This window comes from Poeciliopsis prolifica, unplaced genomic scaffold (assembly GCF_027474105.1).
Source record: "Poeciliopsis prolifica strain line A6 unplaced genomic scaffold, Auburn_PproV2 SCAFFOLD018, whole genome shotgun sequence".
Classification (NCBI taxonomy): Eukaryota; Metazoa; Chordata; class Actinopteri; order Cyprinodontiformes; family Poeciliidae; genus Poeciliopsis; species Poeciliopsis prolifica.
The window spans coordinates 2,620,378-2,692,466 of NW_026562393.1; the positions used below are offsets into that span (position 1 = coordinate 2,620,378).

General features: G+C 39.1%; 2 protein-coding genes across 2 annotated transcripts; one reads left to right on the forward strand and one right to left on the reverse strand.

Moving 5' to 3' along the window:
* The first annotated feature begins 2,944 nt into the window (after window positions 1-2,944).
* On the forward strand, window positions 2,945-14,429 carry dhx8 (DEAH (Asp-Glu-Ala-His) box polypeptide 8). The gene is given in 24 exon segments (XM_055042872.1): window positions 2,945-2,965; window positions 2,967-3,102; window positions 3,268-3,353; window positions 3,453-3,525; window positions 3,653-3,744; window positions 4,430-4,536; window positions 4,637-5,035; window positions 5,158-5,302; window positions 5,504-5,710; window positions 6,062-6,149; window positions 6,546-6,643; window positions 6,847-6,994; window positions 7,339-7,520; window positions 8,634-8,828; window positions 8,917-9,102; window positions 9,187-9,397; window positions 9,480-9,661; window positions 10,057-10,197; window positions 10,299-10,454; window positions 10,546-10,683; window positions 10,774-10,902; window positions 11,172-11,368; window positions 11,451-11,630; window positions 13,416-14,429. Coding segments are annotated over 24 exon segments (3,717 nt in total). The 3' UTR covers window positions 13,636-14,429.
* Window positions 14,430-17,008: 2,579 nt separating this feature from the next.
* Window positions 17,009-54,558, reverse strand: etv4 (ETS variant transcription factor 4). Its single transcript, XM_055042884.1, has 13 exons — window positions 54,416-54,558; window positions 53,955-54,064; window positions 53,365-53,455; window positions 53,169-53,216; window positions 44,098-44,151; window positions 29,042-29,171; window positions 27,782-27,964; window positions 27,261-27,664; window positions 22,752-22,820; window positions 22,069-22,116; window positions 20,337-20,509; window positions 18,408-18,509; window positions 17,009-17,527 (listed from the first exon to the last, which is right to left on the reverse strand). Exons 2-13 carry the CDS (start codon window positions 54,009-54,011, stop codon window positions 17,300-17,302), a joined length of 1,587 nt encoding a protein of 528 aa, XP_054898859.1. The 5' UTR covers window positions 54,012-54,064; window positions 54,416-54,558; the 3' UTR covers window positions 17,009-17,299.
* Window positions 54,559-72,089: the final 17,531 nt, after the last annotated feature.

Here is a 72,089-nt window from a genome sequence, read left to right on the forward strand (position 1 = left end):
TTCAGACTAAAAGATACCTAAAATTTCAACAATCTCCATTTAATTAGACAGGCTAACTAATGACTGAGAGTACAATTACAGGGAAACTTTCGAAATCATAAGAATTGTAATTACTAAAAAAGTAACCAGCTTGGGATGTAATTGTTTTCAATAACAACTTGTATACAACATACAATAGAGCTGAAGATCTACATTGATGAATTGCCAGAAAGAGCCCAGAAAAGGCTTGCACTTGCTATTTTCTGACAGTAATGCTTTGTGAAAGATGCTGTTGCCTTGGAGATGAAGCTTAACTAAGCCATTTACACCTGTTACACACTGAGCTTGTCAATTCCTGTTAAACATCTCAGGTTTATTTTGAAATGCCTAATTTTCTCTTTGAGAGTTTTCATAATAATCAAGTATCATGCTGTATTTATGTCAATACAGTAGAGAGAAAATCTATTTCTGTCAAAGCTATGTCCTTGCAAAGTAAATCCAACCAAAACTACTGGGATCTATTTTAACCATAGTCTGTGATAACCCATTTTTAATGTTGTTGTGTTAGAACTAGAGTAAATTCCAAAAGGCAGGTTTCGTCAAAGTTTTTGAAGAAGATTGGAGAATCCTGGAGCAACAGATTAAAGTCTGTTAATGGGAGCAGGACTTTACCGTAATCCCAAAGTGAAAATATGTTCAAAAATAATGCTTGTGGCACATAGTATAAATATATAGTTGAAATCTGACAAATGCAAAGTGAAGAAACAGTAATTTGTCCTGAACTTATGCCTTGTGTTCTCCTTAAAATCTCAAATTGTTTAAGGACATCAAGCTGTACTGTCCTCCTGATTATGAAATATTCTTGCCATGTTGAATAAATTAATAAGTAAACTGGTTCCAAGAGAAGATCACAGGGGGTGCATTGCATCAAGTTTACACAGAGTACCCTGTGTTTCGGTTAACATATATGTTTCAAATCCAAATGATTGGTTGAGTAATATTGTATAACTGTTTATCTCTGAAAAAAGGGACAAAGAGTGTCTGCTTTCTGCTTCATGATATCCCACAATATTATGACCCTGACAACCCATATAAAGCGATACAGAAACTCTTGATTTACTGAACTACATTTCAGTGTCAGTAAAACCCTCCGAGGAACTGAAGAGAGATAAACGTGTTACCGAGTGCAAAACTATGAATCATGACTGCCTTCAGTGACACTTTGTGTGTTGGCCAAGGTAAGGAAACAGAGAAAAAAGTCAGTGAAGTAAGTGTTTGTGATTTCAAGGATTGATCCATTTTTGAAGATTAAACAGCAATAAAAAGCCTTTTGCAGTTTAAGTAAATCCTGGTGTTGTTTCTCATAAATCATTCTCATAGTTTGATTTAACTTCTTTGAAAGAATTGCTTTATGTAAATGGGGAACCTAGATCGTACTTAAATGTGACTGCTGAAAGAATCCCGCGTGGGTATTAAGTCTCAAATCCATTATAGGAGATTTGCCTTCATACAAACACCTTTTAGGGACACATTTATTGAGCTTGAACTTAAGGATGTTGGCCAGTTAAGTCATGGATAAAATGTGCTCTGAATAAGCCGGATTTTAGACTGAATACCTTTCATCCAAATATATTCATGTCTTTGGAAGTATGCAAACACTCTACGTCATGACGTTAAAATATGTGTTGAGGTTTCCAAGATTTTCTTTTCTTTACCAGTTCAAATGAAGAAAGTTATTTCTCTACTTCCATCAGTTTTTGCTGTATCCTTCTCAAAATCTGCTGCCAAAGTTTGGTATGTACAACTTTGTCCCATGGGGTGTATAGAGAATGGATGGAGGACATTATTTCCCAACCCCCTTTTTAAAAAATGTTATAAAGATGTATAACACTGTTAGAAAACACCGAGCTAGATTTTTTTTTTTTAACTAAGCCTTACAAAAGGCCTATATTGAAAATAAACAAACCCTCTTTCGGCATCCTCTCTGATTGTTCACGCTTCAACAACCATTATTGCAGAAGCTATGTGTGATAGCATTAGCATTGGCTGAAATGGGGCACTAACTGTGCCAGCGTCCACTTTGTATCTACTGGCCAACAGTGCTGTGTGATTACTTCCATTGACAGCTCAGACTCGTGAACTTCAACGATCTGTGTTTCAATCACTCAAGATCATGAGAAAGAATGAAGGCTTTCCAGAAAAGGTCTTAAAGATACATTTGACTTTAGCTTGCTGGTGCTTGTTCTCATCAAGTCAGAGAAAAACTCCTGTCTGCCCTTCCCTTGACAAACCAATAACAGGGGGAGAAAAAAAAATCAGGATCCATTTGATTCTTGATGTTTTTTTTTAAATTTCTTTCCATTGTTGAGTTAATAAAAACATAAGGAGCAGTTTTTGCAACTCTGTGTGCTTCAGGCTTAACTAGACAAATGGACGTGAGACAGATCATCATGAATATTATCTATACCTGCTTTAGATGCTGTGACTTATTTCCAAAGAGCAGTCAGACATGACGAATTCAAACATTTTGATGGTCTTATTAACTAATTTACTCGAGTTTGTTTTGTTTTTCCATACCTACTGAGACATAGCTGTCCAGCTAAACTGACAGCATTAATAAGAAAAGCAGCCTCCAAACCTATTGTGCCTCTTGAGGAGCTGCAAAGATCCTCCAGAAGTGGAAGAAGAATTGGAAGAACTTGTTTACAAGACAGATTTTTTCTATTTTTTTATTTTTATTTTACCACACTACAAGGTCACCCCACACTCCAGCTTTAACTGGGTCACAGGAGAAAAGCCCATTAAAAAGGGCATGGTTACACTTAGGGACGTAAAGCTCTTCGTGGAGGATTCTGTGCCATTTATGTTAATTTGCGTTTTTGCCGCCATCGTGTGGTCATCAGTGGGTAGCGCAGGAAATGTGTTTCCGCTTAAAACGGAAAAGGAAATTGCTTTTGCGTCCAATATGTCTGCCGTCGTCAACGTTTGCTGAACAAAAACAAGACCCGTGGAAAATGGCAGACGGTGGAGTTGACGAGTTATCGCAGCTGGAATATTTGTCTTTGGTGTCGAAGGTCTGCACGGAGCTCGACAACCATCTGGGAATTAATGACAAAGATTTAGGTGGGTGTTTTTAGCTTTCGTCCCAGTGCGCAACCTAGACTAGCTAGCTTCTCTGTTAGCTTTTACAACCCGTTCTTTTGCCTTATTTTCCCGACCCCCTTGATACTTTTTTATGTGGACATCACGTCCAGTCTGACGTTATTGTCTTTTGCTTCACTGTCCCAGCCGAGTTTGTCATCAGTCTTGCTGAAAAGCAGCCGAGCTTCGATGGATTCAAAGCACTTTTACTCGAAAATGGAGCAGAATTCACTGTAAGTCAGCAGACCGCGGAATGATGAGCCAAAGTAAGACGTTGTTGCCTGAACGATTCATTAATTTCATTAACCCTGCTTTCTTGCGGTTAACTGCAGGATTCTCTCATCAGCAACTTACTCAGACTCATCCAGACGATGCGACCTCCTTCGAAGGCATCGACAAGTAAAGGTAAGTCTTAACTTAACAGGCCCATTGTACTTGATATGTTGTGGGCATTTTCAATAAACCTATCACTTCTTTGAATTAAAAGGCCTCTTATCCTAATTAAATGTGTGTTCATTTCTTCACCCCACAGCATCTGATGTTTCAGTCAAGCCAAAAAATGAGAAAGACAGATTGAAGGAGCTGTTTCCTGCTCTGTGTAAACCCAACGATCCATCACCAAAGGTACTCACAGCTCATATTTGTGTTTCTTGCATCCTTGTTCTTATTTCTTCATACATTTTCATAGAAACGGTATTATCTCTGAATGAATGTACTGCTTTTATTTCCTTATTTTTTTTTTGACAATTCAACTAGTCTGAGTCATAATTGTATGTTATTCAAAAAATCCAATTTCTAAAATGAAGTATTAGTATCTTTTTAGAGTTATTTTGTTCATGAAAGTGACTTGCAGCTAATGGAAAAAACATATTTTTTTATTTCTCTCAATGTTACAATACTACACAAGTCAATTGAAATAAAATATTTACACATTCAAGCAGAAAACTTCTGACCTTACTAGCAATAAGTTATTGCTAAAGAAGCTGACTGTTCACTAAGTTCTTTAGCCAAGCACATTGCTTTAAAGTTGAATGGATGGAAGGAGCTCAGAAAAAGAAGCAGAAGTAGTTGAAAATAATTAGCTGTAAAATATAATAATTGTCAAAATAATATGAGTTCCTATGTAATGATTCTACTGTGTTTTTGAAGTAAAAATTTGAAGTAAAAATAAATTTTTAGTTTTTCTATATTTATACATGATTTTTGGAAAACAGAGGAATTTGTTTTTATTTCAACCAACGTATTCACCAAAGATAAATTATATTTTATAGTCTGAAACTCTAAATCTGGTTTTGTTTCAACTTTGTAGCGGATGCTGGATGAAGACGATGTAAAAGTTGCTGCTGATGCGATGAAGGAACTAGAGATGTTTATGCCCAGTGTCAGTGGGGCAGACTCCAAAGTCACCAAGAACAAGTAAGACATATTTAGTTGTAACTACATGAAACAAGAACAATACTTTTTCAAAGTTCTGGTTTTGTTAAAATGGATCTACATTTCCCCTTTTCTTCCACAGATCAGAAAAAAGCAGGCATCGCAGCCGAAGTAGAGAACGAGAGAGGCACAGAGACAGGGACAGGGACAGAGATAGAGACCGGGACCGGGACCGGGGAGGAGACAGGAAGAGGCGGCACCATTCCCGATCACGTTCCAGATCCAGGTCTCGCTCCCGGGACCGTGACCGGCACAGAGACAGAGATCGGGACAGAGATCGTGGTAAAAGAAAGGACAAGTCTTCCCGCTGGTCTGATCGTTCACCCAGCCCCAGGAAAGACCTGGATAAAGACGCTGATCGCTGGAAAGACAAACACGTGGACCGGCCTCCACCCGAGGAGCCTTCTGTTGGCGACATTTATAATGGCAAAGTGACCAGCATCATGCAGTTTGGATGCTTTGTTCAGCTGGAGGGACTGAGGTCAGCATGAAAGAAGCCATCACCAAAGATTACTTACTAAAAATGACAAATAAGTAAAAGTTTCAATTTGCTTAATTTTACCCTGTCTGAATTCATTCTTCATTTGTTTTCTTGGAGTTTAGAAAACGATGGGAGGGTTTGGTCCATATTTCTGAGCTGCGCAGAGAGGGTCGCGTTGCGAATGTGGCGGACGTCGTCAGCAAGGGCCAACGAGTGAAAGTAAAGGTGCTGTCGTTCACTGGCTCCAAGACGAGCCTCAGTATGAAGGTAAGAACAAAAGCTGTTACTGTTTAATAAAATACATCCACAATTCTGAAAAAAATGTGGTGTTGAGCTTTAAAAATGTCAGTGAGTAATTGGACATTAAGATTGTAAATTAGAGATGTTGATACATTATTGACATCTTCTCTACAGTAAGTGATAAACTTTATTACCAGCTTGCCTCGTCATTGTTATTTATTCACCCAGGATGTGGACCAGGACACAGGAGAAGATTTAAACCCCAACAGGAGAAGGAATATGGGCCCAGAAGGAGGCGAGGACGTCTCCATGAGGAACCCCGACAGGCCTAGCAACCTGAACCTGGGCCACGCCCCTGAGCTGGAGCAGGACGACACGCTGGAGCGCAAGAGGCTCACCAAAATCTCTGACCCGGAGAAGTGGGAGATCAAACAGGTGAGGACTCTGTGGCTCACTTGGGGAGAGGTTTTTTTTAGATAAAAAAAAAGAAAGAAAGAAATAGGTGCCTTGTTTAACACAGAAGGGGTGGCGGCAGCATATATGAAAGCGCGTGCTGGGGTTAACAGATGAACACGAGTGTTTTACAAAGCAGCACCAATACTAGAGAAAAACCCACATACTTTTCACAATTTACTGATGCTATTTTTTAGTTTTGTCCTAACTATTCCTGAATTGTTGTATTTTTGTAGGTTTATATGTCTAACTGTAAAATATAAAGCTTGAATTGAACTTGTTTGATGTTGAGAGCATTTTTTCACATTATTCCTGTGTCTTGCCTGTACTTAGATGATTGCTGCAAATGTGTTGTCCAAAGAAGAGTTCCCAGATTTCGATGATGAGACGGGAATCCTCCCTAAGGTGGACGATGAAGAGGGTAACACATTTTTGTTTATTCCTTCATCCTCACACAATAAGTATACTTGACAAAAGAATATCAGATGTAAAAGAAAAACTAAGCTAATTTTATAATTTTATGATTTATTATTATTATTATTATTATTATTTATCTCATCTAACAAAAATATGTTCATTCTCTTCCTACTCTAGAGAAAAAATAAAAATTCTGGGTCTCATAATCACATTTAAAGATAGAAGAGAACTGAATTCATCTTTTGGCACATCACATGTGGTGTAGCATCACCAGTTATTACTTCTAGATTACTACTACATCACCTAAGTTTCTGAATTAATTTGCTAGAATTGTTACATATTCAAACACAGCAAAATAAGGTTTTGAAGTATCTAATGTGACTTTTCTGACACTTGACAGATGAGGATCTGGAAATTGAGCTTGTTGAAGAGGAACCACCGTTTTTGAGGGGACACACCAAACAAAGCATGGACATGAGCCCCGTCAAGATTGTTAAGGTGCTCATCATTCAGCATGGGTCGTGTTTTACTTCATTTTTTAGTTAATAAATGAAACGCTCACTTACTTTTAGTTTAATTTTGGGGCTGGTAGTGGTATTTTTTGTGTGCAGTTTGTGATGTGGCCCTTTCATCAACACACTTATGTCTGGATTTATGAGGTAACTTTTTTCTGTGATTTGACGATCCTTCTCTGTTCCCAGAATCCGGACGGCTCGCTATCGCAGGCAGCCATGATGCAAAGCGCTCTGGCTAAGGAGAGGCGGGAGCTGAAGCAGGCGGCTCGAGAGGCAGAGATGGACTCCATCCCCATGGGGCTGAACAAACACTGGGTCGACCCTCTGCCAGACGGTTAGGAATCCGATAGATATCCACACTAAGCCATTTTTGGAATGCACAGATTGTTACTGAAGTCATCTTTAAATTAGAACTTAAAGAACAAGATTAATATAAGGTTTTTGGAAGTAATTATTCTTTGGTTTTGTTAGTTTTTGGAGAGATTTTATTCTTGTTGTGCAGGAAATGCCCGTCTAACTATCTGCAGCCCCTATTTGGTTCCCATAAGTTATAGTTTGTTTCTGTTTATTGTCCTTTTTGTGACCCTTTAAAGCCAGCTGGGATCGGTCTGGTGTGTCATGGTTTTAGTTGCCGTGTATAAAGTTGTCTGTAACAAACACACTAATCCTCTCCCGCAGTTGACGGTAGGCAGATCGCTGCTAACATGAGGGGAATCGGAATGATGCCCAATGACATTCCAGAATGGAAGAAACATGCCTTTGGAGGGAACAAGGCCTCGTACGGAAAGAAGACCCAGCTCTCCATCTTGGAGCAGAGGGAGAGTCTGCCCATCTATAAACTAAAGGAACAGCTCATTCAGGTGCTCTACTGTTCACCAACTTACAGAGATGAAATAACCATCTCTGGTTATGTTGTTGGCTTCTGATCTCAGTGTTTTTCTCTACAACTCTGGTTTTACTGTAACAGTTTAAGATGATTACTACTGTTCCAAATGTTTTCACAAAATGCTTCATATCCATCATCTGTTTTTCTTTTTTTCACCACTAAAATATCTCAAAAGAAACTGACATTAAGCACCAGAGTGGTCTTTGTTCTGTCCTGTAACGCAAGGCTTCCATAACAGGCTCCCTCATTATATTTAAACCTTAAGTAATGGGCCATATCTAATAAAATAAATCTGTTCATTCTGGATATCACTGTCATTCAGAGTCAAATCAGAAAAAATATGACCTCCAGCAACATGGGATCATGCTGTCTGGAGTGGTGGACGAATTGGCGGCCCAGGCTGAATAGCCGATCCAAGAATTAATTGAGTTTTGGATCCGATCATGATATTGGATCCAGTCTGCTCCATGTTTATTCTTCCCGTGGGCAGTTGTTAATTATCTGTCGGAGCAGAGAGGATTTCAGTAAACTTTCAGACATTTCCAGAACCAAAAAGTTCCACAGCAGAAAAATTTTGAAACTGAATTTCTTTGAATCTACTTTTATCCTTGCATGAATACATCTTAAACTATTGTAGAAAATAAAATGTCAAAGGATTTTTTATTTGACACAAAAATAGCAGAGTATCTAATAAAAGAATATGTAAGATTTTGTAACATATAGACACAATGAGTTTTACAAATATTTTGTAGAAAATAATTTCCTTTTTAAAGTCACTTGCGACCCTGTTCTTTCTCTGAATTTGTTTTTCAGGACCTAATTGACACGAAATCATATTTACTTCTTCACTTTCTTGATTCAGCTACGACATCTAGTGCTGTTCTCTGTCTGACCGAGTAGCACTTAAATGTTACACTTGCTGGTATTTTATATGAAAAAGATGATGAATAGCCAGGATTTGCCAGACTAATCAAGCTCTTAGCTGGATGATTTGGGCCCATTTCCACTTGCTGGGTCTGTTTGTTCTTTGGAGAACATAAACCAGCTGGGATTCCCGTAACATCTCCTCCATGTCGCTCTGCCGCAGGCTGTTCACGACAACCAGATCCTGATCGTCATTGGAGAGACGGGCTCCGGGAAGACCACTCAGATCACTCAGTACCTGGCTGAGGCAGGTTACACCACGCGGGGGAAGATCGGCTGTACGCAGCCGCGTCGTGTCGCCGCCATGTCGGTGGCCAAGCGAGTCTCTGAGGAGTATGGTTGCTGTCTGGGACAGGAGGTAACTTGCTGCTCCCACAGTTCATGTTTCTCATTATGTTGTTGACATCTGTGGTTTAATATCTAGAGTTTCTATTTGCTTCCTGCAGGTGGGGTACACCATCCGATTCGAGGACTGCACAAGCCCTGAGACGGTGATCAAGTACATGACAGATGGTATGCTGCTGAGGGAGTGTTTGATCGACTCCGAGTTGGGCCAGTACGCCATAATCATGCTGGACGAAGCTCACGAGAGAACCATCCACACTGATGTTCTGTTCGGTCTCCTCAAGAAGGTAAGCAACCCAGAGAGAACGGTTCTTTAGGGGTTTTTTCTAGGTGGAAATGGAGAGCTTTTCTGATTATTTGTTTCTCTTTAGACGGTACAGAAGCGCACAGACATGAAGCTGATCGTAACCTCAGCCACGCTGGACGCCGTGAAGTTCTCCCAGTATTTCTACGAAGCCCCCATCTTCACCATCCCGGGCAGAACGTATCCAGTGGAGGTTCTTTACACCAAAGAGCCTGAGACGGACTACCTGGACGCCAGCCTCATCACTGTCATGCAGATTCATCTGACCGAGCCTCCAGGCATGAGAGAGAGGGAAAAAACTTAGTGGTGCCGTTTTCATATCGCACTGTAAACATTGTTGTCTATCCTCTTTCTGCACAGGTGACATCCTGGTCTTTTTAACCGGGCAGGAAGAGATCGACACCGCCTGTGAGATTCTCTACGAAAGGATGAAGTCTCTTGGACCCGATGTTCCTGAACTCATCATTCTTCCTGTGTATTCTGCTCTGCCCAGTGAGATGCAGACCAGAATCTTTGACCCTGCTCCCCCAGGAAGCAGAAAGGTACCTATACAATAAAAAACAAAATATGTTTGTCTGGTAATATTTGTCACAAACTTCAATATATTTTATTTGGATTTTTTGTGACAAACAAAAAAACTTAATATTTGTCTTCTCAACTTGTTGCACATTTTTCTTCTCTAATGAGCTGCCTTGAACCATTTAAATAGGAATGGTTCATAGTTTAGAGTTAAGTGGTTTAACAGAAAAAAAATGTGAACAGAATGTTTTCTGTCTGGTCCTAAAATGGAAATGAATGAAATGGGAACCAAGAAAAAGTGTAAATTAAGGACCAACTTAAGATGTTAAATCATTGCACAGTGTTTGCACACTCTTTCCTCATAGAATGAGGAAAGAGTGTGCAAACAATGTTGCAAATAAATCCTCCACTTCTTCAGGTTGTCATTGCCACCAACATCGCAGAGACCTCTCTGACCATCGACGGGATCTACTACGTGGTGGACCCGGGCTTCGTCAAGCAAAAGGTCTACAACTCAAAGACTGGCATCGATCAGCTGGTGGTGACTCCCATCTCACAGGTGAGCCGGGTTTTGATTTTCTGAATGTGTGTGTTAGGTTTTCTGATTGCTGCCATTCAGGACGTTGAAGCAAAACCTCATTTGATCCGTTTTCCTTTCAGGCCCAGGCCAAGCAGAGGGCAGGGCGCGCCGGCAGGACAGGTCCTGGGAAATGTTACCGGCTTTACACGGAGAGAGCTTACAGAGATGAGATGCTGACCACCAACGTCCCTGAGATACAGAGAACTAACTTGGCCAGCACTGTGCTGTCACTAAAGGTTAAACAAAGTCTTTATTTTACATCAATCACCACTTGTTTATTTTTAGCTGAGTTTTGATCTTTCTACCACATTTCTTTTTCTCCTTTAGGCCATGGGCATCAACGACCTCCTCTCCTTTGACTTCATGGATGCTCCTCCCATGGAGACTCTGATCACAGCCATGGAGCAGCTTTACACTCTGGGAGCTCTGGATGATGAGGGCTTGCTCACACGCCTGGGTAGAAGGGTGAGGATGCAAACGCATACCTGTTCCTCCGAACATTTAAAGTGCTGTTTGTTTAAATTAAACATTGGCACCTTATTGTCTTTCTTCCAGATGGCGGAGTTTCCTCTGGAGCCCATGTTGTGTAAGATGCTGATCATGTCCGTCCACCTGGGCTGCAGTGAAGAGATGCTGACCATTGTTTCAATGTTGTCTGTTCAGAACGTGTTCTACAGACCCAAGGTACAGTTACCCACACACTTAAAACATTTGGGATGTTCAAGTAGAAATCAGTCCGTGATAAATGAGTTCAGCCAGTTTTTTTCCACATTGAGATCCTGGAAAAAAAATGGCTGAAAAACAAATTTGCTCAGGAAGAAATAATTGTACTACTTTGCAAACCCGTGAGCGAATCCTTCTGTTGACCCTTCTCTTGCACAAATTACATCATTTAGTTTTCTGTGTGAAATATTTGAACCCAGTTAACCCAATAAAGATTTTCCTGACCGCAGGACAAGCAGGCCTTGGCCGACCAGAAAAAGGCAAAGTTCCACCAGCCTGAGGGCGACCACCTCACTCTGCTGGCCGTTTACAACTCCTGGAAGAACAACAAGTTCTCCAACCCCTGGTGCTACGAGAACTTTATCCAGGCTCGCTCCCTGCGCCGAGCCCAGGATATCCGCAAACAGATGCTGGGGATTATGGACAGGTTCAATTTACCTTCACTGTCAAATGGTAGAATGCTAGGTTGTGTGACTGGGAGTTTATTGAACGTCTTTCTCTTCCTCCAGACATAAACTGGATGTGGTGTCTTGCGGTAAAGCCACGGTGCGGGTCCAGAAGGCCATCTGCAGCGGTTTCTTCAGGAATGCTGCTAAGAAGGATCCCCAGGAGGGCTACAGGACCCTCATAGACCAGCAAGTTGTTTACATCCATCCCTCAAGTGCCCTGTTCAACAGACAGCCTGAATGGTACGACCGCATCTTCAATCTCCATGGAAACAAAGTGTCCATTTCTGCTAATTTCAGTTTGCATAATTTAGACCTTTTTGTTATTAGCAACTCTACGGGTCTTTCTAAGTTTATTTTTATTTTTTCCATCTACATTATAAACATTAAGGGGATGAAAAAATGCTACACAGGGATGGGAACCAAGGCCAACTCTAGCCACTTTGGCACCCTAGGAAAGATTTTATTTGCCCCCCACCACCCAAAAAAATATTTCACCAATTGACATTAATATGAACTCTTAGTTTAGAAAAAAAAAACACTAAAACATATAAAAAAAATATTGAAAATACTGTGATCAGTTAGATGTATGCAGGAACCTTCCTCACCTGTGAAGGAGCGAGAGCTAAGTAAAGTATCATCATTATAAATGCAGTATTTCATATTCTTTCTTATTCAGCCAACTTGAGCAGAATCTTTAATATTAGGCAATTATATTATTGCCTTTAAGTTTAAAAAGTATAGTTAGTGTTTTTTCTTTTCCCCATTTATGGAGCCTCCTGTACCTAGTGTTTACCTGTGCTGCCTGTGCCACGGCCAGGCTGGCCCTGGCTGGAAGACACTGTCACCTGGTTTATTGGAAAAAATCTAGAAACTAACAGTTGTAATAAAAAAAAAAACATGAACAAGTTAAATGGCTTAACACAAGTAACTTCACAACTATTTCCTCCTGATGTCGCTTCTGATGAGTACTGCAGTCCCTGTCGTGACGAGCTTGTTTGAGGCTTAAAGCAGCGTTTCATTGTTACGACCTGCTGCTGCAGCGTGATTCATAACTACACACCAGCTCCTGGCAGGCTGTTTAGTGAAAGCTTCCAATTTATAGTTTTGATTTCAACAGAGTTCATGTCAGGTAACTACAATGGCTATGCTAGCGTCTTCTAGAACCTTTTTTGAAGTGAATATTTTTGATGATTTTGATATTGAATCAATCTTTTCCTACAGCTTTTCTATGTGGCTCCACTGCAGAGGTTCTTGTTAATTTCTCAACAGAACAGAATCACACAACGTGTTTTGCTCATTATTGCAGCTGTGAGCAAGATGGAGTGGATTTAGTGTTTGTCTTTCTCCAGGTGCTTCTCAGGAGGCGTGAGCCCCTCTGTTTCTTCAGGAATCTGATGGCAGTGGTTAATAACTTCCTCTTCCTGCCACCAGGTGGCATCACCACAGTTCCTATAACTTTAAACTTTATTCTGTACTTCCAGTAAGTTATTTAGGAACATTCAGGACCTTTTTCTTTCCTTGTTTGGCAGTCCTTTATGTGTCTATAAATGTCTTGGACAATCCGCTCAACTTTTAGTCATTTCTGAAATATCCATGTGTTTTAGAGTCCTCTCAAGCATACTTGATGTAACAATGAAGACCTTCATTGGTTGTATCAGGTGTGTGTGAGACCAAAGAAAATGAGCAAAAGGTTGCCGTGGTGAAGGATTCTGCTTAGGGAGGGGGGGAAATCACGTTGAGTCAGCAGCACTCACTGAAAGTAGTGCTTCTTAATATTATGTTTATTCAACTGTCTAAACAGATCTTGTCTAGTTTTGTCTTTGCAAAATCGTTAATAAGTCTAATTTTCATTAAGTTCAGAATAATTCTAGGTGCCTATTGGAAAGGGGCTACATTTCTAAGAAAATGTTTTGTTTTGTTAACATGTTTAAACATCCAGAGAACAGCAATCTAAGGTCTCTAAAATAGAGACAACAAAATGCATTTAAAGGTGTCGGTGTCAAACAACCTGCCTCTTTCTCACAGGGTTGTGTACCATGAGCTGGTGCTGACCACCAAGGAGTACATGAGGGAGGTGACCACCATCGATCCACGCTGGCTCGTAGAATTCGCGCCCGCCTTCTTCAAAGTCTCTGATCCCACTCGCCTCAGCAAACAGAAGAAGCAGCAACGCCTCGAGCCGCTGTACAATCGATACGAGGAGCCGAACGCCTGGAGAATCTCGCGCGCCTTCAGACGCCGCTGAGGCGTGTGACGTCGCAAATCCGCAGTATGGATTTCATTTCAGAACTGTGGTGCAGTGCCAGGATTGGACAATCCTGGCACCCTAAACCCATCAGATCACTGATGGATTTAGGGTTCCCCATCACAAGTCAACTTTCAGTTGTGGTTTGAATTTTATTTGATTTTTTTTACCTGTAAAAACTGTACATTTTCTTCCTTTGACTCAAAAATTTTCAGTGATTTAAATTTAGTTAGAAATGTTCGTGTCATATCAGCAAATGCCAGGTTTTTTACTTGTTAAAGAAACTAAACAGCAATTAGAAAACTTTTTTTGTTTTGCAAATAATTCAAGTCTTAAAGAAGGACATATTTCAAAATGACGACCTATTTATTTTTACTTTGTAAACAAAAGTCGTGATGCAAATCGAGTTTTGCATTTTATCTTCAATGTGATTAGATCTTATTTTTCAAAACAAGAAGATGGTCAAATGTGTGATATGCTGAATGATAAGTGCTGAAAATATCTTCATCAGTTTATGGTTGACTGTAAAACAAATGACTTCCTTCCCAATCCCACTATAGGGAGAAAATTTAAAAAGTCTATCTGATTTTGTTAGCAAGTAAAAAAAGGGAAATTTCAGTAAGAAATATGTATAAGAAAATATAAAAGTTTGTTTTTTCTAGTTTGTCAAAATATCTTAAATGATTATCAGACTTGTTTCACTGTGACATATTTCATCTTCTTAACTGGTACTTTTGAAGCTAATTAGATCAATAGAAACATGTTCTACATTTCTATTAAAATCAACAAAACCATTTTAATGTCTTGCATTGCTTATTCCTAATTTCTCTTATGTAATTACAAACTTTAATGTCAGAGACCATCACAAAGTAGTGCGCAGCTGTGAAGTGGAAGAAAAAAATCTGAACACGGCTTTTAGTTCTTATTTGGATTTAGGTCTGCACTTTGACTAGGCCATAATATCCTTTGGTCTAAACCGTCATCATTTTATTGGATGCTAAAGCCAGTCTCAATATTTCTGCAGCCTTTTAGAATTTTTTCCCAATGTTTCATTTTTGACCTCATCTGTTATCCAATCAACATTTGATTAACTTCCCTTTCCTTGCTGGAAATAAAAGCATCACCACGTTGTGATGATGCCACCACCATGTTTAACTGTGGAGATTGCGTTCAAGGTGGAACACAGCATTTTGCATTTAGACGAAGGTAAGTACATGCCAGCATACATTTTTATTTTCTCTTTACTAACTAGATAACTTGTGAAGGCTATTGGTTGTACTCAGTTTCATTTAACGGGGTTGGATACAATTTCCATTTTGCAATCACGTTACTTTGTGTTGTGTCACACACAATCCTGATACTATGGTTTTTTCCTCTTGAGAACACAAAGTGAAAATATTTTTCAATCCTATTCCTGTTACTAGTTGACTATATATTTTAGTGATTTAGTGTCAGGAATCCCAAACTAGGTGATAATAACTGAAATCTCCTAATTTGAGGAGAAACAACAAAAAAGATCTACATTTAAAAGCTAAAGTGGTTAAGATGAGTGTAAGGTTGGCCTTCATGAGGTAAACCTGCTCTAATTAAGTTTTTTTTTTTTATCATGCTTTATGGAAAAGTAAATGTTAAAATTCTTTCCTTTCAACAGTATTCAGGCAGAGAGGTGAGGATAAACAACTAGCCAAAGTTTTAAGAGCCCAATTTAGTTCTCGGCGCTTTCTCGTCAGCCACAACCGTCTGTGAAATGCTCTTCCAGCATCAGCGTTACAAGCTCAGATCTTTTTGTCTCATCTGCCACTTCCAGCTGTAAAGTAATTAAAAAAGCTAAACTAATCTATTGTATCCGATATTTAATAGTCAAGATAAGTTTTATTTTACTGGATTTCCTGCAGTGGGCCTGTTCCAATGTTACCATGTCACAGCTGGAGATGATTATCAGACAGTTAACACAGATATGACTCAGTCTTTATATACCCCAGGGGAAGTTCCCTCCACTCCATGGTTGCCATCTGACTCATAGTTTGACTTTTGCAAAATCCTGTTGGTAAGTGAATTATTCTTGATGGAACGGAATGAAAAACACTGCAGACCGCCGCTGGAACCTAAGGTTGGTCCGTTTTGTTGTTGCTGTCATGTACAGAGGAAGACAGAGATGATTGTCAAAGGGAATCGTGTTGAGGGGTGGGGAAAAAGTTTGTTTCAATAGACGAAACTAGACATTTTTAAAGGTGGTGAAGGTAACACTATTCGTTTTTGTCAGCCTTCTCATTTTGCTCTTGAATTAGGTGCCTCTCCACTCTTCCTTTGGACTCTGGAACCTTCATAATTCTTTAGAGGCTGTTATTCCTGCTGCTTGCATTCCTTTTTATAAAAACAAGCATAGATGTGGCATTTCTGAACTTCCAGCTTCTTCAGCTTCTTTGTTGCTTTCCCTCCTTTTTTAGTGAATACAAATGTCTGATTTTGAACTGAATTAAAATATAGTTTTCTCAGAAATTCTTCGTTTTTGAAAAAGAGCTGTAAGCTTCAGGGAGATGAAACCTAAAAGAAATCACTGTACCTACAGTAACCAGCAGGTGGTGGGTCACCTCTGCCTATAGGTAATGAGCACATCACCTATAGGCTTAAAAGACAAATTGATGTATCTAAAACATTCTTCCACAGGCTGTGGATCTCTGGAGCTCCTCCAGAGTTGCAATGGACCTCTTTGCTACTTTTCTAATTCTCTCCTTGCGCAACCTGCCAGTTTAGGTGGAGATTCATGTCTTGGCAGGCTTTCCATAATTCATTTTCAGATAATGAATAGAACAGTGGTCTGTGAGATGTTTCAAGCTTGGAATAATATTTGATGACCTATAGCCCTGGATTATTCTTTTTCCACACTTCTGTTGTGTTCTTTGGTCTTCTTGTTTTTCATCTGTTCTCTAATGTTCTCTAAAAAACCTCTAACCCTACAAAGACCAACTGGATTTATGCCATGATTTAATTACAAGTGAACTCTTTGTATGGATTAAGTGACTTTAAATGCATTTTGTTTTATTAGGAGATGTAGGCGTAAAACGTGTAATACAAATGCACAAAACATTTAATATGTTTATATATATATAAAACCTACAAAAAAAAAAAAAAATCTTACAGTATCCACCACTTTGTATTGCTTTATCACATTCAACTCCAAATTTTCATTTCCAGAAAACTTCAGAAGGAAGTTTAGGTTCCAAAAGACCTTTGGCAGTAGACTCTTAAAATTTCTGGAAATTATTTTTGCTTTCTAACTCCCTCATGTTTTAATCAAAATGTCAGGTTGTCCTTTGTTTACCCATTTATAATCCAAATCATCATTAGAATAAAAAAACAGTCTGGACTCAAATTGAGGGGTACTATTATGAGTATTTATTATAAGGCAATCTCTTGAACCACGTTAATGTTTAAGTATTGAATAGGCCTCAGATGTGGGAGGAATGCAGCTTTTAAAAACAAAAGAAAACGAAACAAAAAAAATCCCTAATGAGATTAATTTAAACAAAAACACCATAGCCTTATATACAAGTGGATGGGTGGGCATGTGCAAGAGGTGCATGGTGGGGCTTCAGGGTGTGTATGATGATGAGTTGGTACAAGAGAAGGATTTTCTGAAGAAGGAAATGCGGGTGGGCTGGCTTTAGTACATGTAGCCTTTGGAGTAGGGCTGGTGGGCCATGTTTTGGGGGGCTTGTTCCGGGGTGTAGGGGACTCCCTCGTCCAGGTGCGACAGTGGCACCGTGTCCTCCTCGTTGACGTAGCGGTCAAACTCGGCCTTTAGGCTCGGCCGCTGATTGTCGGGAAAGGCCAGGGAGATGAGCGCCTCGGGCTCGCACACAAATTTGTAAACATAACGCTCCCCCGCTACCTGGAGAGAGAGTGAGAACTCAAATGAGATTGCATGATGGGGGGGTGGATGAATGCACCGTTAATGTGAGCAGCATAGAATGAAACAGAACGGCTTTATAAATGTCTCCTCATCTCTTGCACTGAGTGCCATTTTGTCACATTACAACAAACTTAACGTTTTTTTTTTTCTTTTTTTAGTAAGACGATAATGCAATAGACCCACACAAAGTGGTGGATAATAGTAGTGTAGAAGGAATATTACAGATGGTTTTCACTTTTTTTTTTTTTTTTACAAATTAAAATAAAATCCAACAAGGTGCATTTATAAAAGAGATCCCCACGAATTTGAAGCACCGCCTTTCATTGCATCAAAGCTGTATGTATTTTACGGTAAGTCTCTTGAGCCTCCTTTGGTTTCATCTCAGCAGCATCATACTCTTTCATTTTTTTTAGATTTGAGAAACAAACATTGCTTTATGACGTGTTCACAAACCAATAAAGCTTGAGATGCTGCTTTATAACCTAGCCATGTGATAAATTTCTACACAACTTCCTCCTTGACATCTGAGGTACTTCACAGAACAGGTAGATTTATACAGAAATGTAATTACACACATGTGAACATATGAATGACTTGCTTTCTTGTGGGGCCTGGTTGCACTGAATCTAATTTAGGCGTATTCGAGAATTGACTGTTGAATTTGTATGAATGCCACACTTTTTAGTTTTTGTTTCTGACAGAATGCGTCACTATCCCCACTTCACAATTATACATCGTTATGCCCTACTCTGTCACATAAAATCCACTTACATTTGTCATTATAATGTGACAAGATGTGGAAAATTGAAAAGGTTATGAAAGCTTCTTGCATTCCCGGTTAGCAGGTGTGTTTTTGTACCTTTTGCATGATTCCCTTTTCATAGTAATAGCGCAGAGAACGACTAAGCTTGTCATAGTTCATGGCTGGACGGTTCTTCTGCATGCCCCACAGTCTGGCAACCTGGGGAAAAGAAAAATCAGTCATCCACTTTCCAGTTTTCCTTCCTTTGATGTTCATAAATCACAGTTGTAATTCAACACTGTGACCACTAAGGGCCCCCAGTGGCAAACCAAACTCCCGTCTGGTCTTAAGTTCAACTGCGTCAACGTGCCAAGACTGGGGCGAGTCCCCACATGTGGATTCACTTCCTTTTTATGTAACCCATTACCACTTGAATGTAACCAGAGTCCCGCAGTGTTTTGCAGTGAAAAGGGGAGCAATGGCTGTCAATGAACAGCTGTAAAACATAGCTACAGTCTTAAATTAAACTCTCAGCTGGTAGTAGGACACACAGGAGAGAGGGAGACAAACACTTCAGAGGAATCATGAGGGGAGGGATAGATGGCGGCGCTAAGAGTCCCGACTGAACAAGACAAGTTTCATCACCCAGCTGAGCCCGTTTGATCTCTGAGTATGCTCTCCGGCCTAATTGCTCCTGTGAAACTCTTAGCCCATTCATTTTTAATGTACAGTAAAGAGATAATGGAAAACGCAATATGGACCTGTCTGTCTTAAAAAAAGAAAAAAGAAAGGGGGAAAAAACACCCTACCTAAATGGACCAATGAAACTGCAGACTTAAACATTGCGTCAAAGTCTCTCAGGTGAGAGAGATTGGGGGTGGTTGGTCCTTTGTTGATCAATTCAGTGTTTCATGTGGTGAATAATAAATGGGCAGAGGAGGGGGTTGAGCGGATCAGAGTTGGTGAGGGGAGGTGGACTGATGCCACTCTGAACAGTTGGAATCTGGATAAAAAAGTGAGAAGATTTAATCCCTAAATAACTCATCTGTTCTGCTCATATCTCTGTTGTACATTAGTCATGAATGCCATTAACTCAGTGTGCTGTACTGTAATGGGCCTGAAACTGAATGCTTAAATTATTCATCTCTTTCTACAAACATAACCGAATCCATATTAATTCAAATCTGAAGATTTAAGCAGTGATTGAGCGCAATGTTTTAAAAACTCCTAGTATTTTAAATGTATCAAGTCCAATGAAAATCTTGGACAAACCTTGGACAAACCTTTAGAAAGTGTGGGGAACTATTGAGCAAGACCATCCAGGGTCACAAGAAAGACACGACTTGTAACTTCTCCAGAGAGCTATATTTAGGTCTTGCAATGAACTGTCATCAATTGCTACTTGATCTTTGCTGACTGTCACAATACATTTGGAGAGTCTGTACCTTCACTGTGTTTCTGCTGATAATGAACCTAAATGTATTTTTGCTCTTAAAACAGCTTCACCATGTAAATAGTGTCTCTATGTGCCGACTCTGTTTGCCTACATTAAAATGAGGGATTATGGCTTGAGGGAATGTCCATTGAAATGTAAGCAAATTACAGCACTAATGAACAGCTTTTCTTTCTCAAAGACCACAACCGTTCGTGTTGGATTGCACTGGAAAAATACCATCTGCTAAAAGCAAAAAATCGCCTTGTACATGATATTGATCAAAACAAAGTGATTAATTACATGTGATTTTCATTTTCCCTCTTTGCCCTGCTCTTACTTTATCCTTTCTGTTTCCTCTGGTCATTCATAGCGAGCAAGGTCTTCATATTCAAATGAAATGAGATGGAGAAAAGTTTAATATCTTTGTTTTTGTTTACTTAAAAGAAATTGGCAACTGATGAAGTTTGGGCCTCTTCTAGGAGACTTGAGGAATGTCCCTTGTGACTTTGAGGAGTCACTTTGAAGTCTGGTGGTAAGCACAGCGTTTGAAACTACTGTTTATGGCTTGTCCAACTTTGCTTTCTTGAAGTAAATTCAAAATCCAAATCTACCTCTTCTGGTTCAATGAGCTTGAACTCCATGCCGCGGCCTGTCCAGGCGATGAAATGGGAATTTCCCGGATCGTCCAGAAGGGCAACCAGGAATTGCCAGAGCTGCAAAGAGCCGCGTCGCTGGTAAGGCGTCCCCTCACGGAAGACACCGCCTGCTTCCTGCTTTACCTCACCTGGATGTGAGGAACATAGAAAAAAGCTTCAGTCTTAGGAGAAGAAGCCAGAAAGGACTCATTGTAGTCACACATCTTTTAAACTTTTATGATGCTTTAGGTGTCTTGGCTTCTCTACGTCATTCCCAGGCAATATACACACACACACACACACACACACACACACACACACACACACACACCCACACACACCCACACACACATTGAGTGAAAAGCCTGATATATATATCAGGCTTTTCACTCAATCACTATATATATATATATATATATATATATATATATATATATATATATATATATATATATATATATATATATATATTATATATATATATATATATATATATATATATATATATATATATATATATATATATATATCTAAAGTGCACGTCGCTGTAAATAAATCAGTGAGCGGCAAAATGTATATGAGTAAATAAGCTAAAATAGAGTGAATAATTCTGATATGAAAGTCCATAAAATAATAATAAAAAACAATTCTAGAAACATTGACTGTTTTTGCCTTCTCCTGAACAATCCAAAAGCTTTCACTCTCAAGTAGCTTAACACTTGAGCTACTTAAAAGTGTTGGATTTTCTTAATTATTTAGAAACAACACTTCGAAAGAAAACTCATTACTATGTTATCCTGTATACAGTGTCAATATTCAAAAATGTTATTTCTTTTTCATTAATTATCTTTTATACCACAATTTTTTACTTTTATTGATAATGGGGGGAAATAGGCTGATGGAAGCAATCACCTATTAAGACCAAAACAAAGCAAAGGGTGTGCACCTCTGCAGAAAGTGACCCTCGTGAAGATCAAACTTGTCTGAAATATGATGGCCAATGTTAATTTTGTTTTTCACTGAATGCAAACTTCAAATTAAAAATACGATCCTTTATGGATCATGAGAAGTCTGAAATTCTTCTGATGCAACATCAGTTACCTGATGTTAACTGATATTTTATATATGTTCCCAATGGAGGCAGTATGGCTTACATACAGAGCAACAAATTGCTGTATTAAGACAGAATTTGACAAATGATCAGAAAAGCCTGGAGAACATAAAACTAATTGTTGCATGGTTAAGAACTGGGGGGAAAAAATCTCTTTTTAATGTACCCATGTTCCAGTTTTGCTTCTCAGTTGTTTACTTGTTACTGGATATCTTGTACACAACTATAGCAACATGAGAACTGTGGCTAAGTCACCGTCGTTGTCTCTCACAGAACTCGTACGCTTCACCGGTTCAACCATCGCTGACACCTCAGGCTTTTCACTCAATCACTTCTAGCGTCAACAAACAGCCACACCATGGGAAACTGCTCGTCTGTGTGACAGAGGAGTTCCACATGATGAAACCAAATCCACTTAGTAAAGCTTTGGAGAGCACAAACCTGTTTACATTTCAGTCAGAGATCTCAGGTTTCTTTACCACGCAGACATAGAGATTGGAGTGACCTCATCTGAGGTACCTGCTGCCCTAAACTAACAGCTCGTCTGTTGGGACTGAGGTGTGTAAATGTGCGGGAATGAATGGTGTGTGTGCTCACCTTCGAACTTCTCTGGAACAACACGGGAGTCGTTCTCGAACAGATAGCCTGAGAGACAAGAGGGGAGCTGTGTCAAAGTTTTCAGCATCCTTGATCTGAGAAGAACTCAACTGTGCAATCAGGATGTGAGCTAAACCTTAAATACTATCTAAAAAAATAAAAAATAAAAATACAAAGACGCTGTATTAACACTGGAATAACAGTGAGGGAAAATGTAAACATTCTTCCCTACTTTCTAAAGAAGAATGCACATTTTGTAGTTGAAGTAGCTTTTTGAGGCATTTAAGAGACACGCCAAATTTGACCAAAAATGGTCCAACAAACAGTGGGAGCAAGGGGAGGGTCTGTTTTCCTTTTTGCTGGGGAACTATTCTGATTTTTCCAGGAGTTGTGTTTATTCAAGGATTCATGAGGCAGGGGTGAGCTTTGAGCCTCTGCCAATGGAAACATGAACACACCACTGGTTGGCCAATGGAAACATGGACACTGTTCACTGGTTACCCAATGACCACAGAGCTGTAATGAGTGAAGGTTCATAGTAGAAAAAATGTAGAGGGGACAATTGGCTGTGTGAAGCTGTAACGCTTTTAGATTTTAAAATGGGAAAAGAGTTTAATGACAAAATGTAAGGAATTTTTTTTGCAATAAAAGTCGATCAAGACAATGAGAAAAATTATTGTTACCTTCATTGCTGTGTTGGGGGTTCGGGTAACCCTCGGTGTGGTGGTACATGGAGGGACAACCAGGCACATCTGGGACAGAAACAGAAAGAGCCACAGGTCAGTAACACAAGATGGATCTTATTTCATCCCCTCCTCCCTTGTTATTCTTAAACATAAACTTAATTTTGATCATTTACGCCCCGGGGTTAAACACTGCGATGTGTAGTTTGAGAAATTTTGTGGATACCCCCCAAAATAGAGCTGCATTTCTCAGTTAAGACTGATGTATTGCAAGAACAGAACATCCATTTGGTCTGACTTTAATGAATGTCCACTCCACGGATAATATCTAAAAGTGTGGAAAGAAATCACAATCAGACCCTTTTATGTTGATACCACTAAGTAAATAAATAAATGCCGATGTTCTGTGACAGTCTTAGCTGTTAGAAAACAGATAGAACAAGTTTGAGGGAGAGTCAGGATATAAAATAACATTCCCACAATGATTTAATAGCACCAATAGCATTCTTTCATTTGGGAGCATGGTTGAACTCCGAAACAAACAACATATGGCGGTCCACCTAAGCTGACATGCTGGACAAAGTGAGAATTAATCATAGAAGCAGCCAAGAGCCTCATGGTTTCTCTGGACGAACTGCAAAAATCATTAGCAATAGGAAAGATATTAGTTGCGTAGTACAGAAGTCTAGACTTTTTGGAAGAGTGGCTGGTGGAGAGCCGTTGATTGAAAAAAACAAAAATCATTGGAGGTTCTGTTTGGGGTTTGCCAAAAGTGATTTAGAGGACACAGCAAACATGTTAAAAGCCTGATCTGGTTGGATGAGACCAGAATGTTCCTCTTTGGTCCAAATGCTATTTGAGGAAGAAAATTAACACTGCAGATCACCCTAACATTGCATCCCCAATATTGAACAAGATAGTGGAAGTGACATGCCTCAGAGAACATTATATTGTGCAAGGACAGGGAGTTAGTTGTTTGGACCAAAAGACATTAATGTTAGAATAGCCAAATGAGAATCTGTGTCAAGATTTGAAATTAATGTTCATTGATGTTCTTCAAAAGCTTTCATTAATGTTTCTGAAGCTCAGGTGGGGTTTATTTCTTTATGGAAGAAAACATTATTGGTAGCAGCTATGATAATCAAATTCCAAATTGGAATTGGGCAAAATTCACTCGATGTCAAGGTGTTGTGGTAAAAGGATTCCGTCTCAAAGACAGAGCTGAGTCAGAATTACAGTATAAGCATAAAACCAAATTGGACAAAATCATAGGTCTGCAAACTTTTTTACCGACGTCTTTACAGGTGGGCACAAGTTAGGAGAAATTATTAAACAATAGTAAACTGCAGCACCCATTTGAGAAAGGGTGTGTGGTGAGTAATAAGCATATATTGAATGAACACCACTAGCATTGTAAGAACAAATGAAACATATGTCATTTCACTCCTGTTGCTGCCGTGGGTATATTTAAACAAGGATCAGGACAAGAAAAGTAGCACTTTTTACCCGTTCTTGAACCTTGTCAGAGGACATCATCGATTGACTCAAAAAGCTGCATTCGCTACACAAAGCCATTGTGCTACATTTCCTTTACCTGAGCTGCTCACCTTTGTGTGTGTGATTTTCCTTTTCTATACCTGTCTGTGCACACACAAAGACGATGAGTCAGTGGCTATTCTGTGTGTTTACTGGTATTCTTTTATTTCAGCTATCCGTCAAGTGCATCACCGAGAAAAGCAAGTGGATAACAACTGAAATGCACAGCCCTTTGACTGTGGCTCTCACTGTAGTGACTCACTCTGGGGGAATGCAGCTGCAGAACTGCGGTTGCGATAAGATGCCGCTGGGGAAAATCAAGCCCTCCATTCCGGGGCAGCAACTTTGGATCGTAGTGTAAATGATATGTCTGGCAACAACAGGGAGTGATGGGTAGATTAGGGTGTGAGTGAGAGCACCGCGGTTAATTGTGCACTGAGTGGAAAGGCCGTTTGTGACACTGCAACCGTAACGAAACACTGCAATGACTCTATTTTCAAAATGGAGTGCAAAGTGGTGGCATGTGTCCGTCTTTGTTTATAGCGTCCAGCCTTTATTTTCCATTTGCTTAAAAACCCAGCCTCATTACGATTTTTCCATTATGAAGGATGACGTTAAAGCCTTGGGATGCATTTTTCCTCCCATTTTAACAGCATTTTAATAGCCCACATCAGCAACACACAAAGCCAATGTCATTTATTTTTTTCTTTCAAGGTGCATCAATCTGGAGCCTTGAATGATAATCACCCAGATAAGCTGCTGCCACAACGTGGCCTACTTTTCCATGTATGGTGGATGTTAAAAAACACGTTCCACATGTCTAGATGTGTGTGAACAACGGGGATTTTGTGGAGCATCAAGTCCTGTCACGTCTTTGGAGTATGTTTGTCTTGTATTTAACATGCTCCACTTTTACATTGTGATTAGTGTTCACCTTTGTCAGAAGGGGGTACGTTACTTTTGCCACGACACCACTAACTTGTGTTATTAGTTTTTTCCATTTTTAAACATCAGCTCACAGTGGGGGGTAATGAAATTTAAACTCTGGCAAGAAAAAAAGATCCTGCTGTCAGTTTCACTTTAAGTTTTAAGCATTCTGCTAAGGCATGCTCAGTAAATCTTTATTGGTGCAGACAACATGAGATGAGGCAAAACTATTACTGGCTTATTTCTGTGATATTTCACTTGCAGTTGGATCAATTCTGCTGCTGTGATAGAAGTCTGGAAAATGAAGTCTGGCTTATTTGATTACGGTGTTGAATGCTTAATAGGGAATGATTTAACAATATATTTATATGCCATTAAAACTAAAAGCAGAGGTATAGTAGAGCTATGGAGGTACCAACACACTAAAAACATTGGGATAAAAAGTTTTTTATTTTCCAAACTAATGTAACATATGCACATGGGCTCTATATGTAAGGCAGATTGGAGTCACAATTAGCGTCCTCTATAGGCGCATTTGTCTTGACAAGAAGGTAAAAATTAAAAATGAAGATTTAACTGTATCACAAGATGTTCACTTTATTGACCTTTCTGATTAGTAATCAGGCCACTTGAACATTATTTAAATATAAATATTCATAAATCATCTGATTTAATCAGGTTTGGGGTAGGAATGAAACTTTTAACCAGCACCTTATATTAAATTATTGCTGAACAACAAACCTTTTGCAGTTAAAACAGACACCTCTAAGGAAACCCCACATAGCTGTTATCCACAAAAAAATCAACCTCCTGTAATTCCCTCTTCCTCCTGTTTAAGACTGTGAACGTTTGTCTCAAATATGGTGGTTTCAGCACAGCAGGAAGACTTTTAACTTTATGATTCAACTCAAGAGAGTGCAGGCGATCTGCACTGAAAAGTTCCCAGTCAGCTAAGGAGAATCTTGAATGCAGGTGAATGAGGACAGTATGTGTGCCAAGTGTTGGATTTCTCAGAAAGAAGCGAGCCGATGAGCTCCCTGCTTGTACAGCTTGTCGTTAAAGAGCCTGAGCCGGCTACCCCACCCCATCCACTGCCCGCCCCACCTTCAGCATTGCCCTCCTTATACACACCCTCTCCTGCAGGCCAGCCAGTGAGAGGTTTGAGTTACCGCCGGCACACTCATTTTTCCATTATGAGTTCATCTGCCTGCAGAAAAAGGAAGCCACTGGTGCAACCTGAAACCCTGGAGCACTCCGCGAGGGACTCTAGTCTTTCCAGTGCCCTCCATTTTCTCAATGAAATTCCTCTGCCTCTCTCTCACAGAGGGCGGAGAAAGGCTGCGGCCAAAAGAAGAAACTAAACTTTGTTTTTTTTCTTTTCGCTGAAGAGTGTCAGAGAGTTGAAAGGAGGAGTCTTAGAGGCTGAGAGGCAGTCGGCGTTCATGGGGAAAAGTTTGTTTTCCTCTTGTACATTTTGTTCTCCAGTTAGCCATGCTCACCATGGACCTTTCATCTCAATGTGAAAATAAACGTGAAAAAAGTGGCCAAAATATGGATTTACTGCACAAGAACATTATTGTATTCACCAATATTGACTGATTTTATAGGGCTCACGTTTAATTTTTTCTTTAAAAAAAAATCACTTGTATCAAAATTATTTTTCAATATTTCCTCGAAAACCAATGATTGATTTAAAGTTTGCCTTTATTTGCTTTAGATTTGGTATTCCGTCAGCAAAGCTGTTCTTTATGGAATAAGTAATAAGAAGGTCATTGAAAGTTATAAGTCTTGGTGAAATCCATATGGAAGAAAAATGTCAAAATCAATTTTCAATTGTTGCCACAGCTTCTTGAATTGAAGTTGGGACTTTGACTAGGTCATTCTAACAAACAATGTCTCAAGTCTTCAGGGCGATGTGCAGTGTTAGCTTTCTGTTACACAAAGGGCTTCTGATGGAGGTACTAAACTCCAGACGGTGCTGCATCTGAACACAGCAGCATATATTCTAAAAGCTAAACCGTTTAGTGTGCAGACATCATCACTCACCAGGCTCATAGGTGTAGTCTGTGGGCTCCTGCTTAACCATCATGTGGGCTGGTGGAAACCTGTGTGGATGTGGTTGTGGATGTGAGTGTGGATGTGGGTGGGGTCCGTGCCCGTGCCCCTGTCCATGGCCCGGTCCTGCCATGTGAGCTGCTCGCTCATACATAGGGTCCAGGTATTCTTGTTTAAAGCTTTGCTGCAGGTATGGCACACAGGGGTCAGAGTGCTGCCGATGATATGCTCCACCACCGCCTCCGCCGCCACCGCCCCCTGGACCTCCACCGCCTCCGACGCCACATCCTCCAGTGCCATGCCCAGCTGGGGCAGACGGCATGCGCTGAAAGGCCTGCGCTGGTGGGGGAAACTGGGGGCACATAGGGTCTGCTGAAGTGCCCTGAAACCTGGAGCTGGAAGATAAAAACACGTCATTCAACTTCAAGATCTTAGATTCTTTACAGGATCTATGTAACCAAACATGGACAATTAAGTAAGTAAGTAAAAAAATGATTTTTTTTCTCTGTAACCTGTTGTTAATGTGGTAATTGTTGCTGGGAAGAGGCTGGGACGTGGCAGCTGGGTTCAGGTAGCCGGCGTCAGGCCGCCCAGCGGCTGCAGGTTTGGGGGAGTAATGCTGCTGCATCGGGGACATTGGGGTCCCTGGACAGGAGCTCTTTGCTCCTCCTGCAGCCCTTTTCTGCTCATAGGCACTGTTAATAAAAAGGACAGAAATTCATTCAGGACTTCATGTCACAACAAGGAGCAATGTTTTTTTTGTTTTTTGTTTTTGTTGTTGCAGTCAATACAACAAACAGAGCTAATGGGAGATGGGTTAGCGCTCCTCTGTCAGTAATGTGTGGTTTTGGATTTGTTGATGTGTGCTCACCATTAGTAGGCCACTGTTCATGTGTAACCATTGCTGCACAGAAAGAGTAAACTGAGTAGTTCTTTGCTTTATTTATTTATTCTACTATTCAAGCAAACATTTACAAAGACAACCAATCATTGTTCTTTTTGGATCTTGATTACCCCGTTTCAACTTAAATGCTAAAGAGTTAAAATAGTCAGAGTGCTGCAGGAACACTTTTCATTCCAAACCTAATGAAAGTGGATAAGAGTAATTTTATATTCTCTGTGACTTAGAAGGAAATTCTGGAAATTTTTACATGGAATTTGATTATGTTTTGTTAGATAATGGATACAGAAAATGTAAAGATTAAGATGCTTTGGTCTCATCTGCACCAAAGACAATGAGACCAGAATGAGATACTGTTCAGAGAGAATATGTTTCTTCTCCGCAATCTTTCTAAACAAGACATACTTACTCAGATTATTTTATTTCAGCTGGGGGACAGGAGGGGGGGGGGAGGGTTGTGTGTGAAATGTCTGTGAAAAATTGCACAGAGAATTTGCAGAACTTTTCAAGAAATATTAGCACCTATATTAAATGTTTTCTACTTGTGAATGACCTCTCTTGCTGGAGAATAGTGGGATTCAAATTGTCTGGGAATAGCCCTAAAACTAAAGGATAGCAATATTTTCTTCCATATGTCTATTTTCTGATATCTTTTCACACTGGCATTTTGGTGACACCCAACTGCCAAGTACCTGCAGCAGGCTAGAGATGCTCACATGAAGCATAATCTATTTATTAAGTGCTTTACAGCTGTTTCTCCTTTTAAAATTTACAGAAAAAGCAAAACTGTACTTGACTTTTCCAAAGAGAGTGCTGATGGTCATGGAAACTTTGGCATTATTCTGCAAATGAAGGTGAAAAAACATGATACCTGGCATAAAGGCACTGCTCTCCACTGGGGTAGCTGAAGGTTTGTTTGTGGCTACAGGACTGGCTGGGGTCAGAGCCAGGGCTCTGTGGTTCCTTTTTGATGGTGACTGGAGGACTGTGAAATGCCACTGCTACAAGAGACGATAAACAGAAAGCAGACACAAGGTTAGCTCAGACACATTAACAATAGACGTTCCTAGATTCTTTTGTGATTCAACCCTGCCCCGATACTACTGTCGGTGAGCTTTGAGGCAAAAGGGGTAATTCTCCTGCCTGCACTGGAATGTCTTGTATGTGCCAGCAAAACAGAAAAAACAAAAACATTTAAGCGACTGTCAGTGGAAGTGCAGGGCAGCAAACAGACACGTATAAATACACAGTTACGTAAACACGGACAAGGAAGCACACATGCTTGCACACGACTGCATTCCAGGAGCCCAAAGTGTCCTTGCCCACTTTTTTTTTTCTCATCCAGACACAACAGCAGCCAAAACTTCCTCTGTCGAAGTCAGAATGAAAGCTAAACAGTCACGGAGGCCAGAAAGACGCCTGATTGCTGATGAAAGCAAGCGTCACGTTTCTCTCAGACGGGCACATACAGTAAATCTGTGGCCCAGCATTCCTTCTTGTTTGTAACCAGATGCTAACCACCCCTTTGTTCCCTTGCATTGACAGATTATCTGACATAACCCGATGAAGTCACATGCGCCATAAAAAGTCACCTCAAACGGCCACATATTGAACTGTCTATCAAGCCCGACTGCTGGAGCAGACCTTTTGCCTCGACGGCAACAAAAACCACCCAAAGTGGAGCTTCAAACTGTGCAGAGGGCTCGTGTTTATTATGTGAGGGGAGGTTTTCACCCAGAGAACTGTACAGGATGTTTTTCTGGTCCCGACAGGGTAAACAGCAGCAGCTGTGCGCTTCCAGCTGGGGAAGGGAGGCACGCATTTGTGTGTGTATGTGTGTGCGCTCGTCGGCTCATCTGTCTGCTGAATGTGCGTGCGCGTGTGTCTGCCGTGGGCGTGGATCTGACGGAACAGGCCACACTGAAAGCACAGCCCAGGTAATTACAAAGTAATGTCCTCCATTCACAAAAAAGGAGAAAAAAAAACATCTGGCTCTCTGAATGAAGCACAAAATGGCTGAGGTAGAAAGTGAGAAGAAAAGCAGGACAGGAGATTAAACGGTGCCTTGGAAAACTATTCACACCTCTTGGACTTTGTTCCCTCTTATGAACCTACATGTTACAGTGAATTTTGTGTGAGGCGACAAACACAAAACAGCATATCACTGCAAAGTGGAAATAAAGCGTAAAAATAGAGTCATGTCATAAAACAAGTGAAGCAAAAAGTGATTGGATCCAGGCGGAACAAATATGAACAAAAGACAACCTTTGACACATTTTCTGTTATGTATGGTTCTTTTCTACTTCATAATTATGTGCTACTTTGTGGTAGTCTGTTATATAAAATCCAATTACATCCAATGTGACAAACTGTATTTTTCCAAGAAGAAGCAACGATTCATATTTTGGATTGAGGTTGTATTTTTATGTTAACTCCCCACAATTCGTCGTACTAATTTATCATATTTCATTTTTAAATCATTTTTGCCACCCTAGATAAACATATTCATCAGAATGTGAGCTCTTACATTCCTTTCATTTCACTTTGACTAGTTTGCCTTGGACTGATCAAACATTTTCAATAATAAACCGACAGCTGAGTGGCACTTCTCCTCTTCGTGACCTTCCTATTTTTGCTCTGTAGTCACTCTCCCATGGCAGGCGGGCAGGTGAGGAAGTGTTGGCTTTAGCCAAGGATCAACAGGATTAGAGAGCATTTACCCAGATTTCCCAGACAGACACGACAGGGATTCCTGCCTCCTCTGAATCTCCGGCACAGCGTCTGCCGGTGTGTTCACACAGAGGGTGGCACATGACTGCTGCTCTAATAATATGAGTGTGTTTGTCTGTTGACATTCCCCTCTTTTCTTCTCAGGCACGGTCATGAACTGCAAACAATCCTTAAAGGGAGTGTGCGCAACTTGACTCAGTGCAGAGCAAACTAATACGACTGGGAGGGATGTTGCCCTTCTCAGTTAAAGATGTTCTTGTCTAACCTGAACAGTGTCAGATGGTACCAGAAATGTTTCTGTGTTGTAATTTTTTATTTATTTTTTTTGCAGCTTGGTTCCAGTTCAGTGAAGATATATGTCATTTTAACTAAACAGAATATTTTTTTTGCCTTTCTGTCTTTTTCTACCATGTTTTTGAAGCATAACTAACATTTTTTTTTTTTAAACTAACAATTGCAAGACAACAATGAACCAAACGCAAATGTTTCCTCTTTTTATTATGGTTCTGATACACATTTTTCAGTTCAAGGCTGTTGGTTTATTTCCTGACTCCTCCCAACTATTATGCACTGGAAAAAGAGGTTGAAACACAGATTGCTTCAAACTGCAGCCTCCATGTGTCAGTTCTATAAAACCTCCATGTTAAACCATGAAGCTTCCAAGATATGAATTTCTTGTAAGTGCAGTAGACATTTCTTAACACTTTCACTAATATATAATTCAATAATTATATGTGGATTTTGAGTGATTTGATAAAAATGATATGTATTTATCATTTCAAGTTAAATTTAATTTAAAAATTTTAAATATCAAAGTGAGTGATCAAACATATGCTTGCATCTGATTGGTTAACCTGCCATCTTTCTATTTGTCATTTGGGCTAGGACAGTGTTAGCACTGGCTAATGACTTTGATAAGTAAAGTGATAAAATAAGTTTAATACAAAGCATTAATACAATCTAATAAACCTTAGAATTATTTGGGCAAGCCCTGCAAATACTTTTTATTGCCAAATATAGATTTTTGGAATGAAAACAACTTTTGGTACATTTTAAAGTACTCTATATCCTTAGAAGTTCATGTGATACTATTCTATCATTGACAATTTTGGACTGTTTTAAGAAAACTCTTGGCACTGCGTGATCACATGTTGCAATTAAGCAGTTTTTAAATCCACGCTTACATTTCTGTACTGTACACTGATGCTAACAATTACTAATATTTTTCTTTAAAACAGTCTTACATTTAAAAGATTGTAATAATATAAGCTTGTAGCAACTATTGAGATAGCTTTCAGTATTTATAAAGCTCAGAGCAGATTGAGATTTAGGATATATTTTTTGTGTCCTCAAAAGACCATATTCTGCAGAACATCTCTAAAACTAAACATCTATAAAACCTAAAATCTTCCAAAGAACAGTGACCCTGCAGCCACATCCATGAATGGTTCTTAGAATCATACCAGCTCTGGTCTCCAGCGACTATTATAAACTGTCGTGCATGTTACAGTAAATATTCCTGTCTAAATGATGTCAGATTTGCGGCTGAAGTTTATAAAGTGCTGGCAGTCTTGTAAACAGATCCAGGCAAAGTTATGTTCTTCAGGTTTCCTTCTCTTCCTGCTTTTATTTTGGGGCAATCTGACCTCCTATAGCAGCTTTTCTTGACATGTTACATTACCCTTCCAAAGAGATCCTCATATTTCCTCACACAAGGTGAAGGGTCTCTACGCACTCTGAGCTCTGAGGTAGTGAAGGGTGTTTGGAAGTGAAAAGACAGATTCCAAACACAATGGTTGTTGCCCTCTAAAGCGGACGATTTTGAAATAATACAGACAACGCACTGTGTCACGAAGGTAGCGGCTTCCCATCACCTCCTACAAGATAAGGTCAGAGACCCCTGCTCACTCAAATCCCATCTTACATCCACCTTCCTTATTTTCTGCTACTCTTTTTGCTGTCTCTTTCTGCACCCTGTTTTAATTCCTTCGTAGAGTAGCGACACCCTAACCCTCCCTTCATCCCCCCCTTGCAACAAGCAAGGCTGAGATGGACGTTTACATATGTAAATCCTGGCTCTTGACAGGGGAGGATGCAGGGTGAAAGGTGATGGTCATGGCTGAGCGCTTTAGGAAGTAGATGGGTCATTACACGGGTAGGACTCCCATTCAGTAGACACCTACCACAAACAGACTGCATGAACGGGGATGCTCAACAACCACCCCCTGCCACAAACACACACACACACGCAAGCTCTTCTCTGTACAATAGAGCTCTGAACTGAGTCATGCAAATGTGGTGTGAAAATATCCACTCAATTTGTAATATGTTGAATTGTTAAAACTGAAAAAAACAAACAAATGAAGCAAAATTATTCTAACCCTTTCCAATTTTTGTGTTTAAAAACAAATGTGAATAAAAGGCTAAAATGGATTCATTCCCATTTGTTTTAAAACCTCCAAGTCAAATCCAATGCAAACAAACATATGCAGAAGACTGACTGGGTCTGGTTTAAACTCAGTATAAATCCAGCTGTGAAAGACTCAGAGGTTCACTGTAGGACATTAGAGGACAAACGACAAGGAACACAGCAGAACAGTCAAGTCAAAGAAGTTTGAAGCAAGTTATTTTCTACACTAGAATCACCTTATTTTAGCCCACATACACACAGGTTCATATATTGATGCACATATTGTTATGCAACACAATTAAGTGTCTTGTCCATTCTTCCTACCAGGCACAGTCACCCCACAGACATGGCTTTTGTTTTCCATACTTAACTGTCACTCTTAGTTACCAATAAGATATCATTTATTTTCACTCAAGCAGGTGATCTTCACAGAAAAGAGGCAAAAAGAAAGTCATAAGAAATCCATTTATAGTTTGCAACAAGCCATGTAGCGGCCGGGCAGTGGTCTGGTTACATGAGAGCAAAACTGAATTTATTTGCTTTCATGAAAGATGTTATATGTGACAAAAAATTCTGGCTCTGAAAATAACCTTAAGCACAGTTTTCTGACAGAAGATGGAAATATGTGTGAAGTTAGAAACAAGATAATACTGGAAGAGAACCTGTTACTGGATTCAAAAGACCTGAGAATGGGCCCGGGGTTTATAATGCAGCAGGACATAAAACTAGAGTTACAAAAAATGGCTAAGATTATGTGCAAGAATGGTCCAGTCAAAGTCCAAACCAAAATTTTCACTCTCAATCTGTGAAGTTGGTGGAGAGATACTTACAAATATCTTGCAGTGAATAGTGTCCCTATAAAGCATTAGCGGGGTAAATACAAATACAAGACTTTTCAGATTTTAAAAACATTTTAAAAACCATGGAACATTTTCCATCCACCTTACATTTATGCACTACTTTGTGCTCCTCTATCACATGAAACCTCAACAAAATACACAACAGTTTTGTGGTTATGAAGTGACTGAATATAAAACAACTCCATCAAATTCAGTATAGATTATTTCCTCCCATTAAGGGCCTTCAGTATGCAGAAATCCAGCAAGAAGACACAGAGCATCTGGAGAGTCTTACATTGGATGTTTATTTCCAGCTTGGCCAATTCTTAAGCCCCTGGAACTCTGCAGCGCACGGCAGCCCCGCTCACAATCAATCATTGGAAGCGATTGTGACAGCACAAACCAGGTGACAGGAACAAGCTAAAGTGCAGAGCATGCAACTGTGCAGTTAAAAGCCCCAACAAACACTCAGTAAGTCTGGTTTAACAAACACAATTCAAGCTATCTTAAGGATCTGGTTCTTATCTTACATGATGTGATGTTTTACACAACCTGTGTGTGACATAGTCACATGGGGTTGTTCCAAATGGAGGTAGGTGAATAGAAGGATAATAAAAATTAGACTCTGATTATAAAAAGAATGATATTAAGTAACAGATGTTGCAAATTTCATGTTTGTTCAGGTTAATACATAGAAGGTAGAGACATTTTCATTCGCTGATTATGATAGTGTAGAAAGTAGGGGTTTCATTTAGTAAGTGGTGGGCAAGACACTTGCCCAGGTACACAGATGAGTGGTTCAATTGGTGGTGGTCAGAGAGCCCAGAGGTTCCAATTGAATGGCAGCCTCACTTCTTACGGACTGCCCTGGGGCAGCTGCAGCTACGATGTGGCTTACACCATCAGTGTGTATTTAAAAGGGTAAATGACTGATTGTAGTGTAAAGCACTTTGGAGTCCTCAGATTTGATAAAGTGTGATACAAATGTGGGTCATTTACCATGGGCAAATATTCAACGTGCTCTCTGAACCTCTATAAAGCACTTTGTGTTACACCTGAACGTATGAAAGGTGTCCTCACAATGAACTGTGATTGGTTTAATTGTGAGGTGATAAGAAGTTGTGCTTGAAGTGCCATTTGAAAGATGTCTGAGGTGTTCCCTGCATGTACATCCTGTTTCTCTAGAGCAAAACTATAAAGATACGAGTTTTGACTTAGCCCCGGACTTCCCATTTTGTAATTCTCAGCAAGTCTTGGGAGGATTTACTGCCACCTTTTGAATCATTATCATGCAGCTGATCTTTGTCATTAATCTTTCTGGTAAATTATATTATTTAATAGTAAATTTATTCTTCAACATCATCACTTTTCAACGGTGACACATTAGAGCTCTGATGAGCAATGGACATGCTTTCAGTATTGCTAAAATATTGCGTTGTTGCTATGTAGAATAGGCCAGTCAGACAGATGACCAACAACTCAATCACAGATATCAATAAGCACATAAGAGCAGAAATTTGTAATATTTACACAAAGGTCCCAAGCTTGTAGCAGGTGCTAAATGATGTGTATCACCAGAGGAGGGAGAGAGAAAGGAACTGAGGAAACAGTTCCTCAGTTGTAATCCAGACTATTTCAGCTGCAGAGGCAGACCAGCCAATCCACTGGTACGTGGAAACATGTGCTGGACATGTGTGCATGCTTCTCAGGTCACTGCACATTCAGAGAGACACAAACAGGCCAGGCAGCACTAACGAGCTCATCCTCGTCTCTGAGAGCTGGCTGGCTCGAGAGCCGCTTCAGTATCTATCTGGAGTGCTGGATCCATTAGTGTCTGCTCTATCTGATTTACGGATCGTCCACTCCCATCTGATAATGGTTCAGTCCCCTTGAATTTTTAAAGAATGGTTGTCAGATACATGCCAAACAAGCCTAACTAGATTGATGAAGAGTGCAGCTGTAACATCCAAGCAGACAACAGGCCTGAAGAGACATTTTTGGGTCATTGTTGACTGTTAAAACACCCATGGGGCATTTCACTTCGTTACCAAACAGGATGTAGATGTGAATGACACTAATCCTGGGAAAGGGAGCTGAAGACTAAAATCTGCACACATCATAGTTTCACTTCCTTTTAATAAACTCGAAACAGAGCGCAGTACTTTTTTTTTTTTCTCTTGAGAGGTGAGAACATTTCTTCCTCAATGAGAATGCTTCTGGTTTTTCTCAGAACGATTCCTGCTCCTTAAACCCGGAAACTTCACCTCGTTCCCACTCTCCCTGGAGGTTCGAGAGAATTAAGATTTAACTGTACACGTTCTGCCATTTTATGTTTTCCCAGCTGTCCAATTCACTTTCAACTGTGCAGCGTTAGCTTTTTATAAATGGCCATTGGGTTGTTATAAATCTCACTACCCTGCTGCAGTTTAGTGGACCAGATACAATAGATCCCTGTCTCAGGACACGTGCAGCGAGAGGGACGTCCCATCAAAGATGAGGCCTGGATGTAATTAATCTGCCTCAATATTGACTCTCTGCTCTCAATCACTCTCCCCTCACTCCCCCCAATATATCTGTCCCCCCTCTTAATGTTTAATGTAGCCATCGATTAGTCCCCACACTGTTACTGAAATGAAATAATGAACTGTGTACCCTTGTGTGCTACATGTGTCGAAAGGGTGTGTGTGTGTGTGTGTGTGTGTGTGTGTAGGTTTTCTATGAGGTGCAACCTGCGGAGGTAATGAAATCAACAAGAGATAATGGATCCATGCCGGAACACCTTGCTCAGGATTATCAGCATAAATGCCACATCCACAGCTTCTTCTTGCAAATTCCACCCCAGCTGCCCTTTAGTTTGACCCTCGCTTTCTCGATCAGGATCTCGGCCGTAACTCTTTGTGGCACATTTTTAACCCCTCTCCTTCCCCTCGTCGGCTTTCAAGCTGATTTATCTGAGCTTTATCTTTATCAAGCCATCTATCAACCTTCTCCATCTCCTCCTTTTGTGCTCCTGGATCAATATTCCCGTGGAATGGCTCTCATCTCATCCTGGACACCTTCTGGTCTGTGTCAGCGGGCCATGATTACGTTCTTCCACTGCCGCACACTCTGTGTTTAAGGTGCTAATGCTTGTATGCTTGGATGTTGTCCTTAAATTTGACAAATATGTTAATTTTGTAACTTAATTGCAATGTCTGCAGAGGAATCTGTACGCACGGCATCCAAAATTTGGCATGGCAGTTGCAGCATCATGCTGAGGGGATGCCTTTCTTCAGCATGGGAAAGGTAGCTGGTCAGAGTTGATGGGAAAATGGATGGAGTTATATGAGTAGTATTAGAAAAAAAAAAAAAAACGTACTAGAGGTCGCAAAATATTCAACTTTCATAAGGAAAATGACTTAAAATAAAATGGATCAGCCCAAAGGATGGCTCAGTCAAAGTTTGGAGTAAAATTTTTTGAAAATGTGTACTACACTATCCACATTTTTATCAATAAAGATATATAAAAAAGAAAACTACGCATCCCTTTCCCTTCACTTATTAATTATGCATTGATTCATCTTTTAAAATACGAATAAAACTTACAAAAATGTGTATTTTTATGCTCATAGGCAGTGAAAAAGTGAGTTACAGGTCCATATCCCCATTGTTAGCTTGACAAAAATGCTTAAGTGTAGAAAGTACAACTGCAAAAGAGGGGAGCAGACCTGTGATACTGTGCAAAGCAGAATATTTTATTTTGATCATTTATTTGCTAAATTGTTGATATATCCCACTACTGCAGAAAGTTCTGAGTACAACTGCTATTTCTTTTTTTACAGAATCCTCTAACTTCGGTATTTTCTTATTTTCACTGAAAACAAAATTTCAGCGGCAAAAAGTCTCTTAATCCACAACAACATAAGCGCAGCAGAACATCAACAGTTCTTTGATTGTTTCGGGGATAAACAGCATGAAAAAGGTCTCTTCTCCCTCCTCCAACTTTCCTGTAATGAAGCGCACACTGCCATCCATTCACAAAGCTGTGCTGCCGACCCTAATCCTCTTGCCCCCACCCTCAGCTTTGACAACGCCACTCTGAATCAACTCTGGGAGGCTTTTATTTCCCTCATTGAAAGCTATAAAACAAATATATACCCGGCCATCAAATTCTCCAAAGACCAGACCACATCGGAAAGGTGAAAATGTCATGTGAAGAAAATATTTGAACAATGACAAGACCAAATAAAAAAACCCCTGAAATTATATTTTTGCTTTGAAAGAATGTGCAGAAAATGGAAAATCTCTGAGACATGATCTGACAAAAAGAAAAAAAACAAACAATTCTACACTTACACAAATAGGTGCTGCTGGTGGAGAAATAACTCATGTCAATGTCATGAATGAAGGTTCACTCCCCTTAACTCAATGTGCTTCCTCAGCCAGTCTTTCACAACCAGCCCATTCATAAAACAGCGGGGACCAGGTTTGTGTGTGAAAAGAGGGAGTGTGTGTTTGTGCGTGCAGCGGCAGATGAGGGGCTGTCAAAAAAAATCATCTGTTCAAGTGAAAGAAATCAGCTATTTCACTCCCCCTAAAAAGAAGCACAAATTCAACTCACCTCCCGAAGTGAATCTGCGCATTTTTGGCAGTCACCTGAGTGTTTGTGCAGACGTTGTTGCATAGCAGCTGTATTTTGGAAAGTGGCAGAACACAGAGGCCAATGTTTTTTTTTTCTTTTCACGAGAGGTGAAGGGGCTTCACTCGCCTATTGGCTAGTTCTGATCCAGAAAACCCACCCAGAAGAAGAGGAAGGGATGTGAATTCATGACAAAGCAAAGTCCACGAAGTGAAAACGACACAAAGTATGGTTAGCGCACGAGTCACTGGAACCATAATGCCTGTCTTCTCCCAGCACCACTTGCTTTTCTTCCATTTGTCTTAGCATTATTAATGTAGTCAATACCCTCTACCTCAAGAAAAAGATTAAATAAATGAGAATCCAGCTGTAAGTGAAACAATTTTCATCTTTTCTAGGTAAGGTCAAAGGTCTGAAACAACAACTACCTGTGGATAAATTGCTTTTATAAAATTTTCAAAAGAAGTGGAATTATTAGTTTTCATGCACTAATAAACATCATGTATCTTGTTTTTACACACAAGTATTAGGGGAAAAAAATGTAATACAACAGAACGCTATTTGAGCAAAACAGCTGAGATAAAACCTGCAGATATTTAGAAATAGCAACCCTCAAACTAAGTGTGAAAAAAGACGCTTCCTGCCTTCAATGAGTCACATAAAACATTGGACACCATACAATTCTGCAGTCTGTTTCTTTTTTTTTTTTTAATTCTGCTTTAATTTGTATCAGAATTCCATGTTCAATGAAAAAAAAACATATTTGTAACCTTAAAATGTACGCAATCATATGATTATTGTCTACATTTTCAACAATTAGAAGAACAACCAGGTAGTGTTTAAATTATTTTGCAAAGATCTCAGCCTCCATAAATATGTGTCAGATGTGGGCATTGAGCCCATACAACAGTTCAAACAAATCAGTGGCATCCTGAATTTGCATGCATGTCACTTTCAATATGACATTCTACCAAATCACCTACAAGCTGTCCTTTGTGATTGTGCAGAATAGCACTCACTATCCCGATGATAATTGTGCTGCAACATGTTGTACAGCTCTAGTTCTCCAATAATCATGTTTAGAATTGATCAATAATTTTTACTGTCAGTCTCAGGACAGCTTTTACTGCTACGTCTGGACTTTTAGAAAGTCTGTTGTACAAAATGCAGAAGAGGTCCAATCAGACTCGAGTTGGATTTTAAAATACACCCACAAATATATTTTCACTAAAAATGCTTTTACTTGAATAAAAAACACCAATATCACAGGCATTAAACCGCTTTCCAGTGGTACATGTTGTTTTACCTCAACCATCTCCTGCCATTTTGTAGTTTCTAGTCAATGTTGTTTTTTTTTAGGTATTAAACACACAAACTTTACAACCAGCCATTTAAAGTAATTTTCTGTAATCTGGACGCAGTCCACTGAAAGGAAATGTGATTTTATGACTCCCATGAATAATATCTACCAGCGGGACGCTGCTTAAAGCTCATAGCAGGAAGGTTAACGTGAGCACTGTTAATTATAATTTTTAATGAGAAAGTCAACTGAAATTTGCAATGGCAGCTCACAAAAACCCCAGTTTAGTGAATCACCAGAAGAATTTAAGAGCATCGAATTGTGCAAGCTGGAGCGACACAAACAAGAATCCTATATTGTCAGTAGTGAAGGAGTTTACTTTCATTTCCTCTTCTTTCCTTTTTTTTAATCCTCCCCTTACCAACTGTGCTCTCGGGGAAACACTGTAACGGCATTCTATAGCCACAACTTCCTATATAATTACGGCAAGGCACAAAACTAAACAATCACCCTACACAACTCTGGAAAACACAGGATTAGTTCACATCTTGGAATGCTCAAAGCGTGTGTGTGTTGAAAGAGGTAGCGAGAGAAAAGAGAAAGGGGTGGTGGTGGGGAGACGGGGGAGTGCGTGTGTATGTGTGTGTGTCGGATTTTTAAATTTGACTCAGTTTGTACAGAGACAGGAAGGGAGGGAGGGTTTTAGAGTATCCAGTTGGAGAGCAGGAGTTTTACTGTAGGGCTCGTTTTTTTTATGAATGGAGACTGAAGGAGAGCTCTGCAGAGGAGCAATGGGGAGAAAGCAGGAGAGGAGGAGGGGATAGAGGGGAGGCACACTTCCTTTTACGCACGCAGTGAAGAAAATTTATGAATGGGTCACATCTCTAGAGCTGCTCCAAGTGTAAACAACATAGTTGGACGGAGAAGAGCAGGCTTGAGATGTAGGGAAAGGCTCGTTGAGCGCTCCAACTGTGCGTTTTAGTGCTTTTTACACAAAAAAAGAACACCAAATTAGCAACACATCCAAACTATTTTAATGAACTTTCCGAGCCATAAATTAAAGACACCTTTGCGAGCTTTTGTTTTCCCCCTGCAGGCGGCAAACAGACAAAGAAATCTGCTTGACAGCCTGGCGTCAGGCGCGGATAAGCCCTGAAGGGGTTGTCGGCTTCCACAGACTAACCCCTAAGGCTCTGTCACTTTTTCATGGGCACAAAATCATCATCAAATCTCTCTTTTAACACTTACAGAGCAATCACATTAAACCAGTGGAAGCAACATGGAGTGCTAGTTTACAGTAAAAACACACATAAACAAAGGCGGCCCAGCAAGTACATAAAAAACAGCATGGCTGTTTGCATAACCTTCCAGACAGAGCTTGCTTGTTAGCCCTGAACTAAAGGACCAAAAGAGATGGATTTACCAGATGTGAAAGTATTGCTCAATCCTAGCTTTACCCCCCCTGCTTCTCCCCGCCTCTTCTTCAATTTAGCACTGTAACATGTGTTTATCTCTCTTTTCCCCCCCCTTCTCTCTTTCACTATCTCTCTTTGCCCCGTTAACACTGCCGCACCCATGCAGGTAAAGACTTGACTCAGAAAACAACAACAATGTTTATTTTAACAAGGCACAGCTTTCAATGGAAGCTTCAATTATACTCCCGGTCACCTGGGATTAATGCTTTGCTCTAAGTTTTTTTGTGTTGGTGTGTTTTTGTGTGTTTTAGACTTTCCAAAACAGGTGAGTCACCTGTTTTTAATGTTTAGCCGACGGTAAGAATGCCTTTTACTTTGGAAAGGGCAAAGTTAACAGATTACAAAAAATATGTTATGAAACAAGCAATGATGACGATGCACACCAATATACACTGAGCACTTCTTCATTATGGCACCAATTATCAGGGTAAGACTTATTGGGCAGGGAGAGGACATTTTGTCTTTAAAGTTTACCTGTTAGAGGACAGAAAAAATAACAGTAAGAAAGTAAGCAACTGTGACAGGGAGAGATTGTGAAGTCCAGGCTATTTAACAGCACAATTCATCACGGAAGATTATAAAAAAAAACAAAAAACTATCTATTAGAGCAGGTCTCGTGACAATATCTATCAAAAACCATTCAAAAAACACAAACAAACCCTGAAACAGTGGAGGAAGGCTGTCCCATCTGGTGAATCACATTTCCTTTGACACCTTAGAAAATTACATTTTAGTTATCAAAGAACCCAGTTAGACAGATCCCCTATTTGTAATTGAAAGCCCATCAATTTCGTGGGCTTTTTAATTTTTGGGTTAAAAGTAAATAAGTAAACTGCTAAGTGAAGTGAAGATTATGTGACTGATAACTTTGCTTTCGTTGAGATTATATACATGTAAAAATATATATAAAAACAAAACACATGATTCTAATGCATGGAATAATGATAACCTTATTCTTTTGAATGATACAAAGGAAAATGATTACATTTTTAAAGAATCTAATAAATTAGGGTGAGGTTTAATCATTTTAGTTGCAAGACATTTTCCATGGACGTCTTACCTTGCAAACTACAAGACTTTATCTGCTGTTAACATTTTGCTGCCACAGCACAGCTTAACAGGTAGCTGTGGCACCAAAACTGGGCATAACCTTATGCCTCAAGTACATGCATATTCAGCTGTCACTTAAAATTATCCACCAAAGTTTAAAATGATCGGTGTTCTGCTATTGACAACAATCAGCAGGGGAAAGTTTCACCACAGGAGCAACTTTGCTGTGTACAACTGAGCTGCCCATCAAACCGGAGCCCTTTTGACCCTGCAAATCACATTCAGGTCAGCCGTTAGAAAGCTCTGACAGCTGATTGGGTGCTGAGGCCAGTGGGTTAAGTCGACATGACCCTTGTTCGCCCTGAGGTTCATCTGCACTTCCTCCTCCACATTGTTGGCCAGTAGACAGCCACAGTAGACATGGCATGTGTCACCCAGTGGCTGATCAGTAGGGAGTCAGAATTGCTAAACAGAAAAGAAAGAACAAACATCTTCCAGTGTTTGGAAATAAAAGACGCATGGTTTCAATCGGAAGAAGTGGCTCCGAGTAGCACCCAAAGTGGACATGTTTCACTTTGGAGGTGGGATTGGTCTTGCACTTCTCCCTTTACCATTTCAGTGCCCACGCTAGAGTTGGGGATGCTGAAAAAAAAAAAAAAAAACTGTTTGCAGAGCAACACGTCCTCCCACCCAGATCCTGAATCGCCATTGTTAGGACCAACAACAAGAAAGGAAAACTCATTCAAATAGCAGCTCAGTTGTAGGGCCAAGGAATTTGCTTTTCCATTTTGCACCTTCCGATGTGCACAAAGGGACCACCTTTGTACCTGCACCCTGAATAATTGTGTACTGGTTTCCTGGGCTGTGACCCTTTCAGCTTTTCAAAGGTATGCAAATGAACGACAGTGGCGCGTATCACTGGGATCCAGATTCACTGGATGACTGGGTCATTAGGCCTTCTGTCTCTGCATAGTTTTGCCTGGCAAAGAGGTTACTGTAACATCAGTGAGTTATTGCTTCAGCACCTCCCCAAGTTCAAAGCTAACCCCAGAGTCGAATGGATGAATGTGAAAAATAATATGAGCAATAACTTAGACCATTACTAAGGTCAATGAGGAAGACAGTTGGGAAAATAACTCTTTACAACTCTTCAGAGACCACAAAGAGAAAGGAAGACATTTATAAAATGTTCTAAGTTGTAGGTGAACATCAACACCAAAGTCTGGCACTTTGTTTCAGCTTCAATTGACTTAACTACCAACATTACATCTGGAAGAGTCTATTTCTAAGCCTATTTGTAGTCAAGGAATATCAACAAGAGCCTGAAACAATCGCATGTAGTTTGGCTCACAGTCGCTTCATTTTCTCTCTTCTGCACCTTTGTCTCCAAGCTTTTTGATGTGTTAAGTACATTTTCTCTATGTTACAGCAGCTTTGGATGCAAAGGCAAATAGTTCACACTTATCTTTCCAAGCAGACAAAAAAAAAAGAACTAAAGTACTCACAGTTCTCAGAGTGGAAATCAGGAACAAATTGCTCGTCACTGTCAGGTACTTGAGCTGAAATGAAAACAAAAATTAACTTTAATATATATTTTTTTTGCACACCCTGACCTCAGTCCGCCTTACTGTCTCTGCTCTGTGAAATCTGAGTCTCGGCTTCATTCAGATGACCTCCACTGAAAGATTTTCACAGCTTACAGCGGCTTTTTCAATCGACAGATCAATTCAAAGGACCACAGAGCTTTTACACGGATCATACATTTTTACCTACACAAGCTGCACCAACCTTAGAGGGACTAAATGTTACATAGTCAACTAACAAGTTATTGAATCATACATGTCACTTTCCCACCGAGACTCACATTTAAAAAAGCTGTTAATTTTTATTGTGAAATGTTCCTGTATTCATTTCTATTTCACAATCGTATCTATGTCAACTTGATGAGCTGAGAGCTCCAACACTACAATCAACTTTCTTTTTTTCTAAAACACAACTGCTCTTTTTTGTTTAAACAAACAAAACAAAAATAATTATTTTTGACCTGTGGGTGGTTTTTACTCCATTCTGCAAATTCACAAAGCAAAAGGTACTGGAGGGCTAAAACTGGGTGTTCAGGCTAAACCAGGGAGAAACATTTCTTGTTTGGAAAACTGCTGGAGCACAAAATTCTGAGAATAATTGGTGTTTTGTCTTTTGTGTGTATTAGACAGAAACTAGAACTGGTTAAGTTAGTCATGAAGTGAGTGGTGACCATTTTATTTTACTGCAGAAAGAAAATGGAAGAGACAACAACACCAGAGCAAACAAAAAATAATCCATGAATCATGTATACACATGGAGAAGTAGTTCCAATAAAATAAAGAAAATTTTAAATAAGTAATGTTTTGAATACTACTCTACCAAACAACAAAAAAAATGACAAATTAGAGTAGGTATATCATTTACATATACATGCACAAATATGCATTTATTTTTGACAAGTGGTCAGGAATTATTTTAAGATTTATTTCAAGGACACATAAATATGTTAGGAAACGTTATAAGGCCACCTTACACCAGTTTGTAAAAATAGATGAATCAATACACTGATCTAGCTCGTATGATGCTGTTGCAGTGGTGTTAAATTTCAGAGGCCCTGATTAGGCACTCTTCCACAATGAAACTCATCACACTGAATAAGCAAAGCCAACGAGGCCAAGGCCAGGTGCAGCAGAGCTGGATCAGTATTATTGCACCGCCTTCTATTTCAAAATCCTATTCATGATAATCTTTCTGGAGCTTTGGGCTTTGTTTTCACCATTTCATTAGGAAAAGCCTAAATTATTTGTCACCATCCCTTTAGTATTGTGAAGGGCAAGGCCATTTCATTGAAATAACAGCCAAACCTTACATACTGTTTAAACCAACAGCAATTTGGTTTGTGAATTTGAATAGTGCTGCAGAAAACTTGGGGCAAGTATGGAAAACATGCAATAGGATCGCTTATTTACTTACTTATTGTACTGAGTTCAGATTATAGAAGACAGAAAATATGTAAAGATGACTTTTGTATTTCAAATAAATACAAAATCAATCATTTTTACTTTTTTGTCTCATTATCATTCTGACATTTTTATGACAAACTCTTTAAATTACTTACCACACATTTTATGGCTTGATAAGCTGAAATATTCACACAATAAGATATATCTCCCACAAAACAAGTTGAGTTTCAGGATGAATCAAAATAAACAAAACATGAACATTTAGTTGAAATGTAAGTTTTTAATCACAAGCAAAATGTTTAATCACATGCTCAGGCTCATATCACTTATTAAAATATGGAAAAATCTGGGAAACATTTTACATGTGGGGAGTCAAGGGTATTTTTCTGCATTTCTTTAAAGCACATTAAAATGGCAAAATTTTAAATTTTAAATATGCCAACACTCTTCCACCAGAGTAGAAGAGGAAGCAAATTGTTAATTGCTTCCTATAGCTTAAATGGACTTCATGACATACCATACAGACTTTATGGTGGACTACCGACCAGAATGCATTACAAGCAGTGAAATCAGACCAATCTTAATAATTAAGATTGGTCTTATGCTCTGCTACTTTTGCAGCAGAGCATAGCACTCTTTCTGCCTCCACAGTTATGAAAACAAGAAGTCTGTGCTTCTTTTAATTCATTCCATCTATATTTCCACTTAAGATAGCTTATTTTACTGGTGCGGTTGAAGTATTTGGAACTATATTTTTGTGGTAAGAGAGAAGCCCGACAACATCAATCTGTCTTTTTCTCTAAAAATGAAAATAAATGAAAGCAATTCAGATTCAATGGACACTTCTGAAGTCCATGACACTTCCATGACTTTTCAACAATTGCAACCTCATCAGAGAGGCGAAAATCTGACCCAGCCAAATTATCTCTCTCCCCTCTGCCAGTATTTGGATTTCCAGACAATGATACACAATGCCGAAACCAAAACTCACAGACAGAGGACAAAAAGAGGAAATAAGAAATTCAAATCCACTTTCATGTCGTCACACTCCTCCTTCCTCTGCAGAGGAAACCGGATGACTCCGCTCTGCAGCATGTTCTGATAAATCACATTGATTTCTTACGTAACGCTGCATCCTGTGATTTACTATATTATAATGATATTATCTCCTTTTAAGTTTTTAGTTTTTTGCCCTTAGGGGGGGCCTGCATGTGACAGAGCAAAGACCAGTATTTAGTTCTGCAGGCCCACCAATCAATCACTTCCACTAGTTTCAACATGTCCAAAACAGAACACACTGGACCCCATAAAATTAAAAGGCAGCAGAAAAGAAACGATGAGCTTCAGACATTATCGCAACCTCTACTGTCTGTGTCTGTACACTTTCCTGAGTTCGAATGTGTATGTGTGCGTGTGCGTGAGTGTGTGTGCGAGCATGCACGTGGATCTGATTTGTTTCCAGGAACACCCCGTCAGGAGCTTTCAGATGCAAGTCAGCACAAGAAGAGAAGTGTGTTTATATGAGCCCAGACGCATGTTCTCCCAGATGCTTCCAACCACCTTGAATAACTTTTTTCCCCTCTTTCCCAGCAGGAGATCCTGGGAGGAGTCAAGCAGCCAAAGTCATATAAACCTAAAGGCCAAAATGAGACAAGATGTGACAAGTTCCTGAACTCTTGTCTTTCAGAACTTCGCCCTTTCCGTTTCTTTCTCGCTTCCTCTCCTATTTGGTGAACAACAAGAAGAAAAAAAAAAGAAAAAGAAAGAAAATCTCCCTCTAGCTAACCAGCTTTTACAACTGCGGTGGATCCGTCACAACTGCAATCAGTCATGATAGGGTCTTTAATTAATGCAACAGGAAAGGAAAGGTCTTAGCTGGGGGAAGCTGAAAACAAGCCAGTACTTAGGGTTAAATAACGCTTTGATAGGGTTACACTTCCATCTCTCTGCTTTCTGTTGCCTTGATCACTCTCTAAGACTCAACAATAATCCATCATACTATTTGTGAGTTCAAGACATTGTATCCTTTAAAAGGCTGCTTTGTTCAATAATAGGAAATAATGACTTTTAAGCATCAGAAAGATGAAAAGAGCATGTTATTACTGGATTTAAAGTGATTATTTCTTCCATTGAAGGCATTAAAAAATACTCCCCCCTCCCCTCTGCTGTAAATGACCTAATCCAAAGCTGAGACAAGCCATGAAGTGGTGGAAAGGGCTTTTGATCTTTACTTTAAGTGATAAATCAATAAAATAAAATACATAATTCTAGTTATAACTTAGAATAAATTCAAACTGCTAAAATAATATATCACTTACTGACAACAAATATTATCCCCAAATTTGAAGTGCCAAACTATTGGCTGTACATATTCTTTCCAAGAACATTTTTGATAATGAAAAATGAATGTAATTTTTATCTGCCTCTGGGAACAGTAGGCATTGTATAAATAACCATATTTCAAAGAAACAGGGATCAAAACTGTACTAAGTTTTGTATTTTGACTTCTGTGCACTGCAGATAACATACTGACCACTGATGATAATATAGGATACCAAGAAAATCAGTTATTTTATATCCATAAGGATAAGGCTGATTTGATCATTTGCACAAATGTAACATGCGATTCTCAGTAACTGTACTATGAATAATAAAGCTGGTGATTTTTGAGGAACTATCAAAAATCACTGTGGGATAAAACGTTGTTCAAATATGGCAGACATATCTTGATTTACAAAAGTCATAATATATCTACAAAAAGGTGGTTATTTATCCAAAATACAACATATCTGCAATTAGAGTAATCACGAGAAAAACAAGGTTATAGAAAACCCGCAAATTTATCTTGAGAAAGTCAATGAAACAGTCACAATTTGGAGTCAGCCAGTCTTTATGTCAATTATTTCCTTTAAGGCTTTTTACGTGATCTAATCAGGGATGTCACTAGCAATAGAGGCATCTGTATTTGCAACTTTCAGCTAAAAAGTGCATTTTTTTTTTTTTTAATCTGAACCTTTAAGAGAGGTCTACAGACACCTTTGAAGTGACACCTATTGTAGCTTTATGACTCTGGTCTTTGTCTGAGTCAGATGCTGGTGTGAAGAGGCTTTGCAGCTTTTCAACAGTGCATGAGAAAAGGTGTAAAAGCCAATGTAGAAGCTGCACTGTTTGCCCCTGAGTTCAAATGGTGCAGACACTTCCACAGAGTCTGATCGCTGTTGCTTAACTTTACTGATTTGCCGGTGAGCTGTGAGTGACTCATTCTCAATCCATTGTGCTGTTTTATATTCCCATTGATATTTTATTATCTTTAGAAACAGGAAAGCTCTGCCCTAGAACATCTTAAAACTGCTGCAAGGGTTCCAAACTCCTTCAAAGATGTGGTTCAAGGTGATTTATTCACTCACTTATTTAGCAGGTCAAATCCGCAAAGTATTTTCTATATTATACAATCAGAAGTAATGGTTTTAATTGCTGCACAAGACACAACCTGCTCGCAAAGCGTCAGGAAGTGGAGCCGACTTCAACTGCTTGGTCTGAAGTTGGATTCACAGTGACACCAGATTAATCCAAGACTGTTTGGATGATTAATGGGAGAGGAAATAAAGAGCTACAGCTCTGTTTTCAGTCTCTTGTTCTTCAGGAAACATTGGATCATTTGAAAATTGAAAGAGATTAATACTCCTTGTCACTGTTTGGTGGAGTTGATGACTACCTGTAAAATCTCACAGGAGTCATAGCTGGCTTTATGTAACAAGTTCAAATAGTTACAAACACTGTTTGGAATGTTGTTAGGATGTGTTACATATTAAAGCCCAAAATAGTCATTTAAAAGTATCTACTTATATACAAACATGATACAGATAGTACAAGGACTTCCTCAGAAAGGCAGTGATTTAGGTAATAACCACACAGTACTTTAAAAAAACTCTTCTGCTTTATTTATAAATTACTTGGTCATAAATTCTTAAAACTCCATTAAGTCTTTCTCTCTTATTAAAAATGTATACATTTATTGGGATTAAATCACTTTTAAGTATGGAAGCATGGCAAAGTGATACCAAAATGCTTATGTCAAATGATTTTGAGCTCAGCATTGACAAAACCCTAACCCCAACAGGTTTTAATTTTTCGAACATCTTTCACATATCGACCGTTTTAATCAACAAAGCTTTTAGAAGATATTGATTTATTGTCGAGGAGCTAAGCAGAAGTTTCTTAAGAGTTGGCCTGAATGGACATTAACAAAATGCTGCCTTTGATCCTTAGAGCAGGGGTGTCAAACTTCAGTCTTCAAAGGATATTGTCTTGCAACCATTGTATGTGTCAAACGTCCAACTTGCCTAAGTCAAATAATTTGATTAACCTGTTATTCAGGTCTGTTAACAAAGATACATCTATGTTATTGGTCCTGTGATGCAGAGTTCGAGCTATGGCTCCAAAGGACTTTTTTTCTGACATTTATCAAATTGTGTCATGTTTCCAAAGTTTTAGTCAAAGTACGGAAAGGAACTCACTGATTGAAATCTTCTGTGGCGCTGTAACTGCATTTGCCACTACTAATTAAAATATGCATAAATATATGTTCCTGATTGAAAAAATCAGTAACATTTCATATACAATTTTGTCAAAGCTTTGATGATTTAGTTGGAATTTAGATGTATTAAGCCATTAAAACAAAACTTCCCATGCTACTCCAGACACACCAAAAAACCAAAACCTACAGTTTAGATAATAACAGAATATGTATGCGCAGGGAAGATTTGAGAGTCAAGTGTTTTCAGTGAGGATGGCAGTTTAAAGTTTCTTGGCAAGAGCTTAAGAAGTCTGTCATCGGCTCAGGCCCAGATTGTCTTTGAAAAACTGAAACTTTGCTAAACTCTAAACCCAAACTCAAAATTAGGGCTTTGATTCAAAATGGCCAACTTCTTCTATGTTTTAGGGCAAATCTCTAAATAATTTTTGTTGTTTGAACTTGGAAAGCTCTAAACGAGTACCAATTTTTATAGCTCTTGGTAAATCTGGTGAAAGGGATTCCAGCTTATGGTGCACTGTGGAACATTTTTTCCTTCCCTGCACCCCCCTCTTTAACATACAATTAGTCTGGCTAGAGGTGGAAATGGAAGATAAAAAAACAAACAAAAAAGAACTCTTGCAATTAATTTAGCTTATGCACTGCTTTTGATATTTGGTTCTAATTTTCATACCTATGCACTAATCTGGTCCAATGTGGTATAACATACTGGGGATGCTGTAGAGGAATTATTCACTGTTTTGCACTAAATACACGCACTTTATCAATGCTTGCACAATTTTTCATGAATTTTGGGGAATGTTGAGGCCTTCGGGAAAGCAGTTCTTTCAACAAAAAGGAAATGGAGAAATGAAAAACACATGTAAGAATAATATAAGGGACTGCAGTGTAGTCAACAATCTTATTTTTCTTTTTTTTTGCCCTGGTAAATTATATTATTTTTTTCTGTCTCCAATCAACACATTTTTATGAGCTTCAGTACTCAAAAAAGGCATTTCATTTTATAAACAACAAAAGGTCACTGGACATTTGCAATACAATAGGTCACCTGGGTGTACCAGGAAAAAAAATTATCTAAATTGGACCTTTAGACTTACATTTCATACACTTTTGTATGAAATGTGAGTATATTTAACTAACATTTGGAAAAAACTAAAATACAGTAAATTTTAGTTTATAGTAATACGTCAGTACATTATAGTTTAGTACAACATTATGAGAAGGAAAGGCGCTAGTGAAAATATAGCAAAGCATAATAATGAAAGTGATGTACAAATTGACAAAGGTGCACAATAACCCCACAGCCTTTAATTCCTCATCAGTTTGGGTATTTTCTAAATATAAACCAATAAACAGAAACTCTGTGGGTCACAATACATAGACATATGCTTTCAATTAAGACATGAGGTGAGCACAAAAGATCAGTCTCCTATAGGCACAAGAATGTAAAACAACCAGATTCATCACTGAGCAAGTGAGACAACAACAGTATCAATAAAAAAACACATAGAAGGAACTTTAAACAGGACTCAAGAGCCTGATGTGGATCACACTTGAATATAAATATCAAAACTGAGCTGCATTCACCCTTTAAATCTCCACATCAAAGTACATCAAAGCAACAGACACAGCAAAATTTACACCTCAGACTGTGGTCCTCTTTTACACACATCCATGGTCTCAGTGCTGATCACTGCTTGGGCCCAGATCACCACAACAAATGCTCCAAATGACCCGCATCTTGTGGTATTTTTCCTTCCCTCCTCACAAGCAGCATAATTACTGTATTACAGCTCACGTCAGCGGCGCTCTTCTTAGGTCAGCTCAGTGACAGTTGTCTCTGACTGGGCCTCATTTCGTTGCTATGTGCGTTTGAGTGACACAAGCCAAACAGGCAGTTTGTTTGCATTGGCTGCAGTTTGGCACACACTTCACATGCCAACATGGCCAAAGTAGGATGTGCTCGAAGCTAATAATGTCCTGTCTGTGCTCACTTGGGCTGCTTTTTCTTTAGTAGGGAAAACGAGGGATTGTGGTTTGTGAGTGTGTGCGAGCAGAGCTGGCCCAACATTATATGGCGACCTAAGCAGAAGGGGCTTCTGGTTCTCACCTCCAGTTAAATTCCCATGAAAAACCCATACATGTAAAATGCTTAATGGACTTAACTCTCATCCCCCTTCCCCTGCACTCACTGCAGATGGAGAAAGAGTTCTGCATGTGAAATTGATATTGTTTAAAACAACATGTGAACATGTTATTCATTTGGAAAACATATTTTGTGTAGTAACAATTTAGCAGGTATTTCACATGTGTAAATGTTATTGTGTCCTAACGAACGAAACACATGGATGAAAACTTTCTGGATTTGATAGACGTTCCTTTGTGTTCCACCTGTAAAACATTGCGCAGTGCAGTCGGCACAAAATACATGGGGAACACCTTTCATATGTCAAATGTTTACATGTTAGCTTGAGAAATGTAAAGAAAAAATATTTTTTAAATGTGAATTTTGGTGTGGTCATACCAAAATTACATACAAAAATGTGTTAGGGGGATCATAAATTCTAAATTATTACAGTAACCATATGTTTATGATTACATGTCAGTTGTGATTAAAGATACATAAATAAATATACATATTTATTCATTGCTTTTTTAATTTGTTGTTTTATAAACTTAGCCTGCATTTTTGTATTCATACTTAAATTTATAAATTTTGATGTTTAGATTTAAGAGCAGGCTACATTTTTATAAACTACAGCCCCAAATAAAAAAGCAAGGTTCGTGTGAGAAGTCAAGCTTTCTTAGTTTGCGTTTGAGTCCGGCCAGCCCTGTGTGCGTGTGTGTATGTGTGTGTGTGTGTCACATCAGAATAGGATTTATCAGTTTCTTAACTGATATATCAGTTGAGATATTGACACAGATCAATGCCTAGGAACCACTTCAAATCCTCAAGTTTTTGTGTTGACCATTCAATCAGTTTGTATGAATATCGCAATCAGCACTGATAAAAAAATAATAATAATAATAATAAAAAAACGCTGAGTAGTCTCACCTTCTGTGAGCCAAGTCTCTTGTAGTTGGCTTAAATCCTGGAAGAGGTCTGTGTGAAAACAGAAAAATAAAAAAGACAAGAGTGAATATTCCTCATAGGACAGAAAATAATTACATCTCATGCTCTCACACACTGACATCGTTTCAGCTACTGGAAGCTCCAAATCCAAATCTGTTTGTGTTTCTGCGTCCTTTACCTTCAGATTCCTGAGGGGGTAATTCTGTGTCCATGAATTTCCTTTTTGCTGCCATCAACAGTCTATTTAGGGGCCCATTTCCTTGCGACTTCTGCAAAAGCAATAGATGTTAACCGAATCCAGCCGAGCACTGCAACAACAGGAGTATCAAAACAGTTCACGGCAGTCCTACGCTGTCCACCAGTTGGGCACATCTGACGGGGAAATGACATGAAAGCGGCACAAAGCAGCAATGTTTTGTGATGCATATTTTAAAAGGACTCATCGTGCCTAAAACAATATCGCATGTGTCAGTTAAGGGTTGTTTGGGGGGGGGGGGACCTTTAGACCAAAATAATTATTTGAAACAAAGTGAACCAACAAAATAAATTGACAATAACTTTTAAATGCGCACAGTCGTAACTTAGTGGAGGCTTTTCCCCCTTCCTGGCAGTTGCAATCAGTGCACTTTTTTTCTATCGCAACTCGTGCAGACGCGACGCGAACACGAATAAAGCCGCGGCAAGCAGCGAAACAACAAGGCTGGAAAAATAAAACAAAAAACAAACATTTGTGGAATAAAGCAACAAAACGCGTTGAGACATACGTACATTTGCTAAAGGGTAAGGCACTTGCTGGTCCAAATATCCATCCATCTTATAATCCATCCGTTTAACCGTTTGCGGTCATTTGCGCTGAGTTGGAGTGGGATCCACGCAGGCTGCAGGGAAGAGGAGGGAGCGCTGTTTGTGAATGGAGCTGCGTGGAGGCTGCATGCATAATGAGCTCCATTCACAAAAAATGCCGAGGGGAAGTGATGGCGAGTGATTACCCAGCGGGCTGCGGCCCTCTTTACAAATCTCTTTTGTGCACATACGTGTGTGTGTGTTTGGGTGTGAGGGAGTGAGTGCGCGTTGATTTCACGAGCAAATAAACAACCACTTTTCCCCCGCATTCATTCATCAAATAACGCGACTTTTACTTTTTTTTTTTTTATTCTTTTTTATTTACATAACAAATCGCCTTTATGATAGTGAGAAATACGGAATGATTGCATTTTGCAACTACATACATTTGTTTTTTTTTCAATATTTCTTGCCACGTCTGCCCCGGGGTTGTTCTTGGATACAGCCAAGTCCAGAAAGTGTAAAGAGAAACAGATGTTGCGTTCACGTCGAGACCCCGACCCCCCACTTCATCTGAATTTTGATCAGCTTTCTGTGGAGCAGATTTGAAAGTGTGGAGTGAGCTGTTATTTGTGCAGCAGATCTAATTTTGGTGAGACTCGCTCTTCCAGGTCGGCTCCACTGGACGGTTCTGATTGGTGGGTCTCCTCTGAAGGGCTCGAATTTCTCGCTTTTGTCCGGTTGAATTCACCGACTTCTGAATGAAGTCTCGGGTCCCCGTGTGAGCCAATCAGACAGCTGATCGTCGGGGTCCTGGTAACGATGGGCGGGGCTGGCACTCGAACAGCCAATGAGCTCTGTGCAGACTGTGGCTATTTTCCCCTAGATTTTCCAGTTGTTTTTCATTCACAAAAAAGGAAGAAGGGAGCGAGAGAGAAGGAAAAAAAAAAGTCCATTCATAAAAACTTGCCCTGGCATGAAAGACTTAACATGTTTTTTTCGCCTTTGCATGGGAAAACTCAAAGAATCTCCTGTTATTTGCCTGCTTTCAGGTCCATGGCTCTGTAGTTATGACACACTGTTATCAGAACGTTGAAAGAAAAACCTTGAACATTAAACCTGACTCCTAGAAGCACAGGAATATGCATTCTCCCATTTTTGTGGCTGCAGTCTACCTCACAAGAAAACCACAGCATTTAAAATGCATATGGGCAGTTCTTGTATGAATGGGGCCCAGGGCAGAACCTCTCCTTCTGCTCCCCATATACATCTCCGATCTCCAAAGATTACCAAAGTAAATGCAAGAGGAACTTCTTAAATAATCTATTCTGGCAGCATATACAGTAGTAATCACTAGAATCTTGTTTTGTGTGTGTGTGTAGAACGATATAATTTAGATTCTGTCAGTAACACATTTTCCTGCCCTGTGACATGATGCCCTTGGGGCTGACCCACACTGAGCCACGAGTGAAAGCACATTCAAAGGTTTTATACAAAAGAGCAGTGAAAGACTTCCAGCTTGTTTAAACCTCTTTGTACCTGTTTCAGGAGCTTTGTTTTTTTTGTTTTGTTTTACAAATAAAAAAAGAAAAGAAAAACAAAAGCTCAGAAAAAAAATCAGGGTGACTCCAGAAAGTTTTGGGCTTAGGGGTCAAATTGGTGTGAACCCCAAAACCAGAAGGAATCTGCCAAAACTGAACAATTAGCATAAAAATATGCTGCCATTTGAAGGAGCAATATTGATTTGAATAATTAAAATTGTGTTTTCCTGATATGTTAGCAACACCTGGCATAAATGACTTTCCCTGAACTATTCATGTGTACAAATATACATTTAGGACTTTCTGGAAAGAGGGAAGCAGTGAATTTAGGCAATAAATTTAAAGGACTGGCCATTAATCCCTACCACTCCCCTCTTCATGGCACCACTGGAGAGAAGAGTTCAGATTGGATTTGCGTTCAGTTTCAGCAGTGACTGAGATTCAGAGATATTTCATGAAGCACGTTAGGACCATCTGTGTCTTCCCCTTCCTCTTCTCTCATCTGCACTGTGCAGGTTACTTCCTGTTTAATGATATTTAGATGCCCATTTAGATGTATATAACAGGCTATAAATATTGAATAAAGTCTGCTCTTTACAACTATGGCTGATACATTTCCCTACAGTGTGAGGTAGATTTAAAATAAATTGAATTATGGTTCTTCTAAACAATGTTTCTTTTACAGAAATAAGACTTATTTTACTCAACAAGTCCAAGATTATTTAATCTCAACAACATTCCTTCCTCTTTTGGACTAAGTGGCTTGATGTTTATGAATTAACCTGGACAATCTATTAAGAAATTGTATTGTTGAGCACTTTTTTGTGGATGTTCACTGTTGTCATTTGTATGCAGCTGCTGGTCATCCCTTTCTCTCTGTTTGTAGACAGTCACATGTGCTCCATGTGTGAATATATACTGAGAAGACTTACTTGACTGTTTTTATTATCATGTCCCAAAACTGGGAATGTGCTCTTTCCTGTCCATATGTCTGTTCCTAGAGTTAGAAGAGCTCTGTGTAAGAAAGCAATGCAATATGCTGCCCCTTCTGTGTGAAAGGACTTCCAGTTAGAGTCAAAATTTATTTAGAATTTGACTCTTGGTGAACTAAAATCCCATAAGGAAGAGTGTTTTGTCAATTGCAATTGCTTTCTTGTTATTTGGTCATGTTTATTTTTATTTACTAATTTGATTTTTTTTTTTTGCTTGCAAGCATTTCAAACTAAACAAACGTTTTCTGCAGATCTCAATAGTATCTATGGTAAACTAAGGTTATTATAATTGCTTCATATCTCTTTATGAGCTGATGGGAAAGCTGCAAACAATGTATTGGCTACTTTCAAACATTTATTTATTCTTATATAAAAAATTCCCTTCTCACCCATCGCGGGTGGTTCTTATCCTCTGAGCTCGGGTCCTCTACCAGAGGCCTGGGAGCTTGAGGGTTCTGCGCAGTATCTTGGCTGTGCCAAGGACTGCACATTTCTGGACTGAGATGTCTGATGTTGTTCCTGGGATCTGTTGTAGCCATTGATCCAGTTTGGGGGTTACTGCCCCGAGGGCCCTGATGACCACAGGCACCACTGTGGTCTTCACCTTCCAGGCCCTCTCCAGTTCTTCCCTGAGGCCCTGATATTTCTCCAGTTTCTAGTGCTCCTTTTTCCTGATGTTGCAATCGCTTGACATTGCTACATCTACCACAACGGCTTTCCTCTGATGTTTATCCACTACGACAATGTCTGGTTGGTTCGCCATTACCATTCTGTTTGTCTGGATCTGGAAGTCCCACAGGATCTTAGCTCTGGCGTTCTCCACCACCTTTGGGGGTGTTTCCCACTTGATCTCGGGGTTTCCAGTCCATATTCTGCACAGATGTTTCTGCACTATGCCTGCCACTTGGTTATGTCGTTCCATGTATGCTTTCCCAGCCAGTATCTTGCACCCTGCTGTAGATCCTGGTGGTGTGGATCAGTGAGTCGATGTCTCGCTCACTCTTGGCGTACAGCTTGATGTCATCCATGTAGAGAAGGTGACTGATGTTGGCCCCATTTTTGAGTCGGTATCCGTAGCCAGTCTTGTTGATAATTTGGCTGAGGGGGTTCAGGCCTATGCAGAACAGTAGCGGGGACAGAGCATCTCCTTGGTATATGCCACATTTGATGGACACTTGTGCAAGTGGTTTGCAGTTGGCTTCAAGGGTGGTTTTCCACAGCCTCATCGAGTTTGCAATGAAGGCTCTCAGAATCCTGTTGATGTTATACATCTCTAGGCATTCAATGATCCAAGTATGCGGCATTGAGTCATAGGCTTTCTTGTAATCAATCCAAGTCATGCACAGGTTGGTGTGTCGGGTTTTGCAACTGTGCGGTCTACGAGGAGTTGGTGTTTGGCTCCTCTGCTATTTACACCAATACCTTTCTGTGCCGTGCTCATGTGTTTATCCATGTATTTGCTTATCTTGGCCGCTATTATGCCTGACATGAGCTTCCAGGTTGTGGAGGTTATTGGTCAGTAGTTGGGTGGGATTGGACCCTTTGATGGATCCTTCTGGATTAGGATTGTCCGCCCTTCAGTTAACCATTCAGGGTGAGTCCCACTTTGCAGCAGCTGGTTCATTTGGGCTGCCAGTCGCTCATGAAGGGCAGTAAGTTTCTTTAGCCAGTACGCATGGATCATGTCAGGCCCTGGTGCTGTTCAGTTTTTCATACCTGAGACTCTTTCTTGAACATCTGTCACAGTGATGGTTACCGGGGCTTGCTCAGGGAGGTTGCTGTGGTCCTCTCGTAGAGAGATCAGCCACTGTGCATTGCTGTTGTGGGACGCCTCCCTTTCCCATATGCCTTTCCAGTATTGTTCAGTCTCCAGCCTTGGTGGGTCTGCTCTGTTGTTATTATTACCCTGCCATTGAGAGTACACCTTAGCTGGTTGAGTGGAGAAGAGCCGGTTAATCCTTCTGGATTCATTCTCCCTTGTGTATCTCTTTAGGCGGCTGGCCAAGGCTTGGAGCCTCTGTTTACCAGTTTTGAATGCTTCAGGTATGGGCATCTGCCTGTACTTTCTGGGTACTGGTCTTTTCATTGCACCCTTGTGGAGCTCTGACAGTTGGCTCACTTCCCTCCTTGTTACCTTGATTTTAGCCTCTAACCGTCTTTTCCATGGTGGGTATTGGGTCTCATGGTTGCTCTTATAGCCAAGTATCTCAAGGATCACTGATGCTGAGTTGTAGATCAGCTCATTGGTTTCTGTTATGGTGTTGGTAGGGATTGTTCTCAATGCTGCATTCACATTTTCAATGAGACTTTCTGATGGTAATACTTCAGAAAAAAAAAAAATCAGTGTTCACACTAAAAACACAGCATCAGGCTAAAGTGTGACTAAAACTAATTTATACATGAGTAAAAAGCCTGATAAAAACTGAATTAAAATCTAAACCAAAGCTGTCAGAACTGTGTGCTTATGTATTTCTTGAGTGAAAGCCAAAAGCAAGCAGAAAGCCTTTTGCACTAGTACTTGTCGAGATATACACCGCTAACCTGACAACATCATGTTGCCACAAATCACACAAGATTTACAACATCTTTAGACCCTTTAGGATGTATTGTAAAAGTGAAGACCATTGGCAGTGGCTATCGATCGATTCCCATGTATTTCATTTACAGAACCCCCCCCACACACACACACATGCACACTCGCAAAGTGCTGAAAAGCATTGTGAAATCTATTGTAATAGTCATCCACCTTTGAGTCTAATATAGCTTCGTCAGCACTGAGATAAGTACTGACAGAGACAGACGGGAGACATTTTAAGACCCGTGCAGCGCTGCGGAGTGGACTCAAAGTGCTTATTGATCAAAGCTGGCTGTGCTTGATGGATGGATGAAATGTTATTATAGCTTCAAACGTTGTAGTTATGGAGAGACACAGTGCCGAAAATGGAGGCAAGATGTGAAGTCATTCAGAAAAAATGAAAAACTTAGGAAGAAAATTCAAGTTTGAAGCAAAATGGATGGACAGACACACACAGAGTGATTGGAAAAGGAAATTTAGAGAGAAAACTCGTGAGGTGAGGCGTTGGGGGAGGGTGCGGTGAGGAATTCTTGTCGACAACACCTCTTGGGTTCGGGTCTCTTTCTCTATCTGAAGCTTTTAGTCTTCATTCCTCCTCTAGTTCTCCCGATAAGGCCGATGGTGACTGATATAGAAATGAGGATTCCTGATAATACAAGGACATCACATACAGATTTACTGGAAGTATAATGCACGATCTTAACAGTCACAACCACAACAGATTTTTAACAATTAGAAATGCATCAGTCAGAGTATTTGTGGATGGTTTCTGCTCTCTGATTTTGTAAAAATCGAAAAGCACTGGTACTGATTTTAGTCCATTCCTACTAATCCTTTCATTTCCATAAATTACATTCAAAATATAATAAAGTATTTTCTGTTTTGATAATGTTGTGCTGTCTTCACAATCAACTATTTATTGTTAAAAGACATAAATAGTAAACAGAACCAAATAAAATCACTTGGTTCAAGTGAAATCACTTGGTTCTGTTTTTACAAAACTCTTGGTATTGATGATGCATTTATAGAGAAACTGATAGAGAGGATGCAATTGACAGAAGGCAAATGTCAGCACACCACATAGACAGCCCATAAAAGATAATCAGTAAGACAACGTTAATCAATGTTAATCAAATAAAAAACAGAACCAAGTGAAATCACTTGGTTCTGTTTTGCCATTTTTGTTCAGGTCTTTTATAATCTTCAAATATTCCCTAATGAAACCAAACTAAAAAGCAGAACATACATCCATTACAAAACAGATCATACACTAGTAGATTTTTAATTTCTTTTTCGTATTCCTGAAACCATAGAAGTGCACCATATCACAAAATACACCAGTATTTGTCACACGTTCCAGTCAACAGTAATAAGAGCTGTGTCCAGCTTAATATTTGGGAGGGAAATTTTGGATAGTTTCTTTTCCAAGACAACCAAAAATAATAAGACCTCTGCGCAAGTTCCCAAATATCTGACATCTCTGCTGCCAAATCATGACACCCAGGGCTGTCCCATGTCCTGTCTGCAATGTGAAAAAACAAAGTATCTGGTTTACACCCAGGACAGCGTTTCCTAAGAAAACAATACACTCCTTAAAATAACCTCAGTCAAAATAGAGGTTGGTCTGTTTTGTTGCATGATTTTTCCCCCCTCCAAACACTTCCTTCAAAGGCCAAGTTGGATTATTTGAACTCATGACCTTCCTGAAAAGATTCCTCTGTTCATGGTAAAGAAACACTGCATATCATGTTGCCCCTCAACAATTTGCTCTAAGCAGGCATGCTTTGGTGCATTACAGTGCTTTTCAAAGTTCTACATTTTATCCTTAAGCACAAACTTCAAGGAATTTTACCAACATTTATTGTGATAGACGAACACAAAGTAGTCCTTTATTGCAAAGTTGAAGGAAAATGTCACAGTGTGCAGAGTAACAATGTATGACACAACATCAGAATCTGACCAGATCCATGCCTGTTTCGGTAAGTTTGCAGTTATCTTTATACATTTTCCGCTCAAATGACGTACTAATCAGAGATTTTTGAGATGATTAGGTTATGTTTTATAACCAAAACCTAATTTCCCTGACCTCTGTTCTATTGATCTTAATAATGCTATTTGTTCACTAATTTGGATTTATGCTGAGATTAAAAGACACTGGTGAACTTAATTTAGTAATTATGTGGTTTCTGAAGGTACCTGGTTAGTGGTTAATTACATTCTATTAAGAGGCATCACAGGAAAACAGGACTGAATTCAAATACACCCTATAGTTTTTGTTCACATGCGGATTGCGTTTTGCATAACACTTTAGACACCACAGTATCATTTTATTTTGACTTACCATTTTGTACTTTGTGTTGGTCTATTATGCACATAAAATCCCAATAAAATGCAGTTCACAAAATGTGAAAAGTTTTAACAGATTTGGCATCTTTCACAAGGCCTTGAAGCTGGAACAGCAACAGTTGACTTTTTGTTTTTGAGATCAAAGTGTAAGAATAAAAGGTGGAGACATTAAACATTCTTCCAGAAAATTTAATTTATAGATCCCAGTAATAGAATTTGGCCAAAGAAGAAAATGTGACTGCCATTCATGCTCCACCTTGTAAATTTCTGGCAGTTCTGTTCAGTCTCCTAACAGCTTTCACTTGCCTCTGTTCTCCTTCAATTGGCATGTATTTAAGAAAGCACAACAAAACTGAAAGGGATCTTTAAAATGAGAAACTGTCCGTTTCATGTTTAATGCATGCCTCTATAGATGTGTGCATTTCCTCTCTCTTTGCCCATGTGAGTTGTAAAACCCTCCCAAGGTCCCTCTCTTCATTCCCTCATCACACTGCACCGTTGCTGGGATTCCTGCCTGTGTAAAAGCCATAGTCCAGAAATGTCACTGCTGGCATGTGATGAGAGCTGGTGCGCCAAACCAAGCGTGCCTTCTAGCCACCTGCGACCCAACCTCCTCTAGCACACACTGGCTTGCTTGTTTGTTCACCATGCACTCCTTTGCCATTCCGCTTCTAAGTCAGCCTGACTGGTCTGCCCTGGGCCTGTGAAAGATCAATCAGGTGAACACAATAGCATTTATAGGGGTGTTTTTGACTGGTGGCCCTGTAGAATTAAGGCTGCTGTGCAGCTGCACCGGCCCGGTCGAGTTGCCAGAAACACAAACACAAAAGCTGAGTCAAAATGCTCCCTCACAGATGTACAAATACATGCTAACATGTAATTTTACTATCAAAATACTGATTTGATTTTCTGTTTAAATGTTTTAATGTCACAAACAGTTACTATCTGCAGATGTTTTTTATTATTTGTCTCTTTTACAAGATATGTTATGATCCCCAGTTGTTTAGTTGTTTTGGAGTTTGATTTATTCATTCTATATTGATTATTCCGTGTTCTTTGATCAGATCAGTCTTGCTTCTGTTTTAATGTAGTTCAGTCCTTATTAGTGTTTCAAGTTATGTTTACTTCTCATTTCCAGTGATTTTTAGAAACTCTAGTTGTGTTTCTTAAGTCTTGTTATTCTTTAGTGTTAGATTTATTTCCTGTTCCCCAGTGTATTTTTTCTTGCCCCACGTGCCAATTTCTCACTCTCTCTCTCCTCAGTTTGATGTCTGCACTCTCCCTTTACACCTGTGACCTGTTAGTCAATTAGCCCTGTCCTTTGTTGCAGCATTCAACCGCCCAGTACCTCATCATCAGTCACTCCTTGCTGGCTTCTCCTGTTACCTCGCTGTGTTCTGTCCTGTGTGCTCCTCATGTCTCCTTGCTGGTTTTCTTCCTTTGGCTTTTTGATTTTTGCTCTGACCCTGTGTGCTCTCATGGATTTTTGTGATATATATTTTCATTAAATCTTCACCAGGAACCAATACCTCAGTCATTCTGCATTTAGATCCGCTCTCAATGATATGTCTGAAACCTTCAGTTGAAATAACAAGGAAGTTACAAACCTTTAATGAGAAAATCCTTAATTCATTGCTAACTAATTGCAAACTTTAATAATCTATTGTGATTTCTAGAGTAAACTAGCATATCCACTAAGCCAAGTGTTGCTCCACAACACCCTTCAGGTGACTAAAGGAAGGCTGTTACACTTCTACCCTGCATACAAGAAATACAAATTTCACTCTTTCAAAACAACTCTGAAGAGTTTTGTTGTTGATGAAAAAACATCAACAACAAAAATAAACATTACATGGAAACAAAGCAAATTAAACAAAACTGAACAGGTGTGAGGTAGTAGCCACATTTGTTTTCTATTTCCATTGGATTGTTTGATTTTAAATAATTATAACTAGTTTTGCTAAAGCCCCAACTTTTACATTTGTAAAATGTTTACATAAATATGGACACATGAAGACATCTACATGTGTATGTGCATGTATTCTTGTTTAGATATTGACAGCATAAAGGAGTCCTCTTTTGTGACCAAGAGGACAAGCTTGCCGACTAAAGAGTGATGGGAGAGCTAGTGTTTAATTCCCAACATTGGATGGCTGTAAAAAGACACAGAGGGGCTTTGTTGACATCTCTGTCCTTCCTTCTCACACTAACTGCTCACATAGTGCCAGTTTTGAGTAAACCATCCTATTGTTGGGTTCTGCACCCTCTTGACCCACATTTCCATTTATATCCAATTTTCCACTTCATTTCCATACCAATTTCAGAGGACAAAAAAAGCCAGTGTTATGTCATTTATAGTGATGCAGCTGGTTTATCTATCCAAAAAACAGGGGGAAACCAGTGAGATAGCCCGCAGGGCATGACCTCCCCTACATCAAAACTGCTTGTGTTAATTCAAAGGCAGGACGTGTTGATGGTTGGCCCATTTGGCAAACTGAAGACAAAGATGTCCATTATGGTTTTGCCTTGATGCCATAGTTAGCACTGATTTGAGGAGGAAAGAAACAGATTAACAGCAAGTTATTTTAGCTTGTTCCTGACATTTTCTGTTGAGGTTTCACGGCTTTGCGAACATTTATTGGAGTGTTTTCTTGCTCTGTGTAGATGTACTTTTCCTTGTATTTACTCCAAGTCTTGTAAACTCTGTGGTGTAAGCAGATCTTCTCAACAGACCAACACACACCACTGCTTGAAGGGGTGCATGAATGAATAGTTGCTTAGCTTGAGTATCTATAAAACCACTATGTCTTGCTATGGCAAATTTAGTAGGGTACTTTGGCAGCCCTAAGTTTTATTTTTGGCATCCTTAAAAAATAGAGGCTCATTAATGACAACACCATAGGAAAACCTGGTTCTCAAAGTTTAGAATTACCATATCTTCATTCAAGAAATCAAATAACTAATGATACTATATGTACTTATGGATATTTTAGGATGCAATTTATGTGCAGTTGGGGTACACTATGTTTTCAAGAATGAGACTTGACACGATCCTTGCAAAAAAAGTGACAACTTTATTTATTTATTAGGAATACACTCTGTGTTTCACTGAATCTCTGTCCAGTAGAATTTCTCTGATAGCTTTGAAAACTCCTAATCTTTTAGAAAATAGCTCAATAATTTCTTTTTCAGCAGTCACTGTTAAAGAGTGGTGGTGACATATTGACATATTTAAATGCTAACAGTGTCAGACAAAGGTATTCTGATATCAAACTAATGAACACTTATTGTATTATTCTACCACTAAAATGGTTGGACGTTGACAGAGGTTATGAACGTGTTAGATCTGAACTATGCCAGACAGTCCTGTACTTACACATCTTCTAATCAAAAGAGGGAGCTTCAACATAGCACACTGACTGCCAAAGCAAAACATGGAAGGTGACCCTTTGCATCTGTAATAACAAGCTGCTTTCCTACATGTACCGAATACTTGACACTCTACACTGCCTTTGAAGTTAGCAATAGGGTATGTGTGGCTGGCACCTGTGCCATCATCTGCCATCTGGGACTTTACTGGGCCAAGAACATCAATGGTTGCCTTTGAAGGAGTGCACATTGATCATTGAGCAGGAGCAGTGATGACATGGTTTATCTTCCATTACCATAAGCTTTGTCCTTGGGGTTGCTAATGCCTGTGGGGTTTTCAAATGCTACCTTGATGAACACAGCATTCATAATGATTGAGCCTTACAGTTGGACGATTTCACCTATGAACAACAAACTTTTCTACAAGTTTCCTCAAGGAAAAAATTAAAATTCAAATTATAAAAAAGTTTCTTAGAAATTATATAAAATAGCCCTATATATTTAATTTCATTTTATTATATTTTGCTGTTGCCTTGCTTGGATTGAGTAAACAGAGCAAAAAAACAACAAAAAAACAAACAACAAGCAAAACTAAACTTTGAGGTTCCACAAAGACTGGTTCTCAGTTTTGAATATGTTGGTAATATCAGGTATCCACTTTCTGCGTAATGACGATATGGTTGTTGAATGGACTTTTAATCAACCTAAAACCGACAAATGGTACTGAAACTTTTAGCTCTGACTAGTTTCATTGTAAAGCATCTTTCAAAACCCTCTGAGAGTTGAAATGTGGTATGCAAGTCTGATGTCCTTTCATTTCATTATCCATGACATTTCTGATGCTATAGCATAATTGGATTTATATCTTAAATACATCTTTTTAATGAAAAGGGTGAGTCTGGACTTAACAAAGTGGTAAACAACAATGTTCAGCAGTTTCAAATAGCAGTCTATCTTGTTTTCATCATCTGTGGTCCATTTTTCTTGAGTATGCAGTTTGAAATAATACCAACAGTTCTCCACTGATAAAAAAAACAAACCCTAACGCCTCTAGACAGGAGGCAGCTCCCATCGAATGCCACACTATTTGCTCTTCTCAGGTAGATCAGCACTGATATCAGGCCTCCTTCAGCCTCATGTCAGGGTATTAAGTCAGTGGTGTTTGAAGGGATGAGATCATTTTTCCATTTACTGTGATGTGTAATGGACACCTCTAGTTGAAGCCAGGGATATGTTGCCGTTCTGCCTTTTGTCTCACTGTGGACTTACCAAACTACCTGTTGCCATTACACATATTTTTCTGTCGGCCATCTTGTTATTTTGCATGTGTGACTATCTGCCAGAAAGGATTTGGATTTAACTCGATTGGTATTTACCCTGACTCTGTGATCTTTATTCGCAAATTTTCCAACATAAAGGTTTCGTGTAATGTATACCTGGTAGATTAGGTAGTTTTAGCCCAACACATCCTCTTTTGTTTTGTAAATTGTTGTGTTGTGTTTGGAATATATTTTGTTCATTAACTGTGCTTCTAAGGTTTCATAAAATTTAAAGTGATAGTGCAGATAAGAAATAGGGATCAACAGGCTAGTTGGTGTAAAATATAATAAAAAAAATACAACAAAATTCAACAAAAAACACAGAACACAGACAATGTCTCAGTAGGAACCAGAATTAGAAGCAGAATTAGTAGTACTGACCTTGCATTGACAAGAAATTTGACTCCAGGTTCATTGACAAACAAAGTAATTTAGGTAGTTTAGAAGTAAAGGTGGAGAATGACATTGGATTCAGGTGAGAATCACCAGAGGAATGTGGAACAACTGTGAATGAGCGGAGAACGAGGAAAGGAGGATGATAACGCAACGAGAGTTTAACTAGATACAGAAAAACTGCAAACCAAAATTGATCTAAGAATACAAGTAAAAATCCACAGTGAATAGATCATAAGAATTACCTAACAATCTCAACACAAGTAATAAACCTATATGGCAAAACCTTAATGATTATAATAAACAAGTAAAAAAGGAAGCATCTTTCTAGCAATAGCAAAAAACAAATAAGTCATCACTGCAGTCTATTTTCAGACTCTCAAAGAGCTAAGCTGAAGTTGTATGTCAATCTGGATTGGCTATCTCTCTACAGACTACTGCAGCTCACCTGGCCCTGAGAAGCATGAACACATTACTCCACATGCAAGTGACTAACTATACCTAACTATACCAAAATGGCTTACTGTCTGTTCCCCTATTTAGTTAAAATGTTGGTAATAGCTTTTAAAGTTTGGTAGTCTAGCCCCATCTTACTTCACTAATCTCCTCAACATCCACACACAAGTAATGCACTCAATCAACTGGACAGTCTCTCTTCAATGCTCCCATATCCAGACTGAAATAGAACGATAATATTGGGCTTTAGCAGGAGCTACCACCAAAATTATGGACTACTTTACAGATCCATATACACACTGCTCAGAGCACAGAGGCTTTAAAATTACTGCTTTCAAGGCTTATGTTTTTCCCTTTTATCTGAAAGCTCTTTGTGGCATCAACCCTAATCTTTAGCTCCCTCCACAGATTTTCAATCAGATCTTTCTAGCAAGTCAATACTTTGACTGGGCCACTCCAAAGCATCACTGCTATTTCTAGTTAGAGAAAATATGTTCAGGGAAATTCAACGATTGTTAAAAGAGACCTAAAACCACGTTGGACATTAATAATTTTAGACTTCACTGTCACTCGTCTATTTTAAATACTGCTTTCAAAAGATTTGAAAAGTTGAGTTTTTGTGCATGAAGTTGCTAAGTTGCTGACTGATATTCTCAATCAGTCAGCTCTCCAGTTGCCTTTTCTTGAGAACCTTTCTTACTCTTAAGTACAAATGGAAAGAAAAACACATTTTCACTTGTATTTGAATAATGTTATTTGAAAAATATTGAATATCTTTCTTGAGTAAATATTTTAGCTACTGTATCATGTTTTTGTCATAACTGATTAGAACAAAGAAAAATAGGTTAAGAAAGTACACTCAGTCCCCCCAAAATACAAACTTTTATTCAAACAGATCATGTTTCAGACTTCAAAAAGTCAGAAGAATTAACAATCAAGACCTCTTCAAAGGTTATGGGACACTTTGCCTCCTTGAGAGAAGAATGCTAATTTTTGTCCATTTTTGTTGGAGCATTTTTAAAAAATAAAATTATATAATACTTCTTTAATCTGAGGCACACTTCTAAAACCTAACAATCCCCCCAATTAAGACAACTATTATGGTTTTGTGTGTACAAACCAAACAATCAACTCAGTGCAGAAAGCGTTGGCTCTGTGAGTTCAAACACACTCTTGGAATCATTTCTCCAGTTCCGTTTGTCTTACGTCATGCAGTTCATGTGGGTGGTTAGTCATTCTCACATGACTTAACTTTGTGTCTGTGGATACAAAAAAAAAAAAAAAAAAAACATGCACACAGACAGGAATCAATCTTTTCATGAACACAAAATCTGCAAAGCACATTGCCCCCTCTACACATACACAGATACACACTCATCCTCCCCCTCTCTGCCCATCTAAGCATGACATCAGCTCATCCTGGGTTACCGAGCCTCCAGAGTGTCCTGATAGCAGAGATAGGGTAGGAAAGTCACTGATTAGCTGGGAATCTCGTTACACTGGAGCAATGGATCCCTCCCATCTTCCTATTCTTCCTCCTCCTTTGGCACTGCCGGAGTCACACATCACTGATTCTAAGGCAGAAATGATGACAGAAACAAAACAGTTCATTGGATTTACGTTTTTTAAATAAATGAACTAAGCTTTTAGGGGTCGTTCCAGTCATAGAACGACCCCTAAAAACACTTTAACACCATGAGTCACACCTACACCTCTGCACTCACAACATTCACATAATACGCAATATTAGTAGGGAACTAGGGGTTCAGTATTTTGCCCAATGACATTTCAGTATGTTGCACAGAAACTTGAGCTCAGTAAACATCTTCTGATTCGCAGACTAAAATATTCACAAAACCAAATTACCGAAAACTATTTACTTAGTGTTTTTGCCATGAAAGGTCATTAATTATTCATACAGAGTGACAACTGAGACGCTGAAAGAAGTAACAACAAGCAGCTGAATAAAGAAGAAGCTTATTATTTTAGTGAAGCAAAGTCAGGAAAATGCAGTGAGGACATTTCAGGAGATGTTTAATTTTTTTTGTTTATTTGGAAATGACATTGTTAGAGCAGTGAGTGTCGCTAAGAGTCGCAAAACCCTGTCTGATGAGAAAATACCTGTCTGCATTTTCACTGATTCATCACTTCGTTGGATTTTATGTACTAGGCCAACACCAAGGAGGTAAAATATTAAAGATGAAAGTGTTGGTGACTTAAATTCCTTTGATGTCACTTTGTTTTCCATAGACATTCTCCATTACAAGAGGACTAAATGTACGCTTGAGGGGATCCCGTTTTAAGACTCAATCAGTCCTTTGTCGGGTCCGCTGACCCAGAAAATGGATTTCAACAGCTAGAGGAAATGATACTCTGTAATCACCTTACTGGCAACACAGAGGAAGGAATGTACATGGGATCTCACACATAGTTGTAGAGCAGGATACTGAAGTATACATACAGTTGCAAAATAGGTCCTATTTCCAATATATCCTCAAGGTGAAGCAATTTCCCATAAGATAATGAGTGAGAAGACATTAAATCATGTTTTTGTCTTTTCATTAAGATGTTTGCTTGATCTATTGTTTCCACGTTCAACTAATACTTTCTTTTTATGTTTCCCACACATTCTTGTCATATATCAGAGCATTCTGCAGAGATGAGAGGAGGTATATCACATGTCCTTCGCATTGCTTTCCCGTGGGAGATGTGGCACACTGGTAAAAGGAGCCATAACGGTACATGTTTGTTTTTTTGTTTTTCACTTTTATCAAACCTTTTCATTAATGCCAGTAACTTCACTTAATTTTGATGTATTCCTCTGTTAAACAGAAACACCTCCCCTTTCCTGTTTTTTTAATGAATTTAAAGACATTTTAAAGATGTTTAAACCCTTTTCCACATTTATTTGAAGTGAAGTTACACTGCACAATTTTACAGATGCATGTTAAATTCTCTATCTTACAAGTCTTTCTGATTTAAAAGCAGTTGATCACACCACTGATACTCATTGAATTATAAATATGTCAGAGAGGACATCTAATCTGGGAGGGTCTCAGTGAAAACATTGTGTTTCTTCTATGCTGTTACCTTCTTCATTGCGTAACAAGTGGTTCTCAATGGGCCATTCATGCACTTGACCTTTAAAATCTTTGGAGGAACTGCTTTGAGTGTACCGCTGATTGATTGAGTTTGGTATTAAGTTTCACACGGAGAACTGTTGTGTTACAAAGATATTGTGGCTGTTACTTTTTTTTGCTGGGAGGGATTTTATATTGATACAGTTCCTCTCAAACTTATTGACACCATTTAAATTTGTGTGGTTGCAAAGAGTGTTAATTTTGTGACTTCATGTGATAGACCAACATAGTAGTGATCTTATAAATACCATCCAGAACAACTAACTAAACTCCAAGAAACTTCTATTTAGTAAACGGTTTCTCGTTATTCTGAGGAATGCAGTGCTGCCAGAAAAGCTAGAACTGCATGGATCTTGTGTTATCTTGTAGTAAGGGGAATTTACACACAGTCAGAATATAATACAAATGGCAAAACAAAATATAAAAACAGAGAAAAAATATATGTATATATCTGCTGTCCATCAAAAAATGTATATTCTGGAATAATGGCCATATTATAATGGACATACATTTATAATAAAAGGATGAAAGGGGGGTAAATGAGAGTCATGTACATACTATGACTCAAGTAAACTAAAATCAAACTCATCTTTCTATAAGCAATGTCTGATTGAAACAGACATTGAAAAAAGTCAAACCTATCTGGTTTCACAGAATAGGTAAAATTCTAAACACCCAAGAAAAGTCAGAGTTTGTCTTTTAATTGCTGTGTTTCTGATGAAGTGGTGGGCCTGAGACAAAGCATGACGATCAAACCTCAATGATCAGTGACAACTCTTTCTGTCTAGGCAAGTTAAAGAGTAACCAACTATTAAAAATAGATTTCTTCTGTGAAAAATCTGCTTTGCATTTCAGTGAAAACTATTGATAGTAGAATGAACCTTACCAGGAGGCTTACAAGCTTTAAATGTGAGAGCAGATGGTAAAGGTAGGCGATAAAGTTTATGGTGACGTCCCCAGGCAACGATATGTAATGTGACATAAACCACCGCTGTTATACTTGGTTTGAGTAAATATTATTAGAAAATAGAAGATTGTAAATGTGTCTGTCTGGTTCAGTGTTCCTGCTAATGGCTGGTACTTTGCCATTCCAGCCATTATACTGTAATACTCTATGTATTATGGTACAATTTTATAGGAGGAAATTGAGAAGCTGAAACGCGTGCCTGCACAAATTGTGGTAACAGATGCCTCTATCAGGTCACTTTCTGTACTGCAGAATTTCTATTGCATGGGGGAAAAAATTTGCCACAGAATGAAGAAAATAGACAAAAAATACATATTTCTATTCAAACTAGAGACTGGTTTTCAAATCATATATTTAGAATGTTTTTCTTGCATTGCTGTGCAGCTAAATTATTACAGAATATTTTGTTTTACAGTGCAGAAACAACCAGTCACATTGACTGGCACTCCTGGTAAAACCTTAAAAATGCTCTTTCCTTTGCAGTGGCATTAACCAAGCACTGTTGTGCCACTGCTGAAATACTTAAACTAAAGCTGTTATGTGATGCTGAATTTTCCGTTGGCCTCTCTCAGAGTGAAGTGGTGCACTGATGCCACCTAAACGGTGGCATCAGTGCATGTGTGGCATCCAGCAGACATGACCCTGAAGACTACTGATACTGAATAAGTTGCATTGGTTTCAGATAAAAGGTGTGTCTAGTAAAATGGGAAACTACACAGCCTGCCCTGATCTCAAACAACAACAAAAACAAAAGTAAGGTAAAGTGACTTTATGGGTAAATTTGTGTTGTAGATAAGAGAGAACAGATCATGTTTAAATATATATGTAAAATCTGTTACATGCAAAACAACTAAAAATATCGGACATTTCTTGAAAATACTTAAAAATCAATTTCTGACACAGATATTTTGAAAAGTATAATTAAATACTAATAATGAACATTGAGTAAAATAAAATATGATTAGAATTTAAGAACAAGTGAGAAAAGAATACAACAATTCAGTCGAGACCTATTTCAGGGA

Coding starts and splice junctions, on each gene's coding strand:
- etv4 (XM_055042884.1), bottom strand. CDS start 54,011: ATGGATTATAAGATGGATGGATATTTGGACCAGCAAGTGCCTTACCCT. Junction 20,510..22,068: donor TGTTCCAGAGAAGTTCGAAG/GTGAGCACACAC, acceptor CCTCACATCCAG/GTGAGGTAAAGCAGGAAGCA. Junction 18,510..20,336: donor AGCTCATTGAACCAGAAGAG/GTAGATTTGGAT, acceptor TCTTTTCCCCAG/GTTGCCAGACTGTGGGGCAT.